Source organism: Callospermophilus lateralis, chromosome 6, assembly GCF_048772815.1.
Source record: "Callospermophilus lateralis isolate mCalLat2 chromosome 6, mCalLat2.hap1, whole genome shotgun sequence".
NCBI classification, from domain to species: Eukaryota; Metazoa; Chordata; class Mammalia; order Rodentia; family Sciuridae; genus Callospermophilus; species Callospermophilus lateralis.
Window position 1 is genome coordinate 49,744,953 of NC_135310.1, and position 50,555 is coordinate 49,795,507.

At 36.6% G+C, this 50,555-nt stretch overlaps 3 protein-coding genes across 3 annotated transcripts in view; 1 reads left to right on the forward strand and 2 right to left on the reverse strand.

The window, feature by feature from the left end:
• Positions 1-2,109, reverse strand: part of Calhm4 (calcium homeostasis modulator family member 4) — a 4,064-nt gene extending 1,955 nt beyond the window's left edge. Inside the window, exon 1 of the mRNA XM_076859816.1 lies at positions 1,552-2,109. Coding sequence (XP_076715931.1) covers positions 1,552-2,109 — 558 coding nt within the window. The remainder of the gene's footprint in view (positions 1-1,551) is intronic.
• A 7,995-nt stretch (positions 2,110-10,104) lies between these two features.
• On the forward strand, positions 10,105-49,938 carry Trappc3l (trafficking protein particle complex subunit 3L). The gene is made up of 5 exons (XM_076858332.1): positions 10,105-10,246; positions 13,285-13,382; positions 16,213-16,312; positions 46,374-46,559; positions 49,819-49,938. Exons 1-5 carry the CDS (start codon positions 10,205-10,207, stop codon positions 49,936-49,938), a joined length of 546 nt encoding a protein of 181 aa, XP_076714447.1. The 5' UTR covers positions 10,105-10,204.
• Calhm5 (calcium homeostasis modulator family member 5) lies at positions 38,623-43,986 on the reverse strand. The gene is made up of 2 exons (XM_076859817.1): positions 43,389-43,986; positions 38,623-40,017 (listed from the first exon to the last, which is right to left on the reverse strand). The coding sequence occupies exons 1-2, from the start codon at positions 43,926-43,928 to the stop codon at positions 39,637-39,639; spliced, it is 921 nt and encodes a 306-aa protein (XP_076715932.1). The 5' UTR covers positions 43,929-43,986; the 3' UTR covers positions 38,623-39,636.
• Positions 49,939-50,555: the final 617 nt, after the last annotated feature.

Sequence of the window (50,555 nt, forward strand, 5' to 3'; positions counted from 1 at the left end):
TAATGTCAGAGGTATTTTACAATGGGACATGGACAAAGAAGGAATTTTAACTTAATATGACTTTATGGTCAACTCAGAAAACTCAAACTGAAAAATAACATATATTCTTCAAAAGACAATGAAGTTCAAGGTGGTTGCAGAAGGCAACTTGGTGAAATGGAAACATTATGACCTCTGGATATCTTAATCAACCATTTATTAGCTTTGTGAACATCTACAAGTTACATAAACTCTTTGAACTTTAGCAACTCATTTGTAAAATGGGGTTAATATCCACCTCTCAATATGATGAGAAAGTGGAGACATGAAATATTTATACAATACTCTAGATGATAAATATCTAAAAATATATAAGTTTTGTTGTCACAAAAGCAAAACCTACTGGTAATGGTACTTTGAACTATAAAACGACCTTTTTCATAGTAATCTGTGTATGCATTTTATTTTGACCTTAAGAAAATCTTACCATAATATCTTTATTATATTTTAGTTTTTCCTTAAGCAAGAACATTTTTTAACTTTATAATTGTCCTCCTGATTTTTTGACTTATCACATAGCTTCACAAGATTCCTCTCTGCCTGACTTTTAGAGCTAGTGTAAAAAAAACAAATTGAGACAAAGCATAACCTATTGGGATTTTTAACTTTTCTTAAACATATTGCAACACTTCAGTATTGTCTGTTTTGATTATAGTTTTTTTTTTCAATTAAACTGCATTAGCATTCCTCAGTTTTAATAACTGAAAGTCTATAGGTAAGAAATCTTATATGTCTTTGCAGTAAGAGGTTTAAAAAATATGTTTTTACTGTATTACAGTGGTTTGAAAGTATGTTTTTCCCAAATCCCTTGGAGAGGCTAATGGGAGGCAATGACTTTTTCCCTCCTGACAAAATGCAAAATTGTACTTCTAAAATTTAATCTATAAATGTAGTAGATTCAAGCTTTCCTCCCGCTCCATCCCATACTTTGACACAAACCTGTCCATGGATTGACCAAATTTAAAAGCATTATTGGAGATATTTAAATCATAATTAAGCTTCCTGTAATTTTAAGCAAGATCGTGAGAACATACATGCAGCAAGCTGGGATTTACAATACAGTATTAACCATATTCATAAAATTCATTATTTTTAATATAAATTCATAGGGCGGGGCATTTTAGATATGTTATTTTAGATGTACGATATATTGATCATTTATTAGATTTTAGATATATAATATATTGCTCATATATTCCTCACAACCATTCTATGCAGTAAATACTATTAATACCCCAATTTTACAAATGAGGAAAGTGAAACATAGATAACTTAATCAAATTTTTTCAGGCTAATGAATAGCAAAGCAAGACTAAATCCCAGTTTGCTGACTCCAAAGCACAATGTCCTAGTTACAATCTATGCAACTGCTCAGTGGAACTCATTTTGATGAATGGAATCTAGTTTTTTTCCATAATCAGACAATACTAGAAGTAGCAGAAATGTGAGATGTTTCCAGTATTATAGAAATTATGGAATAGCGTGCCAAAAAAATAAAAATGAAAAACTTACTTGTGACTGGTACCTGTGCTGAAGAGCTACTTCATCTCTTACTAGGATCACATTAGAAGGAGTTGACCTGTCACATGGAAAGCCAGCTAGGATCTCTTCTTGTTTGCTGGCAGTGACATTTTGAAACTCCGGGTAATGGTCCACAGATGCAAATTCACTTGCTGCACATTCATAATAATTGCCTTTCAGCAGGGTCACCGCCAGCCATGTTAATGGTGCAACAAGCGCCCTCCCTGTGATGCTGAATATCCTAAGGCAAGCCAGGCTGCGCTCCAAGGGACTGATGTTCCGGCTGCGGGGGACACAGCTGCAGCAGTATTCACTGGTAATCGTCCACATTTGGTTTCTCAGAGCATAGCCAGCAATCAGAAGGATCAAAGCAGGAATGACAAGAAAGGCTGAACCATAATAGAAGTTTTTTCCAACTTGACAGGGACATCTGAAAGTGAATGAAGAGAACAGCTGTTGTCCACCAATAGTCAATACTGCAATCAAAGAGTTGATAAAGGTTCCACTTCTCTGCAGAGAAGAAACAATATTGTTGAGGGTCAGGCTCATCATGGGAAGTTCATCCACAAATCAGCTTATGGCCTTTTCTGATCATCAGACTCCACAGCTATAACCATTTTATGGGCTCTTACTGGTTTAACTGGTTACGTCAAGTGACCCGACATACTTACATGTTTAAAGGATTCTAACATCTTTCCTTAGGTACTTTGTGAATCCTGACCTAATAAATACACACCAAATTATAGATAGAAGAGATGGAAGTATCTCAATTCTCATTTGGTATGTATAAACTGAGAAAATTTTCAATATATCTTCCTACTAAAAAGAGTAAAAAGAGCATAGTGGGGCTGGGGCTGGGGCTCAGTAGTAGAGCGCTTGCCTAGCATGTGTAAGGCACTGGGTTTGATTCTCAGCACCGCATATAAATAAAATAAAGGTCCATTGACAACTAAACAAACAACAAAAAAAAATTAATCTTACTTTAAAAAAAAGAGCATAGCTTGCTTGTGAAACAGACTGCCTCTATCTCTGTGTACTGCTTTGTACAACACAAAATGCTGAGCATCAGCAAATAGAGTGCTGGAAGCGCAACAGAGACACTCCTGCCTTTGTACTAGATGAGGGTTCTATCATCAAAAAGTTACAATATACAGAATAATGAATATTATCAAATACTAGAACAATCTGAAACTTAGGGTCCATTGGAAAGTCCATAACCTAAGGATTCTACCATATCCCAAAAAATTTTCCAAAGAAGAATAAACCTAGGTACCCCCAAAGCCAAATAACAAGAAAAACATTCTAACTTTGCATAAAGATTTAAAATCTGTTTCTGTTCCCAGAATATTGCTATGTGCTGCCTTAAAAGTTAAGTTGCAAATTTGTTTATGTGGTATCTTTTTCTTATATAAAAAGGTGATATTTTATTTTTAATTAACTAGCATATCTGTAACTAATGAAATGATCAAATATGTAAGGTAATTTTGTGTTGATTTGATTGGTAAATATTTATTGCGTGGCTTCAATATGAAGGGCCTTGGACTAGGCTTGGTTGGGGTTATAAATTTTTCTTCTCAAAACTTTCAACTGGACATGGTTAAACATGTAATTAGTGACTTAAAATGCAGAACAGAGAAACTTATACAAAGTGCAATATGACAATGAAATAAAATAATACAGCTGAGGGAAACAGAAGACAGATTAAGCAACTCACAATCTAGTAGGAATTTCAAAGGGAAAAAAGAGAGGAGAGGCAGAGAAGCAATATTTATGAAAAGAAATAACTAATAGCAAAATCAAAGTCAAGTTTTTACATCACGAGCATGTTGGTTGTTCTGAGCAGAACTAAATCAGATCAATTTACAATTAGACACAGCAAAGAAAAATGCAGAATGTGAAAAAAGGAAATATTCTTGATAGCTACAAAAAAAGAAAAGACAGATATCCCACTAAAGATAGACTTCTTATCAGTAACAATAGACCCTAGAAGACACTGTCTTTAAGGTGCTTAGTACCAGCTAAATTGTCATTTAAGACAGAGCAAAATAAAAATACATAAAGACTAGGAAATTGATCTCCCACAGAACCTCATTGAAGGAATTATAAAAGGATATATTACAGCAAGAAGAAAAATGAACCCTGAGGAAAGACATGGGAGCAAAAATATTGATGAGCACAATAGGATACTTTTTAAAGGTCTCTTTAATTATTAACTATAGAAAACACTATTTTTATTTCTAAAGATATAACTAAGGCAATTATTACATATATTATGTATTATTATAATAAGATATCACTACATATCTACTAAGATGGCTAGAATTTAAGATTAAGCATACCAAAGATCAGTAAGAATGCAAAACAACTGGAATTCTCATACACTGATGATGGGAATGTCAAGTTGGACAACCCACTTTGAACTACACATTTTCTTGAAAAGTTAACTAGGCACCTATCATATAACACAGACATTTATGTCCTAGTTATTTACACCAGACAAATGAAAGCATATGTCTACATGAAAACTTATCTACGAATGACCATAGCAACTTTCTTTATAGTAGATATAAATAAGAAATAGTCCAAATGTCCATCACCAAATGTGTGAATCAACAAATTATAATATCCATTTGAGAGACTATTACTAGCAAAATAAAAGGGAAAATTATTTAAATATGCAAAACATTACTGAATTCAAAAATAATTTTCTGGATGAAATAATTCAGAAAAAGGAATATGTCGTATATGATTTTATTTATATAAATTCAAGGAATTAATTAATCTGTACTGACAGAAATCAGACCGATGTCTGCCTAGAAAGTACAGGGGGAGGGATAGGAAGGGAAAAATTACAAAGGGACTTGAGAAAACTTTTCGAGAGTTGTATCAATTTATACCCATAGAGTTTTAATTTATTAAAGTGACTAAGTAACAACAAAGAGATGCCAACATCAGAGAAAGGAGGATCTTTCTCCCAGACAAGGAGGTATGCAGTGTCATACTAGGTCATATAAGGAAGCAACAGGTTTGGTCAGGAGGCAGAAAGAGGAAGGAAAAGGCTAAGCCAGAGCATTTATTTGGGTTTCTATGGGAAAGGCAGAGCAGGAAGGGGAAACACTTAGGACTGGCTAGTTTAGATAATTCTAGTGGGCTTTTGGCAATAAACTGTCCCTACATGTGTGTGACCTGAACTTGAGTTGCTTTAGGGCAGGAAAATATTGCCTTTACTATGTGAGAGTTAGATAAGGAGATGGTTCAGTACATGGGTTCAGGGTCACAGGGGAGATGTAAACAACTTGGCTATTATTTGACCCTGTAATTAATGGATGCCAAATAGACAACCTAAGTAAACACAGTGCAGGGTGATGGAAATGTTAATTATGCTGATTAGTTTGATGACTACATATACATTATGTTTATACACAGATATATATATTCTCATCAAAATGTACAGCAATTATATCTCAATAAAACCATAAAATTCAAGTATGATTCCAAAAAGAATAAATGTACAATGTATAGGTCATTCAAAAATAAGGGAAATAGAAGGGGGATGTTGATAGAAAAGGAGATAGTAAACAAAGGAAAAGGATGATAAAGAGAGAACAAAACAGCAGTAGAAATGAGACCTAATACATGAAAAATCACAATTAAATTTTTAAATAGCTAACACTTACTAGGTGTGCTACATGCTGGGCACTGTTCTAAGAACTTTGTCCCATTGAATTCCCACAGTAACTTAATAATGAGGTTCTTATGTTATCCTCAATGTTGTTACAGACTGAGAAAATTAAGTGTCAATTAAGAAAATTGCTCAGTGTCACACAGAGATGAATGGAGGAACCACATCAGGAACCAGGTGGTCTGGCACATACTTTTAACCCCCATGCCAGAACTGGCTTCAACTTGCCTACAAAGTGGTAAACAATCATTCTGCTTACAAGTGACACTCTCAAAATTGTACCACATGTAAAGCTTGAAAAGAAAGGTACTGGACTGTAGATCACTGAGAACAATACTAACAGAAGGTAAAAGTGAACTAAGGCAAATAATGTCAAAAGGGCTAATTATGAATGTTCCATCATAATAAAAGCAACAATCCATTATAAAGATATAACAATGTCAACCTGTATGTCTGTGACTGTGTAACTTTGAAATATATAAAGCAAAAGCTAATTGAACTATAAAGTAACAGTTTTATTATAGAGATTTTTAACATATCTTTATCAGAAATGAATTGATCAGGTAGACACTGGAAAGTATACAAAAAATGCAAAGAACAATCTTAGCAAGTTTTGTCTAAGATATAGGTGTTCAGGTAGAGATATGTAGTATTCCATCCCCCCAAAATAGAAAATAAACATTTTTATAAACTACCCACAAAATAATTAGCAAAATATATTGATTATGTAGAAAATCATAGGGGAAATTCCAGCACTAGTGTCCAATAATAAGGAAATAAATCAATACACCATGGTAACAGAATGTATAGAGTGGAGTTTGGCAGCTATGGCTTATGGACCAAATTGGCCCACTGTCTGATATGTATGGTTTATAAGCTAAGAATGGATTTTATATTTTAAAATGGTATAAAAAATTGTTAATTATTTTGTGATATGTGGAGTTTATATGAAATTCAAATTTCAGGGTTTATAAATTAAGTTTTATAGAATGTAGTCACATGTCTGTTATTTCAGGATAAAGACCACCTTTACATTGCAGCAGCAGGGCCGAGTTCTTGTGACAAAATCTATATGACTGCAAAACCTAAGATTTTTACTCTCTAGTCCTTTACAGACAAGTTTTGCTGATCTCTGCTATAAATCTGTTAAAATAAATGATCTACAGTAACAGGCATGGAAATCGATAAACCTTAAATAACTTTAAGAAAAATCCAAGCTATAGGATACATGTAGTAAGATACTAATATATAAAACTCCAAATACTATTATATATTCTTTATGGATAGTTGCATATCTCAAGTTTAAAAAATGCATAGAATGATTACCATCAAGCTCTGGATAATCTAACCACTGAAAATGAAAGGAAAATAGAATTAAAGAGGGTGTAGCTGTATCAGTCCTGCTTTATTGCTGAAAACAAAGCCTGAAATATATATAGCAATGTGTTCATTAAAGTATTAAAAACCACATATTTCCTTAGATTTATAATTTCATATTTAAAAGCCTACCTAATTTGAGTATATGAGAAATGTGGAAGTGGGAAAGGAAATTACAGACCATTCTTTCTGGGAACTATGTAGGAAAGGATGGACCATTGACGGAGTAGATGTCACTATTGGAGTGTCAAATTATTGCTGTAAAGGAGCTCACTGACAACAAATTTGCAAGTTTTTTTATTGTTAGCTACTGAAATAATTACTTCATCTGCAGTGCCAGTGTGTGTGTGTGTAACTTGTCAATGGCTGTGATGGATTACATCTATGAGTAATCTATTTTCTTTTGGGCTTTGTCTTAGTCCTTTTGTGCTGTTATAAGAAAACATATGAAACTAGATAATTTATATTTTAAAACACACTAATTTATATTCTGCAGTTTTAGAGGCTGGGAAGTCCAAGATTAAGATGCCAACATTGGTGTCTGATGAGGGTTGCTCAAGCTTCCAAGATGGCACCTTATTGCTGTGTCCTCATGTAGCAGAGGAGCAAAAAATAAAAAGGCCTGAGCTAGTTCTGTCTAGTCTTTTTGTAAGTCTTTCATTGTTCATGAGGACAAAAGCTTCATGGCTATTATTCAGTTCTCAGAAAGCCTCACCTCTTAATACTACCATAATGGGGATTAAGTTTAAGCCAAGTGCATTTTGAGGGGACATTCAGACCATAGAAATTTACAGCTAAATTGTCTCCTTGTTAAAGATAACTTGCTGCTGTTTGCAACACATACGTATCAAATGTATACTCCTCAGCATGGATCCACCACCTCATTCACAAGGTATAAGTTGGCACATAGATATGGGATTGGCACTAAACTCTAGGGCTATCCTTAAGAGACAAGTGACACACAGATATTACTGAAATAACACAAGATAAAATAAACACTAAAACCAGCCTTAAATAGAAAGAGTTTTGAAAAAAAAATGAGTAATCTATTTTCTTTTGGACTTAAGCCTCTGGACCAGATATTATGGTACCAGGAAATAGCTCTCATCCATCTTCTATTAGCTATTTCCCTCCTCTCACCTGCCCAGATACCTCCCAAAGGCCCCATGTATAGGTATGGCCCAGTTCACCATTTACTTGGGTTGGTTCATTACAGAGCACATTTGATGAAACTCAAGAACGCTTCTTTGTCTCAGCCCTAGGTCCAAAATCAGTCCTAGTCAGCCTAAAGAACTCCTACTGAGAGAAAAAAACTACCTGTGTATTATTTTGAAATGATTCTCCTTCGTAGTTTATTGCCAGGCTAGATATTACAGATCATTTACCTGCTTCAAATATAAACTTGGAGCTGTCTTCTATTTAAGTAGGGGGTGGATTTAAATAAAAACAAGGAGCTGGGGACAACAAAACAAAGGTTCCCTCAGATCCTAACAGGTGCTGAAGGTCAGTGGGTTTCACAGTCTGAAAAACAGCAAACCAGTGTACCCAGTGACAATGACTACAGCTGCATTTGTGCAGCTTTGCTTGGTACAAAGTCTGGGCTGAAACTAAGTTCTTCTTTCTCTATCCCTGTGTCCCAGGAAGAGGGCTGTTGGGTAGAGAGTAGTCTTGTCAGTCTAAAGGAAGACCTCGCTTTCTCTAAATTCCTCACAATGTCCTGAATTCCCACAATGGCTCTGATGCAGTCCTACCACAGCCATTAGAGTTTAGTGATTGATTCCAGTATTATCATACCCTCTCTCCAAGCACACAGATCTTTTCTGTTTTTCTCAGGGATCTCTTATCCAAAACCCAAAACTGTTTCCACACTAAGCCCATCAATGTGCGATAGCCGCACCTTAGTGATTTTGTGAGCCTACCTCGAAAATATTTTGTCCTAACATAATTAGAATATGTGCAACAGGGGGGAAAAAACAACGCTTGTCTTAATTTATAATCAATAAAGTTAGCTCAAATCCCTTTCCCACCCACTATTCAGGCATATTTGAACAAATTTCTAGTCTTTCTACGTTTAGATTCCTATTCTACAAAATGGCAATGATTACAGTAGTGACTACAACACAGATTATAGATGAATTAAAACAAGGCAAAGAGAATGAATACCATGTTGTAAATTGTAAAGTTTATACAAGTTGTCATTAATCTGCTACTGAAAAGTCCTTTATGCCCCACAACTCAACAAAACTGATTTTCCTGAGATCATGGTATCTAGACACTAATGGAAATACCATAAATATTGTGCAATTCCACTCAATAAATTCACCTACAGGAATAACCTATAGTTATTGACTATTATTTTTTACTTAGCGCATTACCATGTGTGTTTTATAGCACATATTATCTCTTTGATACTCACAATTATTCTTTGAGGTAGGTATTATTACTGCCATTTTGCAGATGTGAAAACTGAGCCATAGAGCAATAAAGTGGCTTGCCCAAGGCCACACAGCCAGTAATTGTAGAACTGCAATTCAACCTGAGTCTTTCCAGTCCTCCAAGTTTCTTTCAACTACCTCACACTTCTTCAAAGTATTCACTAGTCTGTTCCCTTATAGCAAGAATATGCCAGAGCAAATAGAATTAATTGTCTCAAGCTGTAAAGAGGTAGGAAACTACTTTTCTAAACTGAACTTTATGCTTCTGTTTCTGGAACAGCTTTGATCCTCCACACCCCATAGTTGTCAAGATGAGATTTCTTGTTTGAACCTTAAATATCTTTATTTCTGTATAAATAAAGCAAGCTTTCAATAGTTAACATCTTAGGAACTATCAAAAGAAAGCTAAGGGCTTACTTTCTCTACCAAAATCATCACATACATTATTAAACTATAGAGCACCCATTTTGTGCAACAGTTCTGAAAGAAAATATCACTGATTCAACACTTCTTAAAATTCTGTGGCTGCTTATGAAAAGAAGAAAAAGATAACAGATATATTTGACTATTTGAATATTGTAATCACACAATATGGGGGGCCTACATCCTGGGAACAATGCGATACCCATTTGAGTTGTTGATAAGGTTTGAAGGAGGATTTAGTGCCTACGGATTGCTGATCCTGTCTCTCTAATTCATAGGACAATCAATACAAGACTGAATAATGCTAACATTTAGTTCTCTCTAGATTATAAAGGTTTCTGTTTGTGATTTTAAAACAATGCCTTGGCATGAGAACAAAACACCACTCTTGAACTCCCTAGGGCTAAAGAATTTTTAGTGTCTTGGTGCTTCTGATCTGACTTCACACTATCAACTTTTATGGGTCCAGATTACAACTCATCCTGACAAGTCAAGCAGTTATTTGAGCAGTGGAAAATTACGTAGACACAAGACAGTCCTGTTGTTCATGATTTTTGTTTTCCTCTTAATTTCAGCAAAGAGAAAAGCAATAGAAGGCAGAAGTAGCACTCCTGCCTCAAAGCAAGGAGGAATTTGCAAAACTCAAAACGGAGGAAGACTTATGCACCTCTAAGTTATAGACAAAAGAAAAGAAATTGAAGATCACATTCTTCCTCTACCAAGCACTATGTCTCGCCCTGCACATAGAAGACCGGAATACCAAAAAATTGTAAGATCCTTTTATAAAGGAGCATTATTCTACTTCATAGAAGATGTTTTTTCTGAGCAATTCTTGATTTATTTTGAAAGGTGATGCTACAAGTAGAATTTTTCAGTTGAGCAAAGATTGGGTTTGGTGAAGCGTATCATAAATGACACCTCTGGGAATGGTTACAAATTATCTCTCACTGTAACAGAATAATCGATTCTTTATAGAGATTTTAGGGTCTTCTTTCCTGATTAATTACATCCATAAAAGTGTGGAATTTTCCTCTTGTCTCTGTGAGGAAATACAAAAAGATTAAGCAATTCTTTGTATGTCATATTGCATGAAATAAGAAATTAAATGTATATAAAATAGTTAAATTTTATGTGTAAAATCAAATATGAATAAGATCATCAAAAAAATCTAGGTGTTAAAAGATTACCTTTAACAATTTATTTCATAGTCTTAAATGTGTTTATATTTGCTCCATGTTATTATTCTTTCTATTTTAAATTCAGAGTTTTTTTTTAAACTTCATTTTGTACAGATTCAGTTAAGATAATATTCTTTTTTAATACTCTCTCATAATAGCTTTAGCCATTTAGATGTTACAGATGTGAAAATCATGGTTACATTTAAAACTATGTTAATTACTTCAGGAGAATAATGGGCATTTGATGTAATTAAGTAATTTCAGCCTTGGGTACTTTGGGTTGTAGTGAGTAACAGGCACACCCCAATTGGAAATGCATGCAGATGCCCCCTGTCCCTGGCACTCTGGATCTTGATTTCTTTTACTATCAGGTTCTCAAATACCAAAAATTATTGTACATAGTTCATATTGTGTGTGTGTGTGTATGTGTGTGTTTACCAGTAAAATATTTTTATCCTGATATAGCACAAACCTCTGAAAATAATTAAGTGTTCCATTTTTCACATATGAAAATTGTTGGTTGTTATGGTTTTAAAAACCATAAAAATAAATAAATTTATTTTGACATTTCTTTGGATCTGTGGTGTGGATTTGAGATCCAACTGCACATGTACTTCAAAGTACAGCCTTTGGTCTTGAAACAAGAGAGAGTGTGTGTAGTAGGGAGTTGCCATTTTCTTAGTCTGACCTTAATTATAAATGGGCACAATACTGAGGCTATGGCATGTAGGTGGGTTATAATATTTTCTCCTTTTCAAATTCTTTTGCTTTATGTCTAGTTGCAAGAAATACATTGTCATTCATGTTCTCTCTCTCTCTCTCTCTCTCTCTCTGCATTCTTCATCTTTGATATTTCTATGTTGTAGCATTGGTACATAGCCATATTTTGTTTTATTCTGTGGTTTCTTATATGCTAAGTAGATATAATTGCAGTCATTATTGTAATTTGTGATTAAGTTCATGGAAGATTTAAATAGGAGAATTAAAATTGAATACATGGTGACCCTTAGTGTTATGTTTAACAATATTTTTGTTCATATCACTTGCTTATATCCCTTATATCCTGGTAAAGATATTTAACATATTCACTATTTTCCTACACTTGAATTGTAAATTTTACTGTAATATCAGTAAATATATAACATAATATCAATTAATTACAGGTAACATATATCCTATGTAAATTTATGGTATTTTGGGGTTTTTTTGCATAAATATGTCATATATGACAAATAATATTTAGATTCTATTTATTCAAATTTTATTTAGTGTTAATAAATATCCTACCTGACTGAAAAAAACATGTTTGTCACAATATAAACCCATACATAAGAGTCTGATGGTATTGAACCAACTTTGGAAGCTTTTGATCAAATTATATAATATTTACAAAAGTAATTTGTTGAATAAGCAATCTTATTGGTTTCTTAAACGCATTCCTGCCCATGCTTAAAAAAAAAAAAAATCGCACAGAGGCCTTCTCTTCTCCTATATATTAGGTTATCCAAGATACTTGCACCTAGAGGTAAGGACACCTCTTCTAATCTGGAATCTACATTTGACTTTTCACACAAATAAAAGATTATGTGCAAAATAGACTTATTTTCAGTAGTGATCCTCCTTCTTACCTTTATCTCCTACCCACCTCTACTCCAAATAGTATCCTCCATCTTTGTCTACCTCAGTGATAAATGCTGCGTCAGAATGGAGGCTTGGAGTCTGACAGGCCTTTCCTGGCTCTCACAATTGCAGGCTAGTTGGGCAAGTCATTCGGTTCTTCTGAAGCCTCATTCTCTCCTCTGGAGAAATGGCAGCATTGGAATTAATTATCTCTAAGATACCCTTCCATTTTTCGGGTAGTACTCAATATTAGAAGTGATTACCAATGGATTGATTGAACTTTATGTTTTCTGTTTCCCATATATTCAACATCTATGCTAAATGATATCTAAATTGGCTTTGGTTTTAGTTTTCACTTGTAATTCACTCTAAAAATGAGACATATTTTGGAAATCCCTAAAGAAAGCACAAGCACCCCCTCCAACACACACACACACACACACACACACACACACACACATACTTTTTTTTTTTTTTTTTTTTTTTTAAGGAAAAACTCACAAATTTGCTGCTCCAGCTGGGTTCACCCTGAATTTCTTGTTGGCAGATCTGCTGTTCATTAAAGATTGTGCAGACTCAGGAGAAATCTCACCCAATTATTTCTTCCAACTGAAAACAGGGTCAGTACAAATCAAAGTTCACTTTAGAATAATAGGAACTTGTATTAGAAATTAGTGATTAAAAATACTTTATCCATGAAATACATTGCAAGTTATATAATGTAAGCAAAGGCATAGAAAGATATTCTCATGTTAAGAAATTGATTTCACAGGTCTTTCCACAGCACCACCTAAGTATCCAAATGTAAGTACAGTTTGTTCTAAAAATGAAAAGGGTTGCAATAATACAAAGATGGGAGAAAAATGAACAGACGATCTCTGAGGCTGATTCTAACACCAAGATTTTGTAAAGAAAGGGAAGTAGGTAGGAAGGGGAAAGAAAAGAAAAAAATACAGTAGTATATTGTTGTAACTTTGCCTATAACATAAAACCATCCCTTTTCCTACAGAACAAAGATCTCTTTGTCCTCACCTATGGAGCTTTGGTTGCCCAACTTTGTAAAGATTATGAAAAAGATGAAGATGTGAACAAATACTTAGATAAAATGTAAGTAGGCATCTTTTATTCTTATAGAATGTTTGTTGTTTCTTAACATCACCTACATTTTTCCTGCCTCTGATGACTTGCCCCATTTTACCAGTTCTTCTTCTGTGTCAATGAATCATATTGGAAAGCTGAGTGTAATTTCTTACACTTGCCATTTGGATTGATACCAGAAATTAATAGGAAGGAAGTTTTTCCTCCATGAATATCAAACGTGGAATGTTTGTTGTTAGAAATTATTTCTTCATTAGCCACTGTTGTGGCAAGACTAAAGTTGCTCTTTTAATAATGTGATAAAGCATCCAATTTGATCTTTTCAGTAGTCTTTTTTTCTAACATTGACTCCTTACAATGTAAATATTTACTTGCAGAAGTATAGACCATCTAAGGAAGCATATGCAAAAATGTTATTATAATTGCCTAAAAAGAAGACTGGGTGATAGGGAATTATGGGTTGAAGGGAGAATTTCTTTTTCCTATATAACATTTCCATTGTTTCAATGTTTTTTGTCCTTACTATAATTTATTTTAAAATATATTTTAAATATAAAACATACTTCTTAATAAGCCCATTCTCTTTTGTCTTTATTAATAGAGATTCCTCATGCTCAAATTTCACCTTTTAATTTCCTCAGAATAATTATATAATCATCAGATTATTCCCAAACAATGAAATACCTGTCAACATCTTTTTAACCTCTTAATTGTGGGCTATGAAAAAGGACTGGAAAATATGCACTGGTTAGAAGATTTACTTAGGCAGATTGAAGGGGAAATTTAGCCTAGCATTTTAGGGTTTTCTAAAAGGGCTCGTTGTATTTTCCATTGGAATACAGGGGGAAAAAAGAAGAAGAAGAAGGGAAAGCTTGAAATTTTTAAAAAATTTTAACTCTTGTTCCTCCATATATATATACATATATTTTCTCATTTTTTCTTTTTGGAAAATTCCTTTTCATTTTGGTATACAAGCCTGCCCCCTCCCCTCCCCATTTCCCCCCTCTAATTTTTAAAATTTGTTCTGTTTAGTTATATATGACAGTTGAGTCTCTCTCTCATTTCTTAATATTTCTTCTTAATTATTTGGAAGTGTTCAAAAAGCAGCAAACAGCCCAATTACTCGAAAATGGTCATTGCAGTTTCTTCCTCAGCTGAACTGTCAACAGCTGTGGGAGCTGCTAAAGCTGTCTTTGTCTGTGGTCACACTTCAACATCTGACAATAGTAGCATTCCCAAAAGTTATCCATTTATTTGACTTACATTACATTTGCATTGTTTTGTGGAGTAACTGAAGAAAATTAAGAAGCTGATTTAACTAAAAAATACGTTTGGTGAACTAATTGAGTGCACATTTTAACAAATGTGAATGGAATATTAATTAAAAAATAAATTTGGAGAGGCTGTAGGAAGGCTTTATGAAAAAAAATCACACTTGAATTTCTTTAATAGCTTCTGGGAGTGTCTTATATTTTAAAATTGATTTATAAATATCTATTTTGTAGAATCATATTCTTTGACCAAAGCAAGACATGCAGTATAATGCACTGCTCATAACCTCTGGCTTCCCATCACTGTTCCAGTGGCTAAGTCTATGGCTCTGCATAATGATAAATAGAAAATACTGGAAATATCTTTTAAAATGAGTTTAACTTTCTTTTAAAGTAAATGTTCTGTTCTTCAAGTATCTTTTCAATGTGAACACATCCTGGTTAGAATTATAAACCATTTTTCCTCAGAAGTCTCAAGTAAGCTAAATAGACTATTTCTATCCACTCATAAATATAAATAGAACATCTCACTAGATTTAGTGTTCACTCTGACGTCAAATCCATCTCCCCCAAGTCACCAATGATCTCATGCTTTTTTTAAGATCCTCTGAAACAATCACTGCCTCTAAAAACTGTAATGTCTTTAGTTTGTTGGGCCCTCTGCTGCTCCACCCAAATCATTTTACTTGTGTATGTACTTGTGGCTATGAAATTAAAGACTTTTTCCCCCATTGGTTTGACAAAAACAGCATTCCCTTTATTTTTCACCCTTAAGGTTCTATTTCTTCAACTGAATTGCAAGTTCTTATATGACAGAGACTGGTGTTTTTTTGTTTTTGTTTTTGTTTTTGTTTTGTTTTGTTTTGTTTTTGTTTTTGTTTTGTTTTGTTTTGTTTTTGTTTTTGTTTTTGGTGTCCTTTTCAGAAATTTCACAGTTTCAAGGAGTGTGCTTAACCATCTTAGCCACATATTCAGTTGTGTTATCACATATCAATAAAGGCTTTCAGAATTGTACTTCAGGCACTGTCCAAACCACTTACTTGGGGTACCATTAACAGATAACAGCACCTCCACCCCAAGCTCCATCATTCCAGCTTCTCTAGAAAGAGACACAAGCTTTCTTAATTGGCTATTCTCCTGGCTCACTCACTCACACATACAGTAAAATTCAGAGTCCCATGCATGCTAAGACCTTCACTAGCAATGAAAAGTATTTCTCTGATCCTTGTTTTCCATCTGTTAGAGCCTGCCCTCCTAACTGTGCTAAGAGTGAGCACCCAGGGGCCACGCCCGTAGCAGACAAGAGGGCTAGACTCTCAGTCTATTTCTGTTGGTAGGTAACATTAGGCTACAGACACCAGCTTTCCTCAACTGCCACTGTCAAGTTTGCCAGTCTCACTCTAGTCAGGCTCCTATGCTTAGAGGAGACCAGTTAATATTTCCTGGATCTGTTTCTCTCTGCTTCTGTGGGACAGATACAAAGCCTACTGCCAAAGGCCATTTGACTCATTATATTTGGTTTATTTGCTATCCACGTGTGCAGACCACACTCCTTCCTTCATCCACAGGGGTTATGGCATTGGAACACGCCTGATTGAAGACTTTTTAGCTCGATCCTGTGTGAGAAGATGCCATAGTTTTTCAGAAATTACGGACATAATTGCCCAGGTAAATGCATTTTTAGTTCTGTCATGTTTTGAGAATCTTTGTGGGTTTTTTTTTTTTTTTCTGAGTTTTCTGCTTGGATTGGACAGGTTCCATCTGTATACATTGCTAGGTACTGAGAAAGGGGATTCTGATTGAAAAGCATTTTATTTCAGCACAAAGATAAAGCTATTGAGAACTGAAAGAGAAATGCTTCCAGGCATTTAAGCATCTATAGATTTTCCTGACTACAGGGCGTGTGTGGAGTGTGTGTGTCAGACTGGAAAAAAAAAAAAAAAACGTTTTGAGATGGTAAAGAGAAGAATGTAACAGGGAACTTTGTTATGTGCATGACCACATCTAGTTTCCTTCTGTTGTCATTTTCAGCACATGGGAAGAGATAGTGTTTGGCAGTGTCAGAGAAAATTACTGTAGTCATTTCCCAAGAGAAAAATAAAACTTCCTGTAAATGCATATTTTCTAACATCTTTCACAGCCTTGATGTGTGGGAGACAACTTGGAATCATCCAATACTAGCTCAATTTAATTTGTTTTTTTTAACCAGGGATTGATTGAGCTCAGGAGTTCTCAACCAAGGAAACATATACCCAACACCTTCCCCCCTTAAATTTGTTTTAAATTTTGAGACAGGGTCTTGCTAAGTTGCTTAGCTCTCAGCAAATTGTTAAGGCTGGCTTTGAACTTGCAATCCTCTTGCCTCAGCCTCCCAAGCCACTGAGATTATGGGGTATGCTACGTGCCCAGCACTAACTTAACTTTCTGAAATGCATCTGCAGCCAGCATTTCTTTAATCCTCAGACCTGTGATTAATGTTATTAATTTGTTGGAGACCCAGAAATTGTGCATGGACATGAAATATTTAGGAAGTCTTGATATGGTGCCCCAAGGTTCACACAATGTCAAATTAGCTCAAGTCTTTTTTTTTTTTCTTGATCCTTAGTATTGTTTACATGGCACACTTCCCACAAATGGTTCTAATACTACCATATAGTGCTCTGTGGTTCTAAATGCAGTTACTTAATTTCTTTCATCCTAATAGTAGTTCTGTGAAATAGACAGAATAGGAGTTATTATCCCCATTTTCCAGATAAGAAAACTGGGTCCCAGGAAGCATATGATGAAATTGAATGATAGTGTATATGAAAAAAATTGTACATTTGAGGCACAATCCAAATGAAAGATTTTTCTATTTATTGATATTGTTACTTATTACTTCATGATTAGTGAATCATGTGACTGAAATTGGAATCCAACTTTAGCACAGTGAATTTACTACATCATTAAGCAGATTTTTAAAAAAAGTTATTTTCCATATGTATTGGCAGAATATAAATAAACTCCTAAAACAGTGGTTTAGTTTTTCACTAAAATGATTTTATGGGCAATAACCAAGAATGCTAGCTAGCCATTTTAATGGGAAATAAATACAGTAGTTGAAATATAGACATGAAATGTCAGTGTTTGCTGTATTTCTGTTTTTCTAGTTAGTGCCCTCTCTCTTGGCCTTTTGACTAGTAAGACATCTTCTTTCTGTAATGATGATGGTCAGATTGCTCTAAGAATGACGCCCCTTTAATATTTGCCTAAATTCATCCCATTGGTTGATAATTTGAAAAATCATATAATGTGGAACATAAAACCTGATTCTTACATTTAGTTTGCCAGGCTTTGGTATCTGAAAAAGAAAATAATTTCCAAGGCTGAAATAAGACTCCATTCTAAAATTATGCTAGCATAACCAGTCCAAGTTTTAATTTTTTCCTCAGGATATGTTTATATATGTATATATTTTCCATTTAGCAGTATCTTATGTTTAAAATGAGATAATTAGAGATGAGTTTAAAAATCTGTTGAGTAAAGAACAATATCTACTGTACATGGAGGCATATACAGCCTCATTCCTGAGAACCTGGAACTATTTTCTGTCATGCAATGAAAGATCAGAACTCATCTGAAATGTGCTCTCAATACTGTAAATGCTCTTACCAGGAGAATTTTGGCTGCTGGTCTAACTGAGCAGCCATTAGAGTAGTGTGGTGGTGGGGGAAGGTGCTGTAATTCCCTCTTATGGTTTTTCTTGGCTCTGACTGTAGAGGCCAAGTCAGTGAAAGGCTTCTGTGGACTCTAAAGGAATAATTCCATGTATCCATTTTATAAAGCATATTCTGCCTTTAAAAAAAGTAAAGCAGTTTCTAAAGATATCTGACCTCCCAACAGTGGGCCTAATTTTCATCAGGTTAGAAGCCATTCTACTTGATATAAAACCAGAAACATGTGCATCTGCTTTCCAAATATCCTTTCCCTAAACTTTTTATGTCTTTCCAACCATTCTGACATCTTGCAAATTTTTGTCTGACATCTTCTGTTCTCAGTGAGCTGGGAAAATTCCCTTTGCACTCCCATGCAAGATTCTCTCTGGGCAGTAAAAAATTTCATTACCTTCACCCTTCTCATGTGCATAGCAATTGTCTCGTACTCTTTGAAGGCCTGATTTTTTTTTCCCCTTTTCATTTTCACTTCTCTAGAAAAATGTTCTTTTATATCTGGTGATGATGTCACCCATTCCAGGAGCATTTTGACAGAGATGAAGGGTCAGACTTTAGTTATGTACTCACCCACTGGTGCTTTGCTTATAATTAGCAGCTTCCATTAAAAGATCTGGCCTTTGGCATCATTATCTCATTAATCCTTGTGAACTCTCCTCAGAGGAGGCAGGTAGCAAATGTAACTGAGTCAGTTTTATAGAGAAGTAGGTCAAAGTCAGAGGAAGCATAGTCACGTGTTGCCCTCACATTGTTGTGGAGTAAGGAGTAGAACCCAATGGTTGTGCCTTCTTCGTGGTTGCCTTGTTAGACCATACATTGTAGAGTACATCAGTACTGAGCACCTAAATACCATATGCTCTCTCCTGGCTCTAGAGAAGAAAAGAGAGGAGAATACATTTGAATAGACTTGACTACATGAAGAAACCAATGTTCTGCCTAGGGAAGCAATTCCTCTGAGTCAGTTAGCGAGAGCCTGCAGGTAGGCCAGATCTTTGAACTTTCACTCCACTCTGCAACCCTCTGCCTTCCCACCAGGAGGACTGTGTAATTTCAGATACTAATAACATTACCCGCTCTCTTGTTTTTCTCACTTTGCCTTTTTCAAAAGGGATGTCTTTATCAGTAGGCATCTGGCAAAGTCTTTTAATTTTAGGCCTCAAATTTCATCATCCAGTGGTCTGAAAAGAAATTTTATGAAAGAGTCCAAACAGTTGATCAAAAAAAAAGAAAGAAAAGAAAAATATTTTGTAGGCCTTACAGGACTCATATTTTGCATATGAAAAGAGATGACAAGCTAACTCTAAATTCTACTTTGTAAAAAGTTAAAATGGATCCTTAAAACGTGATTTTGTCAAATACTAGTTTGCATTTTTTGATCGCATTCAAGTACACCTGAAAATATTAAATAAGACATAATAATAGCTCTCCATATCCATGGGTTCCACAAATCAAAAAAATTTTCAAAAAAGTTGCACATGTGCTGAACACATAAGGAATTTTTTCTTGTCATTATTCCTTAAACAATACAGTATCACAAATATTTATGTAGCATTGACATCATATAATGTATCAAGAGAAATCTAGATGTGATTTAACGTATACAAGAGAACTGCACAGGTTATATGCATGTGCTATGCCGTTTTGTATAGGGAATTGAGCATACACAGATCTTGGTACCCAAGGGAGGGGAGGGAAGGCAGGGGTTCCTAGAACCAATGTCTTGCAGATACTGAAGGATGGCTATGATTTCTAAATGTTGTAGCAGCATTTAGCAACATAATACTGAAAACCTCTCATAATGCAGAGGATTTATTCATGAAAGTTTCCAATAATTCCTACCTATCACCTATATTCACCTTACAAGAACCTTGTGAAGTTAAAAAAAACACTATCATTAGCCCCATTTTATTGATAATAAAATTGTTACTGATATATATATCAATAATAATTATATATTACTGACAGTGTAATAGAGACTTATGATACTACCACAGATACATAAGAAAAGTACTCCCCAAGAATTTAATTCTTCTGATCTTATTTCAGTGCTTTTTTTTTCACAAATTCATTGTTTCTTTAAAAATATACATTTGAAACTTGCCCTGAGCAAAATTTTGTAGTTTTTCCAAATAAAATATGTAATTTGTGGCAGAATTATTATAGCTGATTTAAGTTGTAGTCATGAAAAGTTAGAACATTTAACTGTTACTTGCAGTCCTACCTGTCTTTCAGTTTATTATAAGAAAAACTAGAAAATATAATTGTACCTGTCTCTGATCTAAGAACTAAAAACACAAACACCTCTTTTGTTATACAAAAATACATTTCAGGATTTCCAAATACCTTTATGATAATTATTAGGGGAAATGAAATAGAGATAAGTTTCATCTTTTAAATCGGGATGATTATGCAGGCTAGCCTTCACAAGAAATATTGTAATGTTACCTTTTCAAAGTTATTCAAGCACAAGGAGCTCTGATCCTCATCAGGAAGTAATCACTAACCTAACCATCTCCAATGAAGTAGAGATTGAAGGAGCCACATTCTGCTGAGCTACAATCCCACCATGTGACCTTAAGCAAATTATTTAGCCTGTCCAAAAGTGCAGCTTCCCCCATATGTCAGATAAGACCTTTTCTTGGCTGTGATTCTCCTAATTTTCAAATATTACTTTCCTTAGGTAAAGTCTGGACACTGAATTCTAATCACAGGCTGAGTATGGTAGTGTCACATAAGGCTGAGTGTGGTAGTGTCACTTCCAAAGCCTCCCTCAGAGCATCCATTCCTTAGTTAACTGACAGTGTTTATAACTGCATGGCCTTGCATGTATTGTTAATCAAACTTGGGTCAAATTTTTACTGTCTGGTCAATTTCAGTATTATGGTTACTCAGAAGGGTAATAGAGGGAATTTGCCATTTTTCAATGTAAACACCACAGCATTGGTGGTGTGATACTAATATGAGACTTTAAAAAACTACTGTGTAAAAAGACTTATGAATCTGAAACCCAATACACTGCAGTTGTTAGAAATTCAGGAAAGCAAAAATGAGATCATTTCCTTTTATAGTATAAATTCAAATTTTACCTTAATTAAATAATGACAGCAATGATATTTTTGGTGAGTGATATAAAATTCAATAAAATAATTTAAAGAAAATTTTCATAGGATATAATACAAATAAGGATGCCTAAAACAGGGAAGGAATAGTAGATGTGGTAAACATAAACTCTGGGCAAAAGATTTTGGAACATAATCCAGAGAGAAAGTTAAATGGCAGAGGATTTTTTTTTTTTTTTACTGGCTAAATCATTTATATTCTAATAAAGTAGTCAACATTGGTGTAGAATCTAAATAGAAGGAGTTCAGTAAATCATTCCAGTTACTTTTTAAAAATCCTTCCTTGATCTGAGTACACAAGACTGCCATGGCTGAATCTGTAAGAAGAATCCAACCCTTCTGAAGATTCAGGTTACTTTAGAATGGGCACAGCTCCATGACAATAGAAGGTCAACTCCTACTCAGAATTGTGCTCATAAATACTAACTTAACACTCAATAGGAACATCCAAATCTAATTAACTTTATTAAATATTTGTAGAGGTAAGGAAAACCAGTCGGGGTCCAGTCAGAGAACAAATACTACATATGCATTTCAACAAGGAATAATGAATATTAAAAAGTTTTAAACTATTTTGGGGGGATGTAGCTACTAGAAAGAAAATAAACATATTTTAGTCTTCTGACTCTAGGGCTGAGAGAGAAAGCATGAAGAAGAAATGCATTTTGGAGGAAGTTCCTTTTCCCAAGGGCAGGCTTCAAATCTGGTTGGAGAAGGTGAGACAATGAGTCCCTGGGATTATGGAGAAGTCCACCAGGCTGATACTGGTGGGCAGGGAACAATGGGCCCAAACTAGCAAGTTAGAAACCCCTGCTGAGATCCAGGATGGCAGAGAGAGACACCTATGGACTAGAATTAACAAGTTAGAAAAGAAGGGATCATGCACTGCAGGTCACCAGGCCAGGAGCAAACCAAGAAAAGGCACCCTAGAGCCAGATGAGGAGCCCCTTCCCTTCTGCATTGACCCCATGGCACCTTCTATGGGCAAAGGAGAAATGTTTGCATGATCTAGCAGAAGCACCACAGTCAGCATGATGAAGAGTGGCTTTTGGGCTGAGAGGCCATCAGACAACCAGCACAGAAGGCATGAGCCACTCTGGATTCTATGACCATTTTTATGGCAAATTTTTACTTCCATGGCCTTGTGTTTGACTCTGTCCCACCTGCTTGCCACACTGGAACTCTTCTGGCCTCTCAGTGCAACTCTAGTTGAATGGGGGAGGAGCAAAGGAAACCATATTCCACTCTTGCCAGGGTGGTGTCAACTTCCTACAACTGAAAAAAAGACTAAAACATACAGTTTTCAGTTTATATCTTTTCTTCCGACATAGGACTTTCTATTTAAGTTATCAAATATAGCCATTGCTTTTCTTTTCTACAAAATTTTCAAGTCCTATAACCAAATCTATGTTCTCTCCCTCAATCACTCCCATGACTATGAATTCTATTGTCTCTATTACAATAGAATAGTGCCATGTTACGGTTTAGATTTGGAAATGCCCCCCAAATCTCATGCATGGAAAGTATGTTCCCCAGTACAGCAAAGTCCAGAGGTGGAGAGCAGATCACCTGGGATAAGGCCTTGAGGACTGTATCAATCCCTGTTCCCTTCTCTATCTCTTTCTTCTCCGCTCTCTCCTCTCCCCTCTCCCCTCCTTTTTCCTCCTCCACCTCCTTCTCCTCTTCTTCTTCTTTCTCTCTCTCTCACTCCCCACCTCTCTCCCTCTCCCTGTCCCTCTCCCTATCTTCCTCCATCCCTCCCCACCCCTCTGCTTTCCGACTGCCATGAGCTGAGGTTTTCTCCATCAAGCTCCTCTGCAATGATTTTTCTTCTTGGAGACAGCAGACCATGGACTGATTCCTCTGAAACCATGAGCCAAAATAAATCTTTCCCTCGCTAAGTTGTTCTTGTCAGGTATTTTGGTCAGAGTGCCAAAAAGCTGATGAACACATGCTATTAAAATGATACGGTCAACAACCCCAGAATATTGCTAAGAATTTTACTTTCTATCTGAAAGTCCAAGGGAGTGATATGCAAGGCACAACAGCAGATTGACACATCAGATAGCACCTAGTGAAAGATGTAGTGGGAGCTCAAGGCTTGAAGCCCATATGAAAAACATACAATCTCATAGACTGTAAGTCAACCAGATTCATTTTCTGAAACATCTATAGATCTTAGAGGATCAAAGTTGCTTTGCATGAGGCAGGAGTTGCAGTGTTGAGTTAAGCAAAATTGAGAGCCAACCTCAGAGAAATAAGGGAACTCATGATTAACCTTCCTTAAAACATTTCTATTAGAAGATTAGAGCAACATAGGTCTAGGTGTTATTTAACATTTTAATCAGTCTGTGATATCAAATTTTATTGGTGATTTATCACAAATTTATTGGTGATTTGTCACAGATCTTCCAAGAATTTGCCATTGAACAGTTTCTTTTGTATATATTTCCATTAATCATCTAACTAGAGCAAAGGTGTCTCACAAAGAATAGAAATAGAGCAGAGCACAGTGGCCTATGACTGTAGTACCAGCTACTCAGGAGGATCTCTTGAACCCAAGGCCAGCTTGAGCAACATAGTGAGACCCTGTATCAAAAAAATAGTTTAAAAGAATGAAATAGTAGTTTCCCTGAGTTATAAAACATATATTTTGTTTAATTTGATGCTTGGTTGTATTATTCAGTGAAGTTATTTCTCATTTCCGGACAATTTCATTTTCCTATCATACCTATAAGCTTATCAAAGGGAGGAATAGTTTCAAGTATTGCTAGGGTTAGCCACATGCTACACATTATAGACATTCATGAAATGTTTTGAAGTAAACTTAGAAAATATCTGAAGATCTTCATATATCTCTGTACACTATTTCTTCTCCTATTCTGCCCAGAAGAGGGCAGCAATCCACATTCTCTCTAATGAAAGATTCCTACCCTTTCCCCTTCTACCCCAATTGCCACCAAAAGCAGAAGAACCCTCTTATTTCAAGCAGTATTCACTACATTGATAATCCAGCACTCTAAATGTGGTTCACAATAACAAATCTGCAATAACAAGATTTGAACTACAAGAAGATCCTGGACAGGAAAATAGCTAATTCTCATTAAATAGGAGACAGTGAATTCATCTTGAAATTTTATTGAAATGTTTATTTTTTTTTTCTACCATCTATATGAGTATAGAAAGTTTCAGAAGAGGGAGATTTTTTTTCCCTCTACTCTGAGGTCAATTGATTACAAAATGTAAACATTAACTAGGTAATTAAATCATTACATATTACATTTAACATTATTATGGAAAATGTTTGAAATCTATTCTAAAATTCACCATGGAGCCAAATCATATTAGAAAAACTCCCTTAGGTTGCCCGTTTTGGGGTATGTCAGGCCATGGGAGCTCATGGAGGGATATTCAGGGATACAGTAGTCAGGCCTCATGGAAGAAGACACACTGGAAAGTCCTTCAGTTTATCTTGTCACCTCAGCTGGCCTTTGTGGTTCCCTCCTTCAGTCCTCCACCATCTTGGTGACTCATCTATTCTCTGCTTCATTTGCTCATGTGCTACCTAGTATTCTTTCTATTCTTTTTTTTTTTTTTTCTGTCTCAGTGCTTCTAACACTACACAGTTTTTTGCTTCTGCTCACTCTTTTCTCCAGGTATCATTGGTCTTCTGCTCAAATCAATCCCTAAAATGTGATTTCCTCTGTGTATCTCATGTTCAAAGTCCTGAAAAGAGAGTTTCTAACCTGTCCCGTCCATCACCAGGCTCCGTTGGGTAGAGTTTTCATGGTAGGTCATTTCCAGGCCCTTAGCCAAACTCTCGACTGACTGCCAGGCTCTCAAATGCCCACTGCCGCACATTAATTGTGGCCAGAATGGCAGAGTAAATGAGACACAGGACACAGTATCATAAGGAACCCCTCAGGAAGGAGATTTGGGTCTGAAAAACATGTTGAGATTTTTTAAATGGGGCAAAATCATTGACAAATACCTTGTTCTTCCTGTCTGGGAAATGGGTAAGAGTCATGTATGCCTCACCTTTCAATCCTCTGTTCACTGAATACACATTACTGAGGCTGGTGCTTGCTTCCCTTTGTTCCAGAAGCTAGACTTTGAGGGAAATATTAGTGTGGCAGGTTCCATTTCATATGCCTACTATAAGGTATCAAAGTAGAACTGTCTTTGTTATGCATTTAGTAGATAATAATCAAGTAAGCAAACCTTTTTAAAAAATGCTTCCCCTAGGAAGCAGTCCAAGTGAAACCACATTGTTAGTTGAAAGTAAATATTTTAGGCCATTAGCAAGAGTGGGGCAGACATTTCTCAGAATAGTAAGCTCAAAGGGACACTTTGGTAGAAGAGAAGTAAACAAATTGTCCTAAGAAAAATGATGTGCTATCATAGATAGTGTTAGGTTCTCTTCTGAGCTTATAAAGGAATTCATCATAAAAGTTTGCTCTGGTCCTGTAATCCTGTGGGACTTTTTCTTTTGTTACTCTTTTCTTCTAATCTTTCCAGTCCTTTCTCTTGGCATTCTGTGGTTTTCAAAGAATGTTATCACAGATGATCTGAATAAGAATAAGATAAAATGAATTTTAAGCAGTCCATTCAAGTCAGACATAAGCTTATCTTGGGTTATTTATTTCTTTAGAAAAGATTTTGTATTTTATTCTTCTGTGTATTACTTCCTCTCCTTTCTTTTTGATGGTTGTATTAGACTTCCTTAATTTCCTAAATAATGTGCATTTTAAAACCAAAATACTTTCCTTAAAAGTTGCCTTATTTCACAATTCTGACACAAATCTTAATGTAACATGCCCAGTAAGATGCACAGCACTTGATCTGTACTGCCATTGGCATGCTGTTCATGAAATGGGAAGGCTTGTGTGTCTTTTGTTCTTTCTTTTATCAGGATGAAAATTTTAATTTCAATTTTAGAGCTGCCTCCCATTCTCTCCTGGTTTACTCACAACACACACACACACACACACACGCACGCACAGCTCCTTCTCTAACACACAACTTATTTTAAGGGAAAGGCTAAGAAACTCAGCCAGAAGGGCATAAAACAGAGGGAAACCTGCACTCTTTCTTTCTGTGGAATTTCTGCCATTCTCTTTGTTAAAAGCTCACTGTCATGGAATACTGATGTCTGATGCTGATTCTCACAGAAGGTGGCTCATTCCTGCTGCTTTCATCTCATCAGGGCTGGGAGTACATCACTGAGGCTGCCCAGCTGTCAGTTTCACCAGATGATAATGTGACTTCCACCTTTTAGGAGTGGAGAGGGTCTCTGTGCTTCCCTCACAACTGCAGAAGGCAGATACTAAAGCAAAACAACTTCACTCAGCTCAAAGCTACTCCATCTCAAGTCACTCAGTGTTCTATTCAGGACAGCCTGCCAAGAAACCCCTGACAGTGCAGGGTGCCAAGGGCTGAAGGTGAAAGGCACCTCCCATTTATTTCACCCACAGTTGTCATTTTGTTGGTTATCAAGATCCCAAACCCTAATCTATTTGGATATCTCACCTCTATCTCATATTACCAATAATTTGTAAATAGGCTTTTGAGAACTTAGCTATTATTGTGTGTGCTTCCCAACCCCCCAGCCAAAAGATGAAGGTAGGAAACTGAGGTATTGGAATGGTACAGAGCCCTGAGGGTCTAGGTTAGATTGGAGACCTGGGCATTTCTTACTGTATACAGAGCTGAAGGGGTGGAGAAGAGTCAAGGGAACAGCTCAATTGTTAATACATTCAGGAAGATGTGGAGAATGCAGATTCTCAATCCACGTGGTGGAAACTGGAGACCTGGCCAGAGAGCAGTTCTCATCACAGGGACCCTGTGGGCAGGGGAGGACTGGGGCAAAAAGCAGCATTTGTGTTGAACTAGAATTGCTGCTTCCTCGAATCCTTCAACTGAAAAACTGGAAGCTCACCAGATAAAGCCTAAATACAAAATCTCTCTTTGCCATTTCTATTCTTCAAAGACTAACTCATAATGATAGAAGCCTGTTGGATTGTTTTCCTTTTTTCCACTTTTTCTAACATATATTAAAATAAGTGGGAGCCCTTGGTAAATAAGAATCGAATTCCTTGGAAGTCACAGCCCAACACAACATAGCATTCCAGAGAAGGCTGGCATCACAGTTAGCTGAATGTCAGGCCATTTTCCTACTTAGTAGAATTTTTTTTTTTTTAAGCAGAGAAGAAGGGCATGGAAGTAAATTGAAAGACAAGAAAAATTCTTTGTGGTAATAAAATTTTCAATATTTAAAAAATGGTAATATTAACAGCAAAAGCAACTCATAAAATAGAGAATTTTGACCATTTGGTCTAGAAATATGGCAGATGAGTTTATTAAATAGAAGAGAATTCTTAAACAAATGTAACCATTTAGGCTTGATTCTTCCCACTGAGTAGGCAAGAACTGCCTTATGTAAACCCTCACACACTTGATCTCTTTTTCTCTGAATCTCAGGGAGGGGTAAAGAGGGAAAATGTGGGCAATTTTCTTTTGTGGAAAAGCATGTATATACAGCCACGAGGTCTATGGATTTTGCAGGCTGATTGGATTGAACCCAGCAAACCACATTTTCTCCTCATTCCAATATGAAGACAAGGCACTGTGGGAAAACTACCCTCACTTTAACTATGACTACATTGGATTAAAGTACTTTCCCTTTAGTCACAGACAGTATTTCTTTAGGCTTAACTCTCAGCAAATTCTGCAAGTTCCTAAACTAATTTAGTGCTGCCTCTCCCATTGCTTAAGAATGCCCCCTTCTGTTTATGATTAGGACTTAGACAGGAAGTCTAGCTTGACCCAAGGATCCTGTGTCCCTGGCACTGTTACCAGAGATGCTCCAGGGAGATTTTTTTTTCTCCAATATTAACTTTAATGGTTTCATATATTGCCCACATTTAAACTAAATGTATGGGCTACCTATATTTGTGCTGGGTCCCTCTGCTGGGCCCTAGAGACCAGACCAAAATGGACTTAAGCTGAAGTCTCATGCCACTAACCTACACTAAGTTGTTATCAGATATTCCAAGGAATCAAGAGAGAGAAGAGAGGATGGCTGTATCTCCAAAGAGGCCCATCTTAGCCAGCCCCATCAGGAAGCCCCCTCTGATTTTACCATTACATAGAAAGTAACCTGATATTTACCAATCTGGTTTTCTCCCTCTCTTTTTTCTTGGTTTTATTGTTCTTATTAAAGTACTTAATGACTTCTTTGTGGTCAAGTGATATCTAGATTGTTCCAGGATTTGAGCTCCTGGAGAACCATGCCTATCTTTCTGTCTTCTTCTTTTTGACTTTATATTTTTATTAAAATTGATGCATTATAATTATACATAATAGTGGAATTCATTGTTACATACAACAGGAGAGAATTTTTGAATTTTCTATCTCAGCATATGAAAATTAGGCTGTCCTAATTTTACATCAGAAATTCTTGGTTTTATTTTTATTGCTTAGTTCCTTTGGATGAAATGCATGAGATAATGATGTAAAATCATACGTAAAGAAAGACTTTGCCTCTATCAAATTAGGTTATTTGTTTGTTTGTTCATTCATTTGTTTTGTGCTGGGCCTGAGAATAAGATTGACATAAGTCAGATCAATAGAAAAAAGTCATATGATTTATTTAACACAAATCTTACATAGCCTGGAAATCTTCTAAGGAAAAGGGAGACCCAAAGGATTGAACTATTGTACACTGCATTGGACAGATATGATGTTGAAAAAAAAAAGTCTCAATTATCTGGGGAGTCTAGAAGAATTATTTCAACAAATTCTGTACAGAATTCCCTCAGCCTCTCAACTTCCTGTTCTTTATGATAAGCATACTTTCCTTCTAGAGTAGGGAGGGCAGCTGTACATGAGAATTTTAAATTCTGCCTTTACGAAACAGCATGAAGTTCAGAGAGATTGCCTTGCACATGCTGTTTTTCAAGTGCCTTGAACTCAAAACAGTCAATATGCCAGCATGGCACATTTTGGTGTGGCATACTCCTAGCTCCTTCAAAACAAACCTAAGTGTGTGGATTGAAGATAGCATTAGCTTTGGGGGTATTTCCTTGAGTTAACTTCTTATGATGAAATTCCTTACTAGGAGATGAGAATCGTAGAACAAATATCTGGGGAACAAAACCCCAAAGGCTAGAGCAGGCACTGTCTGAACCTAAGCACTAGAGGACACATCAGGAAGGTTAATTGAACTCTGGGCCCTTCCTGCTTGGTATGAATTTTAGGCCATGTCAAAGTAAGATTTGGTCCAGACTTGCCCTGATGTCTCAGTGATACTTCAAGGCAATGGTTTACCAATTTCATCTGCTCTGTAAAATCACATGGAGGTTTCCAAGGATGGTCAGGGCTTACCTTGGGGCCGTCAAATCAGAATCTCTGGGAATAAGAAATAGTACAGGAATTAGAGCTTTTAAAGTGCTCCTCAGATATTTCTATGGACATCCATGTTTAGAGCAAGTGTTTTCAAACTGTGTTCCGGGGGCCTTAGGGCATTGCTGTAGAAGTGAGGTAGCAGGTAAGGGCTGCCACTCTTCAAGATACTGCATCCAAATTCTTTGATTTACCTCTCATTTTATTTCCATTAAATGTTTCAAAATAAAATATAATGTCACTATAAAAAATAGTGGGAAACACTCCAAAGATATAATAAAATTTTAAGAGTTTTAACCTTAGCCAAGCCCATCCACTAGAGGTTGAAAGAACTATCTTATCTTCTGGGGAAGAGGAAGGAAGAAAAGCTGTGTTTTCAACACATTGGTTCCAAAGAATATGGAAATTGATATAATATCAGTTCATAACTGCATAGTTTTAAAACTGCTATACTTTATGCAGAGGGCCAGTGAAACTTACTTATAGTTAGCCAACTGTTTAAGGAAAAACCCTGATTACTATTCCTTATGTTTCCTCCCATGACACAAATGTCAACAAAACCCCAGGGAGAAATAATCTTGTTCTGTTGAAACCATCAGCATTCATTATTATTGCAGAAGCACATCCTTTTATGTTAAAATCTAGGAATAGAATGTTATTGCAAGGGAACTAGTCAACATTTCATAGGTTGTATGCTCTGACAAAGGATGCATACATTTTGAGGTACTAGTCTTAAATAGAGTCACTTGATATCACCTGAGTTATTACTTTACTGATTTCATCCTATTCTTTAAAATGATCCAGTAGATATGATTAGGGGAGTTCATTAATTCATTTTACCCCTTTTTGATCTCAGTTTCCAATATGCTTTAAAAGTTGTAATGTTTTCTTCCTAGCATTTTCCTAGATTCAAGAAATTTGGAACTATAAAAAGATACTTGGTCAGACAGAAAGAAAGATGGACTCTAAAATACGTAAAAATCAAAGTTTAGAGAGTATTCTAAATCTTTTGTGAACTTTCCGCTACTAAAAATTCCTTCTTTATAAATTATAATTTTTATCTAAGGAAATAAAAATACATAAATGGAAAGTTGGCCTCATTGATATGGTAGAAGTATAATTTGAGCTTAGCTATTCCAAATATCCAGAAACCAAAGGTGACAGGCTCTTCAGAATGGAAGAGTCCAGGGCCCAAGAGAGAGGCCAGGAGACTTGGAGACAGACATCTATTCCCAGAACTTCACTAGGAAGCCAATGACTGGGACTTCATGTGTCACTTGACTGTAAAGCATAAGATGACAGAGTTGAAAGAAATTTTGAGATGTAATTATTCAACATCCTTTATTTTAAAAATGAAAAAAACATGCTCTTAAAGGTTAAATGAATACATAAGAATAACAGCAACATGAGGCAGCATTTGTGTATTGAAAATCAGGCATCAGACAAACTTTGGGACCAGATTTACATTCTGTAATTTAATGATGACTTCACTCCATTAGCCTTTTTGAACATTAATGTTATTTATAAAAGTTGAAACAGTAATAAATCCCTCAAAGTAACTATTAGGAAAATTCTCAAACACAAACAAATATTAAAAAAATGTATTTTTTTGTATTTCTCATCCAACTTCAAAAGTATCAATATTTGCTAATTTGCTTTATCTTTCAACTCCCTCCTTTTTTAAACTAGGGTATTTTAAGTAAAATTCTAAACATCATGGCAATTTATATATAAACATTTAATATGCAACTCTTATTAATAGGAACTTAACATTTAAAACATAAGCCAGCATGTCATTATAACCTATAACAAAATTAATAATTCTATAAAATCATCTAATACCTATATAATATTCATATTTCTAAAATATCACAAAATTATCACAGTTTTGTTTTTTATTATTTTTTTTGTTATTTTTTATTATTTTATTTTATTTTTTTTTGTTATTTTCACAGTTGGTTGTTTGAAATAGGACACAAATAAAGTCTATATATTGCATTTGGTTAAGTCTCTATATCTTATATATTCTTTTTAATGCCATCAATCTGTGGGGGGAAAAAAATCACCTACTGTATTGGTTAGCTTTCTGTCACCATGACAAAATACTTGAGATAAACAACTTACAAGGAGGAAAGGTTCACTTTGGCTCATGGTTTCAGAGGTTTCAATCAATGGTCTCTTGGCTTTGTCACTTTGGGCCTGGGCTGAAGCAGAATATCACGGAGAGAATATGTGGTGAAGCAAAGCTCACCTCATGGCAGCAAAGAGATCAAGAAAGGGACTGGATTCTCAATATCCCCTTCAATGGCACTTCCCTCAATGATCTAACTTTCTTCCACTAGGCCCCCATCTCTCAATAGTGTCACAGACTGGTGATCAGGTCTTCAGCACATGGGCCTTTGGGGTACATTTCAAATTCAAATTATAGCACCTGTAAAATAGCATGTTCTATGTCTAGATCTATCTGGTCTTCCTGAGGGTATTAACTACCTTGCTTTCTGCTGCTCATATTTCCTGCAAGCTAATAGTTCCGTCTAAAACCTAGATTAGCTTCAGGTTTAATTTTTTTGGAAACAATATTCAGCAGGTGGTGCTGTGTACTCTAGTCTTGCATCACAAGGCACATAATACCTGGTTGCCATGTTTAGGGATGCTAATATAGATGAGTGTCTTCAAGTTGCACAAGGCCTCACCCCTTCTTGCTTTTATCTCATAGATAAGAATTTATTTTGTTATCTAGATCCATTATGTTATTAGGTGTTACAAAATGTTACTTTTCTAATTCTTAAAATCTCTACAAACAATAAAAGGACCAGCAGTGTTGTTGCATAAAGTTGATATATAAAAAACAAGAGCTTTTCAGTGTACTGAGCTATCACTTAGAAGATATGATGGAAAAAAGAAATTATTTACAATAGCAATGAAGAATACCTATAAAGAATGTTTTACAAGAAAAATGCAAAACTTATGTATGATAAACATTAAAATATTCCTAAAAGACAAAAAGTATCCTTGAACAAACCAAAAAGCACCTCAATTTCTTGGATAGGTTGATATAGCATAACAAAGATGTCTGCTCCAGTAGACCTGGGGCAGAGCCCAAATTCTAAATTTCTTCTAGCCTTCCCTTCCCAGAATGGCCTGCTCTGTGCACTAGAGTCATCATTCTCATGATGTGATCACTGAACCAACAGCAGCAGCATCACCTGAGAACTTGCTAAAAAGGCAGATTCTTTTTCTTCACTACAAATCTACTGAATCAGACATTTTGGAGGTGGAGTTCAGCAATCTGCATTTTAATAAGTCCTCCAGATGATGTTGATATGTGCTAAGTTTAAGAACAACTTTTCTACTCTTGCAGACAAATCAGCTAAGATCTTGTTAAACTATGAACTTGATCCAGCAGGTCTGGGATTTTGCATTTCTAGCAAGATCATTCAGGTTGATGCTGCTGATGCTGATGGTCAGAAGACAACATTCTGAGGTACAACACTTAGAGACCAAACTGTTTCCAGCTTACTCAAGGCCAACCTATCCTCTCATCTCCTCCACTCCTATTTTTGTCCCAGATATTAATGACAAATAATAACTTAATGGGTTACCCCTCCCAATAATATGTTTACTTTAAATGGAATTTAACCTACAGCAGTGTTCCTTTCAAACAGAATTTAGCCAGAAATAATTAAAAGTGCATCTCAGGCTTTGGTGGAGCTATTTTGGAGAGGTACTTATTCAGCATTTACTAATCATGCTGTACTGCTAAATACTGCTAAATGGAACCTAAAGGAGAAGAAAATATTAAGGAAAAGTCTATGCTTAGAGAAAATCTTTGTATAAATCTGTTTATAAATATAATTTGCCTCTATTTTCTTTTTATAAATTCTGATTTTTATTTGTTTGTGTCTAGTTTATCTAAGTTGCTTCCTATTGCCCCCAAATTTGGTGTCTTAACATAATGCACATTTATTAAAGTGCATGATTTTCTGGGTCAGAGGTTTGTAGAGAACATAGTGGAGATTGCTCTACAAAACCTGCAGCTTCAGTTGTGATAGCTTAAATGTCTGGGGAATGCTGGAATGGTTTGACTAGGGCCTTAGATCTGGAGCCTTTTGTTCCAGCTGTTGGTTAGACTCCCTGCTTCTTCTCCATGTCATTTAACCTGGGGTTAGAATTTCCACATGGTCTCTTCATTTGTATGCCTGACACCTAAGCTAGAATGACTGGAACAATGGGGGCTGTTAAGATTTCTTTATCTCTTTCTGTCTTTCTTTCTCTCTTTTTCCATGTGACTAGCTTAGGCATCTTCACGTTGACATGGTCTCCAGGTAATTGGACTCTTTCCTAGTGACTGGAATTTACCAGATTATTGAGCACTGAAAGAGACCAAGAAATAAGCTGTAACACTTCTTACCAACCCATCTTTACTACTACCATAATGGTATTCTAAATTTTTTGTGAACTTTCCATTACTCAATATTACTTCTTTATCAATTATAATTTTTTTCTAAGGAAATAAAAATAAATAACTGGAAAGTTGACCTCACTTATATGGTAGAAGCATAGATTGAGCTTAGCTATTCCAAATATCTAGAAACTTAGGGTGAGGTGGTGGTTGGAAGAGGTAGGGCATAGTGGGAGGTCTTTAAGTTATTGGAGGCATGACCTGGAAGGGGATGGTGGGACCCATCCCTTCTTCTTCCTCTCTTTTGTTTCCTGCTCATGAGGTAAGTAATTTTGCTCTGCCATATATTTCCCCATGTTGTGCTGCCTTGCCACAGGCCCAAAGCACAATTCATGGATAGGAACTTCTAAAACTGTAAGCCAAAATAAATTTTATCCTTTTATACATTGATTTATCTCAGGTATGAGTTATAACAATAGAAACTACTAATTCCTATCTACTAATTTCAACTACTAATTAATACAAATTAGTAGTTTAAATCTCTGAAATATGCCATGTGAAAACAGGTAGAAATTCTATGCTACCTAGTGACTTCTGGAGTCTTAACCAGTTCTTATAGGAAATCAGTGGATCACCAGGCCTTGGAATATGATACCGTATTTAAAATTTTCATGTTAAATATATACATTTCAGTGGTATATATGTTAAATGTATAACACTTCAAAGGTCCTGAGTAGAAAACCATATATATATATTTTAATTTTAAACACACACACACACACACACACACACACACACACATATATATAGGACACATATGTATTTTGCAATGTGTTACTTAAAGGTATAAGTACATTATATAGAATTATATAGAATTATGTAATGATTTGTCTGTCAAGCCTTATTTTTAAAAAAATCTTTACTAAGTGCCTTTTTTCCATTTGCCATTGGATATGTTTATGATAATAGTATCTAAAATTACTAAGTTTATTAGTAAAGTCTGAATAAAATAGGAACTTCACAGAAAAAAAAAAGGAATCATATATACCTGTACACAACTTATCCATGGAATAAATTCGGAAAAGTAGGTGTTATATATCAATGATTTCTTTCTTATACATATTCCTTTCAGAGTACTCTCTAATTCTTTTCTTTTATGTAATAGGACAATAATAGTAAGAGAGTACAAGGCACCCACATTTGTTGCTCTTTGGCTTCAAGAGAAATTAGAAGTTTTAAAATGGAGTCAGCCTCAGCTTGAGGGCTCTTGTCCAGGATGTCTTTCATATGCTTCAGTTCTAGGCCTGAAGGAGACTGTCATAGCATACATCAGTGGGAACCTTCTGGTACACTCTCCATGTATTTAATAGCATGGTGCTTATCCCTCAGTCACTGAAGTGAACCCCTTTCTGGAGGGTCACCCCTGGGCCACTGGTGGCTCTTTGCCTAGAATTGTCTGGGGAATGCTACCTCCTGCCCTGGAACAATGCTTAGCCACAGCTGAAAATCCTGAGCCCATTTTGAGGTCAAGCCAAGGCTGGTGGCCCAGAATTCCCTATGGGATTATTTGGCAGGAGGCTTCACTTGAAACCTCCTTCTTTCTTGTGTCTCTTCTGCTAATAGGTGATTTAATAAATCACTTACACACAGCTTCTTCTGATAGGCACTGCCTCTAAAGAACCCAACTTAAGACAACAAACTGTCTACACTTCTAAAAAGTCTCTCGTACCAAAACCAGTTTATCTCCCCATCTGTGAATACTGGTTCCTTCTGAACACCCAAGAACAGATAACAATTTGCTCTCTCTGTCTCCACCCATTCCCTTCAAGGCTGTTCATAGGACAGATAAATTTTCTTGGACTTATTTCCCCCCTGAGCAAATTACTGTTCTAAAGGAATTAGGACCGGGAATCAAGATGAGAACCTGACTCATCCTGGGGTGACTTGTTCCACAGTAGGAGGATGAGCTCCTCTGCTACTTATTAAGCTGCCGCTAAGAGTACCCCAGGCTGCTGGCTTGTTACTAGTCAGTTTGGCTATTCTTGAACAGGGCAACCATTGTCATGAACAGGAGCTTTCTGACCTCAGAAAGCCTCTGGGTTGAGGATGACAGAAATATGTTCCAAGTTGACTCCTCAATCTTTAACGTCCTATAAGTAAGCTACTTCTGTACAACTGTTGCTTCCACAAGAGACTTCGACTAGTTCCACCTGCCTTCTCCCAGCTCAGCAGACAATTAAGGGCAGACAAGTCCAAATCGAGAAAGGATATGGAGGAACATTTGTATTTGCTGAGTTTTATCTCTCTTCATTCCAAAACCCCTGCCATCTTTCACCCCTAATCTCTGTCCTGTCTCTCTCTCTCTCTCTCTGTCTCTCTGTCTCTTCTCTCTCTCTATCACACACACACACACACACACACACACACACACACACACAAATTGCTACTGCACCTCCAAAATCCAAAGCATATTGCATACAGAAAAAAAACTTATTTTTCCTTCTCCATTCTGACCATCAAGAGTGTGGGTTTGGGGGCTGGGGTTGTGGCTCGGTGGTAGAGCGCTTGCCTAGCATGTGTGAGGTACTGGGTTTGATCCTCAGCACCACATATAAATAAATAAAAAATTCATCAACAACTAAAAAATATTTTTTTTCCTCCCACACTGACCAATTTCCCAACACCAACTGCTTGTCTATAATTAGTTAATTTCTGACACTAACCGGAGTTAAGTACAGACCCCCCAACAGGTTAAGGGCTCATTCCCACAGTTATTCTCCCCAACTCTAGATGCCATCACAAGCAGTAGGCTGGCAATCTACCCACAGCTTTGGTCTGACATGGCTACAAATCCCTTTTTCAGGTTCATTTGCTTGCTAGTTGATTGGCTTGCTAGAGTAACTATTTTTATAAAAAGGATACAACTCAGTTAACAGCCAGATAAAAGTGATGCACAGAGCAAGGTGAGGATGGGAGGGGTAAGGAGCTTCCATCTCTCTGGGCACACCTCCTCTAGTCTGCCAGCCAACCCAGAAGCTTTGTCCTTTAGGGGTGATTTATGAAGGCTTCATTATGTAAGCATGATTGATTAAATTAGTGACTGTTGGTAATAAATTCATCCTTTCAGCCCCTCTTTACTTCCTAGAGGTAGTTTCAACTTAAGGGTAGTTTCAACCCACTAATAATGGTTGGTTCTTCTGCCAATATCCACCCTCTACTACTCTGCACACCAGCATGAGGTCCTCCAGGAGCCAAGAGTCATTTCATTACTATACAAGAAAACACATCCTGGAGAGCATAAGGGTTTTGGAAACTCTGTGCCGGAAACGGGCCTGAAGACAAAATGTACATTTCTTATCATAAATCACAATATCATAGACATGTTCTGGGTCTTCCATTTGCAGGGTTCTCCCCTCAGTTAGTCAGGATGTTTCATGGTAATAAGGAGCTAATGTCTAGCCTTCTCAAACTCAGTGATGTAGACAGCCAGTGACACAAGGGATGAGTCACAGTGCAAAATATGGTTCCTCTTCCTTAAGCTCAATTCCACTCAGAGGATTTACATACATACACATACACATACACATGCACACACCAACTATATATATATATATATATATATATATATATATATATATATATATATTATATAGTAAAATTCAAATTTGAATTTTTTTTTCTGATACCAGGGATTGAACCCAGAGGTGCTTTACCACTGAGGCATATCCCCAGCCCTTTTAAAAAAAATTTTATTTTTTAAATTTTGAGATAAGGTTTCAATAAGTTGCTTAAGGCCTCTCTAACTTGTTAAGGTTGACTTTGAACTTGTGATCTTTCTTCCTTAGCCTCCCTAGCTCTTGGCATTACAGGTGTGCGCCACCATAACTGGCTAAATTTGAATTGTTTCTAATGAATGTAAAAGTGCAAAACAATTTTATACCAGTACTACTTTGGACAGTGGCCCCAGACCTCTAGTCAGGGCCAATTTGTCCTGCTATGGTCTGAATGCTTGTATCACTCCAAAATTCATATGTCAAAATCCTAATCCCCATGGTGATGACATTAGGAAGTGGGGCCTTTGGTAGGTAACTAGATCATGACGGCAGAGTCTTCAGCCATGGGATTTGTGCCCTTATAAACGGGCACTTGTGAGGGCACAGTGAGAAGTCAGCAATCTGCAGCCTGGAACAGGGCCCTCACCAGAACCTGACCATGATCCTGGCACTCTGATCTCAGAAATCCCAGCCTCTAGAACTGAAAGAAATAAGTTTCCATTTTTCTAAAAGCCACCCAGTCTGTGGCATTTTATTACAATATTTCAAATGAACTAAGACATACTCACAGAATAGTAGACACCATGCCCAGGGCCCCACAATACTTGTAGAAGTACATGAAAGTGTTTTTTTATTTTCTTTTGGAGGGTACCAGGGATTGAACTCAGGAGCTCTCGACCACTGAGCCACATATCCAATGCTATTTTGTATTTTGTTTAGAGACAGGGTCTCATTGAGTTGCTGAGTGCCTCACTTTTGGTGAGGCTGGCTTTGAACTCGTGATCCTCCTGTCTCAGTCTCCCAAACCACTGGGATTATAGGCATGCACCACCATGCCCAACATGAAAGTGTTTTTAATTTTAAAATCAGAAAGAAATAAAACAACTTTTAGGTTGAGCAAAGTGTTCTAATTCATACTATTAATATTTTTGAGTATAGAAATTGGTCTGTAAAGGCAGAGAGTGCTTAGGGCCCCTGCTCCAAGAGCCCACTTTCAGTATACAGTGAAAACTTGCGGAAAACTCTGAATTTTCAATATCACATTCTTTTGATTAATTATTTTTGAGAATTGAAGTCTTTAAATTCTAAGGTAAAGAATTCCTAATGGTAGAATTCATGCATCTTGAGTGGCAGTGGGATGGATTTACGGAACAGGGGCTCCTGCTGACCACACCACAGATCCCACTGTGTAAAGCAGTCTATACGGAAGAGTACTTTGCTTTGGCACAAGCCACCAATTCAGTCCCAGATACCATGACCAATATTTACAAAGAGTGGCAGATCCTCTTGCATGAATCTGTCTACTAAGTCATAAAATCTTAGAACTTAGAACAATGTTTGGTCCTAATAAGCCCAACCCTCCACCAATGCAAAAGTGTGTGTCACCACTTAGCCCCAATTTAAGCACATCCTGACACATCCTGTCTTCATCTGAGCTTCAAAGCAGTTTTTCTTTGTGTTATTGTCTTGTAAAGAAGGTAGCTGTGAAAAAATGCACAAGATGGTTGTGTATATAGCAAGAAGCTTTCTGAATGAATGTACTGCTGGGCATTTGGAGCCAGTGATGGTGGATGAGCTACAGAGTTTATGCGGTACCCACGAGGACCATTGTGGTCTCATCGTCCTGGGGGCAGGGTTCCAGACCATCATCCACCACCTTGTGGAGAGTGCTGTAATGTTGCTGGTTTTGGTGGAAAGAATGCAGCTCTGAAGCAGCTTCCCAGGCAGCAAAGGTGGGCAAGGGAAAGACACCCGGCCTCTTGTTTTCAAAAAAGCATTTCAGGTTCCTCTCACTCAGCTTGGTGGCATAGTCCACAAATGTATTTTCCAACTGCTCCTTCTCCTTTTGCGTATACGTCTTCCAAAAATTCAGCTGCAGATAGCTAACTTGAGATCGGCAGCGTGCATAACAAGTGGTGAGCAGAGAGAAGAAAGATGCTGAACAAATCAGGCACCATCCAAGAATCTTAGGAAGAAAAAAATATGGAGGATATGTAAAAGTAAAATCCATTCGCAGGGACTGGGATGGTGTACAGCTAAGTTAACCAGGGGGAGCATATAGCTAAGTTGATAAGTCATTACCATACCTCATTTCAAATAATCCATCTTAATTTTAAACACTTTTTTAACAGTCAACATGAAGTTAGAGTTTACCTAATATCTGTTCTTCTACCCAACATCGTTGCCATGCAAAGAAATAACCAGAAGGCCAGCAAATGGAAAAGAATAAAATGTATGGTTTATCCCAGAATTGGATAAATCAAGTGCCCCCCAAATATTAGCTATTAGAAGGAAAAATTCTATGCATCAGTAATTGTAATCATTTGAACAATGACCAGTTCATTAGTCAGGTGTCTTAAGCATTGATAAATGTGTGTTGTATACATGGTAGAGGCCAATTTTACCATGTGACATTGTTTGCAAAGAGCAGCAGACACTCTGGAAGAAAAGTCATTACTTACTGCATGTGGTAAATGGAAGACAGACATAAGAAGGACACTTTAAAGCCTCTCTAAGTGCAAAGAAAAAAAAAATGGGGTCATTTCAAATTTTGAGGATTATTTTTCTGAATTTTGGTAATTAGAAAAAACAAAATTCATATCCTCTCTGATAAGAAGGGTCCCACTATGTTTCTAGTTTTTAAAGCAAGTCTACATATCTCAATGTAAAGCCTAAATATTTTTGTTGTTCAAATTGTTTTCCACAATTGAAATTAATTTTATATTTAATTAACAACTAATAGATCTCTTTGAAATCATCTCAACATTTGATTCAAATGACCCTTAGTATCCCTCAACAGATGGGCTCACTGGAAAATAGAATAAAAATCTGCAAATGAACCCATTTAGAGCAAAACAGAACCACAATAGATTCCATATCAGTGGTTCCCAACCTCTCACTCTCAGATGAGGGATTACTGTAAGGGTCTCAGCCTCTGCATGAACTCCACCTCTGCATTGGCTTATTTGGGTTTAAACCCTAGCATTCCCCTTGCTATGGATGTTCCCTGTGCCTTAGTTTCCTCAATTATAAAATGGGGGTTACCCATCTCAGAGGGTATTTGGGGGGATTCAGTGAAAAGATGTTGGACACGCAAGTGCATTAGGTATTATCACATGCTATTTTTCAAATGTATATACATTTATAGAAAAGTGTTACTGAACTGATAATATCTTTCTATACTTATGATTAATGAGATAAAAAACCATCATGTGAAAGTCCTCATATTTACTTCAGTCATTTGTGGACTTGTGGCTTCCTACTTCTTTCCTCTAACTTCCTCTTTCCTTCCAACTTAGGCTTCTGAGCTAATTCTAGGTCAAAAATTGTATGATCAGCTTCAGATCCTCATCTTTCTTAGGCTTGACCTTAGCATTGACCTGCTCTCACCTGAGTGCTGAACACTGAATATTTTTTGTCCTTCTCCTCAATTCACAGTATCCACATTTCCAACTACAGTGTAGTAGATGCTTCCACCCCAGCCCTTATTAGTGTCCTGTGTTACATGAGCCTCCTTCCCCAGACCCTGGCAGTTTTCTCAAGAACTTGGAAACCTCTGTGTTCTAGAAGCTTTGTGCCTAGACTTTCCAACTACTGCCCAAGGCAGGTGTTATTATCCCCCACTATGAGAAAACTGGTGCTCAGAGAAGTTGAAACACAAGTTCTATGTCACATAGCTCATGAGTGGGAGCATCAGGATTCAAACCCAAAGCCAGTTAACTCCAAGTCTTGATCCATTCCACTACTCCAGTTGACTGTCCTTAATAATAGAGTCATCCAGCTGGATTTCTTGTTGCTCTGCCCCACCCAGGGATGAATGTACTTTTCCCATTCCCACCCACATGCCCAATTATTGGTCTGAACTGTATGTTGCCTTTTGCCTATCTGAACCTCATGGTCAGCACCTGCTATTGCCACAACTCCCTGTGTCCACATCTCTGGGGCATCTTCCCATAGGAATCAGCCCCAGGTCTTTCTCATTCTGCTGAAAAGTCAACATGTCATTGTGCCCAGTCTCAGCTATGACAGGATGTGCATGATTTCCTTGTGCCTGTGTTTAGAGAAGAAAAGCTTACACAGTGATAAGTGTTTGGACCTGGCACTGACTGAATGGAGCCTGGTGCCTGAGGACATAAACCATAAATCATTCATTCTGCCATAACATTCGTAATTAATACCTTCCTTCAACAAAAGATGGAAGACATTTGGGAGCCTGACATGTTTTATCTAAGATGTACTTTATGTACTAAACAAAAGATTTTGTTTGAGGTATTTTTTTTTTTTTTTGCTTATCAGTTTATAAAGAAAGTATAACTTTACTGCCAACCAGCTTTGGAAAATATGATTTTAAGAACAGAGTTTGCTGTTTGTGTTGTAAAGGCAAATCTTTGTCAAAAAAGCAAAATCATACTCTTTTCAGTACATTTATTCTGAAACAAACAGTATTCCTGCCAAATTGTAGACAGTAGACAAATCTTTTTGTCTACTGCTTATTTTGGTTTGGGGAATGCATTTCCTACTACTCATTATTTTCCTAAAGCCAGGGAAGGGCTGTACATCTGGATTTATGTTCATATACCTGGACAGATGGTAGCTACTTCCCTGCATCAATTAGGTGAAGCTACAATTTTCTTCCACTAAATAAAACAAAATTCCACATCTTGAGCTTCTAAAGAAATGCAAGAACTTTTTTTAGCTGTATGACACAAAGAGTAAAAGACATAATCTCCATTGAGAATATGGTCAGTTTTCACTGTTTAAGGCTTCAGAGTCCTACATTGTATAGAAAATTCTTCTCAATCTTGACAATATCTTTACATGGAAATAGCAATCACCAGAACCACTCAAGTGAATCCCTACACTAATTATATTGCATACAACTTTAAAAAGCAGTAGCTCATTTGGTTCAGCTGTATTTTAATAGATGGATAAACTGTGCTTATGTTTCAAGAAAGCAGTTAGAGAATGAATATTTGATAGGAGATAGTAATTTTTAATTACCATTCAGCCATTAACACTCAGTTTGTGATTTGGTGTTATGAATTATTTACAAAGTCATCCCAGAGAGATTGCTTTAAAGTACTTAAGCATTTACATATACATAACCCAGAGGATATTTTCTTTTTGGAAATGGAAAAGATATAATCCAATCAGCAGTTTTACTGAGCCATCCAACTTCAAAAAAGCTTTTCCTGAGATTGTCTTACTGCTGCATCATGTTCCAATTTCCATTTAGTTTCAAAATATTCTGGCAGAACTCAGACTCCACCTTGGCTGAAAGGAGGACAGAGAATACTTCAAGCTCATGCGGGGAGAAACAGGCGAGTTTGTTCTTACCTGAGACTGGGCTTGAAGGGACAGTTTCACTTCTTCATTCTCCATGGGTAGCATGCTAGTTTTGTCACAAGACACTTTGTAAAGTTCTTCCCAGCACTCCTTGGGCTTGCCCTGGCAAATCAGTCCCAGGAGTCTTGAACTTTTCGTCCCACTCATGGCACATTCATAAAAAGTCCCATTAAGCAAAGCCACAGAGAGCCACATCACTGGAGCCACCAATGAACTCAGAGTGATCTGGCCCAGTACATAGAAGAAGCGGTAGCTGTGACCCCTAGGGAAGATTTTCCTGGGGTTCACACAGCAACCTGTGAAGAGTTTCCATGCTTTGTTGTTCACAAAGAATCCTAGGATCAGTAACACCCAGGCAGGAGCAAAAAGGAAAACCAACCCATAGACCGTATTCTCAGAGCTGCAGGGGCACTTAAAAGCCACAAGTGAAAAGAGACGCTCACCTCCCAAGGTCAGTAAAGCCATGAAGCTGTAGCCAATAGCAGTTTTCTGGTTAAGAAAGAATTTTAACATGCTCTGAAAAGCATCCATGTTGGAGATACACAAAGAGGGAAAATGCTTTGCCCTTGCTATTGACTCCGCAGCTGTGGCAGTGGCCGAGGGTGGAGCTCTTTCTTCATTAGAAACAACAGTCCTCCTTCTCAGGCTGAATTCAGCCAGATAAGGAAACAATGTCATTCCCTAGGAATGCGTATTTCCCAACAGTGTTCAGATAATGCCTCCTACTGGTGGATATTGGGCCATGGAAGGGCAGCCTAAACAGAGTGATTTAGAATATAATTCAAAGTGCACAAGCTTCCTTTTAATATTATTTCCATGTGGCTTAGATTGAAAATCAGAAGGAAGTTCTGGCTAAGATGTACAATAGTCTAGAAACTTTCCAGCAGGATGAATCAACATTAGCAGAAATGGGTTTCTGCCATTTGATGGGGAGCCAAATCCAGTGTCCAAACACGGAATTTCACCGTGGTCTGTCTGTCTCTCTCTCTCTCTTTCTTTCTTCCTTCTTTTTCTTTTTTTCCTCTTACTATATGGCTTAAGATTTGAAAGACAGGAATTCATTTTATGTCTTCTTAAAACTGCACAATTTAGAGACTTGAGCCATATCTTAGGATTTGGAATATTTAACCTATATGGAAAAGCTTAGGGAGAGTTTGAGTTTTAAAGAAAAAAACAAAACAAGAGGGGTCTTCATCATTACTTCTTTTGGGGGGAGGGGGTATTTGTTATCGAAGTCAGGGGCACTCAACCACTGAGCCACATCCCCAGTCCTATTTTATATTTTATTTGGAGACAGGGTCTCATTGAGTTGCTTGGTGCCTTGCTTTTGCTGAGGCTGTCTTTGAACTTCAATCCTCCTGCCTCAGCCTCCTGAGCTGCTAGGATTACAGGCATGTGCCATTGAACCTAGCTGATCATCACTTCTTTCCTAAGTCATCATGGTAACCTCTAGATTAGTATCTCTCCTTTTGACTTTATGCCCATACCACCCATAGCCCTAAATCCATCCTACATACTGATGTGAAAGAGATCCCGCTAAAATAGAAATCCAATGCTGCATAGCCTTTTCACATCTTTAGGGATCCCACTGCCCACAGATTGAGAGATACAGACCTCCCTTGAACCTCATCATGATACCTCATGCCAGGACATATTCCTGCTACCCAGAGTATAATAGAGTGGCCTCTGTCCCCACCCCACCTCATCTGCCTGACAAAAACTCACTTATACTCCTATATTCCAGTTCTAAATATGGTGTCAAACTTAGATCAGATGCTCATCCAATAATTTATTTTGAAAATGGCTATTGAACTCCCACTGTGTGCCAGGCACTGTGCTAGACTGGCTGTGCTCAGTAAGTACCTATTGAATGAATGAATAAACTTCTTAGTACTTCAAATTAGAAATAATTTAAGAAAATAATTTCTATTTCCGTCCTCTACACTGCTCTTGATTTAAAAATCAAATCAAGTAATTTTGGAATATTTAGCTTATATATTTAGTATTTAAATTAATCAAATCATTTGAAAAATGACAACACATCAAACTAATAAATTTCCATTAATAAACTTTAGAACCCAGGCCTGTGTGTTTTGTGAAAAGAAATTGCCTTGGTCTAGGAACCAAACAATTAAGTTATACTGCGATCTTAGTGTGTCATTTTACTTCTCTCCAGTATACTCATTTGTGAAACTAGGGGTTTAAAAGAAATAGTCTCTAAAATTTCTTCCATTTTTATATTATAAAATTCTTCATGTCCTATGAAACAATTTTATTTATTTATTTACTTATTTTTATTAGTTACACATGACAGTACAATGATCTTGACATATCATACATTTGAATCAAATGGGGTATAATTCCTCATTTTTCTGGGTGTACAGGTTGCAGAATCACATTGATTATACAGTAACGTATAAACAATTTTTGAGAATAACTTTGTCACTCATTTATGTTTTTCTCATCCCACCACTATCCCTTTCTCCTTCTCAGAGACTTGTTATCTACAGTAATATAATTTCCTCTCCATCCCCAAATACACCCTTGGCTTTAATCTGCCCTCGGCATCTGTTGCTCTGACCATGACCTTCCTATTGTGGCAGATATGTCCTAGATACCTTCTAATTCAGGATCCTATCATTTTCTATGATCGGTGTGCCAAATACCATGTAAATATGTTTACAATGAATAATATTTTAGTTTCTTACTCTCCTAGAGGTTATACATATTTTTAAAAACCATTATTGAAAATAAAGCTATATTATTTTCATGGAAACTTGTCCCTTAGGATGTTCCATAAAACAAAAGGATTTCACATTTTCACATGGCATAGAGTCAAAAAATTGCAAAACTAAGTTGAACCCAAATGTCCTATGCTTAACCCTTGTGCTGTAACACCTGTAATCAGATATTTGGTTGTCCTAATACATATCTGTTCTAGACCAAGTGGCAATAATTTATTTTTCTCTTTATTAGGTCGCTTTCAAGATGTACTTGGGAATTACGCCAAGTGTCACCTGTCACAATGCAAGCAGAAATGAGTTTTCCCTGATTCTAGACAAGAATCCTCTGGCGGAGTTTGTGGAAGAGCTCCCTGCTGGGCGATCTTCTTTGTGCTACTGCAATTTACTCTGTGGGGTTATCCGAGGTGCCCTGGAAATGGTAAAGCATGTACTTCATGTTGTCAGGTGTATTCGTTATCTAGTGCTGTGTAACAAATTGCCTCAAAATATAGCTATAGCAACTTAAAATAACACACCTTATAATCTCACACAGTTTCTAAGCATCAGAAACCTGGAAGCAGCTAAGCTGGGGTTGTTGTGGCTCCAAATTCTTCACAGCTTAACACAATGCATTCAAGCTGTTGGCCAGGGCTACAGCCCCTGAAGACTTAGCCTGAAACTGCAAATTCTATTCCCAAGCTCTCTCAGATAGCCTCAGGGCCTTACTGGCCATTGGCTCTGGGCTTCCTGAAGGCACTTGTCACATTAGACATCTCTGTAGATCTAATCACAACATGGTAGCATGTACAGCCACCCACCACCCATGGTGCAACATGGGAGGATACCACCTGAGGGCATAAATACCAGGAGGTGGGGATCCTTGCAGGCCATTTTGGAGGCTGATTGCCACACCTGAATTTGAATTTTTCATTGGTTTAACTGAGTCACCTAGTAGAATCTATTAAGTGTCAGGCACTGAACATGCAAATAGGAACAAGATACCAATGCTGCCCTTAAATTTTTTTCTGTACAGTAGAAAAGTTGTAAGTGTATAGAAGTGTGATAAAGGGCTATAGGAGAATATGGGGCAGGCGAAACTTTCTTGACTCTTGAGCCAGCTTTTGAAGGAAAAATTGGAGCCAAGTGAAGCTTCTGGGTAAGGAGAGCAGGGGAAAATAATATTCCAGGCAAAGAATCAAAATGTGCAGAGGCTCAAGAGATTGTTTCTTTCAAAGAACAAGGAGTTATCTCAGTATGACTGACATGAGGAGTCAGAAAGAGATTATCATAAGAAGCCTGATAAAAGAAAGGAATTCAAACCTTTATGTGGAAAGTATCAGAGAGCCAGCATAGGTTCACAAACAAGGAAAAGATACTTTGAAATTTTTGTTTTATGCATTTCATTCCCTTGTCAACCACAGAGCATGCACAAGAGGGAATACTGGGGGGAGGGGCGGGAGATGAACAGGAAGCGGATGATGGTACCATTAAGTAAATCTGGAGAAAGCCTGCCAGTGGTGATGTAAATGTGAAGCCCCAAGAGAACAATATTATGAAGGTAGGACAGGTAAGATGAGGTTGTCAATTGGGCTGAAAGGGATAAGATTAAGAAAAATGATTTAAGAATGGCTTTTAGATTTCAGGGTAACCTGCAGGGAAGATTGTAAAGAAAGCAAAACCAGGAGGAGTACTTTTGAGGTTAGAAGATACAAAGTGAGGAGATCAGTTTTGATCATGCTGGATTGAGGTGGCTAACATACATTGAGGACATTCAGGAAGAAGTTGTTTATGTGTGTCTGGGGCTTACAGAGAGATGTGGCCTGAAAGAGGTATGGAAACTGGCAAATGATGCCCAGGGAGGGCCGTGGAGCAAGAAGAAAAGGGAGCCATAAGATAACTCTAGGAAATAGCAAAATATAATGAGTAAATTAAATAGAGAACACAAGGACCCAAAGGATGTCAAGGAGTAACCAGAGATAGGAAAAACAGAGTAACAAAGACAAGGGGAGAAGTATCTTCCAGAAAAAGAGAGAGGTGAACAAGATCAAGTTCATCACAGAGGTTAAGTAAAACAAGACCTGAAAAAAGAGTCACACCATTAAATGAAAGATCAGAGAGGCCTTGGTAAAAGCTGTTTTGGGAAAGTGTAGGGAGAAGAAGACAATCTGTTATAGACTGATAAGTCGATGACAGCTTAGGAAGAGGGATCAGTCAACAAAATATAATTTTTCCAGAAGCTTCACTATTAAGAATGGTGGGGCCAGGTGGTGACCAAAGACTAGACATGTATTGACCTACCAATAATGAGCCATGCATGCAATTTTTAATTATTTTTGATAATTAGGGGAAGGATAAAGTAACAGGTGATGCAAAAGCATAAAATAATAGAAATAGTGTGTTCTTTTAGGCTTGTCCTGTATCAATAGCCATGATATCAGGAAAAAGAAAAGGAAAGTTCTGGGAGTTTACAGGCAAAGGAAGAAACCACAAAACTAAATCAAAGTAAGATAAAGAAGTTTTCAGCTTTCATGGATGACAGTTAATTATTATGGTGAAAGAGAGATAAATATCAGACATCATTATGACCCCACATACCCAAAGAGCTTCAACATAGTCTCCTTATTTTAGTTGATTTTATGTTAAAATTTGACAAAGGCATGAAAAACCTTATGGGGTTAAAAAAAAAAAAAAACCCTAGAAAGTAAATTTAACTTTTGTATTTGAAAATGCAGTCTGTATTCTTTTGTTACCTGGTAGGCACCACAATGTCCATGTACTCTGTAAGCCAGATTATTTATGGAGGTCTGTGATAATGATGATAATGATGATAATGCTGGTAAGCCTAGGCATTCTTAGTGAAATATTTGATCAGAGAAGTTTCAATAAATATTAATCAACTGCCTGCTAGACCCAGGCATTTTTCACTTATTATGTTCTTTTACTAGGTACTTCCACTTATTTATCCCAATGACTTACAATAACTCTGGACAAATACTTTATTGAGAGTGAGTCAGCAATATCAGGCTGCTTTTATTTTGAATACAATTTAATGAATAGAGAAGTAATTCCTGAGGCTCTCTTCAGTATCTAGGAAATGGGAAATGCTTTAGAAAGGAAAAGAAGTCCTGAGCATCAAATATTCATGTCTATAATTTCAATCTTTAATTTTATATGCATAATTTATTTAGTTGATATTTTTTTCAAAGCTCTCAAAGCCATAAGTGATAGCTAAATGTTATTAGTATAAGTGATTATGTTGTTTCGCTAATGACAGAGTGATTTATGGTAAATCAGTTTGAGAGGAATCCTTTAAGAATCCATTTATCCTTGGAAGTTCTGCTTGGCCAAGCACACTGAGTCAGGGCTATATTTGAGTAGGGAATTTGAGTTTTATGTGAGATGGATCCATAGTTCAGCCCTGCTCTGTGAACATAGCTGGGCATGTCCCATACATTTGGGCATCCTAGCCATCCGAGCTGGGCCAGGCGTGGCCTACCCCGTCTCAGCCGATTCACACCACAGAGGTGATATGTGACCAAACTGTCTCTGGAGGACAGTCAGGGCTCTTCAAAACTAGAACAAGTTCTTTTTTATCTTTCCATACAGAAAGTAAAGAAAGCTGAAAAAATAGATTAAGAAAAATTTAGAGATTTTTTTTTATAATTGAACAGGCCTATTTTCTTCTTCTTTTTTTCTAGGTTCATTTGTCTGCTGATGTTTCATTCTTGCAAGACAGACTAAAAGGTGACAAAGTGACAGAAATAGGAATAACATTTCTGAAAAAGCTAGACGAGAAAAAATATAGACGGAAAAAATGAAAAATAATGTGCAAAATGTGACAAAGTAGCTAGTTGAGGAGTGAATATTAGTGAAACACATACAGTTTCAGAAATTTTGAATTGCTTTATAGCATGAGCTTTGAAAGGCTTAAAAATCAACCAGAAATTTAAAATGCAGAGCATGTGAATTTTCTTTTTCATACTTTCAACATCACATTCATAGTATTTCATATACAGATAACTTTCTGTGATGAATTCTATATACTACACAATCCATCCTCAAGGAGTCTATTCATTTCATTAATAGGAGAAAAAAGGCACCACCTGTAGAAACAGTGAATTATCTCTTTTTAGTAGGACAATGGATGATTTGATAGAGCATAGAGTTCATTATAGAGAGACAGTTTCTAGGTACTGTATATTGCATTCTCCAGAGAAACAGTTCCAATTGTAAAACTTTTCCATATTTTCGAGAAATTATGGATTTCATATTTCTTATATATTATCATATAGCTTTAACTTCCTGAAGCTACTCTTGAATTGTAACCACCAAAACAAGCTATTTGTATGCCAATTCAGAATCATTTAAAAATAGCATTTAATTTTTATTCACTTAGCTAGAATTAACAAAACCCCTTCATTTTTTTTCATGTACT

Bases quoted from the DNA above. Each gene is read 5' to 3' on its own strand.
- Trappc3l (XM_076858332.1), top strand. From the start codon at position 10,205: ATGTCTCGCCCTGCACATAGAAGACCGGAATACCAAAAAATT. The intron at 10,247-13,284 runs GTAAGATCCTTT...CTTTTCCTACAG, and splicing joins GACCGGAATACCAAAAAATT to AACAAAGATCTCTTTGTCCT. The intron at 16,313-46,373 runs GTAAATGCATTT...TCTCTTTATTAG, and splicing joins TTACGGACATAATTGCCCAG to GTCGCTTTCAAGATGTACTT.
- Calhm5 (XM_076859817.1), bottom strand. From the start codon at position 43,928: ATGGATGCTTTTCAGAGCATGTTAAAATTCTTTCTTAACCAGAAAACT. The intron at 40,018-43,388 runs GTAAGAACAAAC...TTTCTTCCTAAG, and splicing joins CCCTTCAAGCCCAGTCTCAG to ATTCTTGGATGGTGCCTGAT.